This window comes from Haematobia irritans, chromosome 2, assembly GCF_050003625.1.
Source record: "Haematobia irritans isolate KBUSLIRL chromosome 2, ASM5000362v1, whole genome shotgun sequence".
NCBI lineage: Eukaryota > Metazoa > Arthropoda > Insecta > Diptera > Muscidae > Haematobia > Haematobia irritans.
In genome coordinates this window covers 7,346,840-7,418,928 of record NC_134398.1, presented here as the reverse complement: position 1 = coordinate 7,418,928, position 72,089 = coordinate 7,346,840, and positions in this window count along the sequence as shown.

Sequence of the window (72,089 nt, the reverse complement as noted above, 5' to 3'; positions counted from 1 at the left end):
GCTGTCACTTATCTCAGGTGTCTGCACTTGGGTTGCTAAGTTTGCCACTGACCTTATAGATAGTCAAAAAAGTTTCTTTTCCGCACCCCAGGTACTGCCGACAAACGTCTTAAGGCCTTTGTTGGATCGGTGCAAAAAAAGAACGAAATTATATTAGCGGCACAGCGTCTAATGTTGAAAACGATGAGCCTGAAGATGAGTCGGAAGAAAGCAAGAATATCCAACGATGAAGAAGCTAGAGACCCATTAAACTTAAGGGAAAAGGAGCCTGTCAATAAATCGGGCTGCCACTTTAGCCTAAGGGAAAAGGAATGAGAATCAGATCACCTTAAGATCGGAACTTTGAATTGCCTGGCTATTAAGTAAGCAGGGAGAATCCAGCAACTGCCTCCAAGACATCCTCAAAGCTGGGTTCTAACTTGGGTTGCTAAGTTTGCCACTGACCTTATAGATAGTCAAAAAAGTTTCTTTTCCGCACCCCAGGTACTGCCGACAAACGACTCAAGGACTTTGTTGGATCGGTGCGAAAAAAGAACGAAATTATATTAGCGGCACAGCGTCTAATGTTGAAAACGATGAGCCTGAAGATGAGTCGGAAGAAGGAAAGTAGATCCAACGATGGAGAAGCTATAGAGGGAAAAGGAGCCTGTCAATGAGGGAAAAGGAGCCTGTCAATAAATCGGGCTGAAACTTTTGCCTAAGGGAAAAGGAATGAGAATCAGATCACCTTAAGATCGGAACTTTGAATTGCCTGGGGAAGACGATCATAATGGAATGGAATGGAGAATAGCCTAAATGAGCCTGAAACAAATCGGACTGCCACTTGACCTGGGAAAGAGGCAAAGAACACTGCTTTTCGCTATTAAGTAAACAGGGAGAATCAAGCAGCTGCCTCCAAGACATCCTCAAAGGTGAATTCATTGGAGGACACAAAGATAGGCAAATATACAAAATGCGTCCATCCATCGAATCATTCAATAAAGGCTCAAACATCTACGCGGAGCGAAAAAGGTGTATGATGACCACTTTACTCGGTCAAAAAAGCTACTGGGCCAACAATTCAGATAAAAACTGACAAAGAATGCAGTCTACACAAAAGAAAGTCGTGGCAAGTGCACGACAAAATACATTGCAGGAGATCTTGGGTCGATTAAATAAAGGAAGCTGTGTTGAGGAAAAACGGGATTTCTTTCACCGAAAGTAGGGAAACCAGGTCTTACAAAAGAAATAAAGTGTTTCTTTTGTAAGACCTGGACCAGGCCTGTATATTCCTTGCGTTCTCTGAGCGCCCTTCTCCTTGTGTTCGAGATCGAAATGAAGTTTCCCTTCGAACATGCTCGGACGTAATATGATATGGGTCCGCTTCGTACCCATACAATTTGCCGAGTAATCCCTTACAGCTCTTCATTGTTTTGCTGGAATATGTATACGATTCCTTTCCCACTACGAAAGGGAAAACGCAAGAGAATCAGATCTCTGGAAGAGCAGAACTTTGAAATATCTGGGGAAGAGACGAAAACAGTTCTTGCTTTGACCTAATGGTTAGTGCGAATTGGACAACACTCCACCAAATTATCTGCTAATTTTGTGGCGACTTCCTCATTCTAAGGCTTATGTCGGGGGGGCAAATAATGGATGCGATCCATTCTGCCAGCGGAAGAGTGCCACTTAAACTAGTGAGGAAGGGGAATATTCCACAACCCGCAAAGCCTACAATCTACAATAAAGGATGTGGTAGCAATTGCGCGACAGAATGCATTACTGGAAGTTTTGGGTCGACAGCACAAAGAAAGGATTTTAGATAAGAAATGGGAGATATTTTACCAAAACGAATAAACTTTCTTTTTTAAGTCCTGGACTGGTTTGTGTGTACCTTACGTTCCATAAACTCTCTGATAGCATTTATCATTGTGGTATCATTTGTGTCTACATCCTCCCTCTTCCCATCATGCCCAGGCGCATATACGAGGTGGTCCCCTACATTATTCGGAGTAATTGTAGATCACAGTTTTGACTTTCATTACTACTGGGAGCCACCGTGGTACAATGGTTACATGCCCGCCTTGCATACACAAGGTCGTGGGTTCGATTCCTGCTACGACCGAACACCAAAAAGTTTTTCAGCGGTGGATTATCCCACCTCAGTAATGCTGGTGACTGGAATGTGGAACGCCGTTCGGACTCGGCTATAAAAAGGAGGTCCCTTGTCATTGAGCTCAACATGGAATCGGGCAGCACTCAGTGATAGGAGAGAAGTTCACCACTGTGGTATCACAATGGACTGAATAGTCTAAGTGAGCCTGATACATCGGGCTGCCACATAACCTAACCTAACCTAACCTACTACAGTACTTGATCGCTTCGTATTCTTTGCTCCCATCTCATTTTGGATATCGCAGAATAGATTTACGTGTATTGCATAACCATTTTACTCCCGATTCTGCTGGGGTCCGGCATTCGGAAAGGAAAGAAGAAACTGAGTTTGCCGTTCTTGTAATCTGATTCCGTTACCCTCATATCAACCTAGTTTTTTACAGTGTTCGGAAAATTTTATACTTAAGACGCTCGTTCATCCTTCGTTTCTTCTGATTTATGGCCAACTCTTCGAATAGCGGGAAGAGCTTAATTTTCCCTGGTCTTCTGTTTTCTCCTCAGTAATTTTGTAAATTTCTTTCTGGTAGCATTGTTCTCAGCTACAACAGCAAAGTCATCCGCACCTGAGGGAGTACCAAAGCTCTATAACTCATGTCTCTTCTCTGGGCATTTTTCCCCTGATGGTAAAAGTGACCCACCATTGTACAATGGTTAGCACGCAAAGGGTTGTGGGTTCAATCCATGCTTCGACCGAATACCAAAACATTTTTCAGCGGTGGAGTATCCCCTCTGACATTTCTGATTGTTACAAAGCTTTTCTAAGTGGTTTCATTGCAATATGAAACCCCTTTCGGCTATAAAAAGGAGCTCCATTGTCATTTAGCTAAACATGGAATCGGACAGCACTCAGTGATAAGGGAAAAGTTCACCACTGTGGTATCACAATGGACTGAATAGGACTGAAACTGAAACCATCTACACTCCCCATCCGCCTGGCAATGGTCTCGGTGAGAGACTTACAAACACAGGTACAGGTATACTAACACTCCAATACTGTCGTTTAAATTTCAAATGGATACGTACAAAAATTTCTCACGTTCCACGCATTAATCTGGGCATACCCCATCATGAAGATACCATGCAGAAAGCGGACCTTCCACAAGTACTCCCCATGCGCCTGGCTCAGCGAAAGACTTACACTACTTCAAATAAGGGTTCAAAACAGAGAGACTCTAGCTCTTCCAATATAAAAGGTGGGTCCAGGTAGTCGAACACCTTCATTCTTAGCTTACCACTTTTTGATTTCAGACGGAAAGGTATACAAAAAACTATGTCAATTAGCCTCTATTACCAAATTTCCGTATCCCAAATTCTCATCGCCATTACAGATGTGATTGCATTTAATATCAAGATTAATAATTTGGCTCTCCACATTGGAACATTTTTCTGAATGAATCTCGAAAGGAAGTAGAAAGAAAACCATCAGCTAGCAATGGAAATTATCACGAAAATAATTTCAGGTCAACATTGTCGATATGCTACATTTCGCCATATTATTTGCCCTCGTTTGAGTTGCAAACCATAACCATTTGGAGCTGCGAGTGTCAGTTGACAATTGCCAACTAGCCAAGAGACAAACGGACCCTGGTTCAAGGAGCAGGAAAAATGGTGAACACACAAATTCCATTTACGAAACCGGATGCAACTCCACGCATTGCTTCAACATTACCGAACCTTTTGGGAATGTTAAGGCCAGGGGATAGAATGGTCGGTTGGTGGACCATAGCCCGTGGCCAGACTAGGTCTGAAACTTCTGTGGCGATGGTGGTGTTGGTGGTTGTGCTGTTGCTTGGTGGTAATGGCACTGCAACGGAAGTATTTCGCAATTGTGATTAATTGCAAGAGAAAATAAAAGAAGGAAACTACCACGACATCCATGCGAAAAGGTGAATGGATAATGATGAGGACATAAGTATAACGAAATGAAATGGCCAGGACATTTTTCCAAGACTCTTCCTTAAACTCCTCGCCATGGATGGAGTTTCATAGTAAATGTCTGTTGGCATCCATTAAACAAATGTTTCAATTTCTTCAAATGGCCAAGATGGTCAGGAGGAAGTAAACAGAAACAGAACAAAAACGACATTCCAAAGTTTTAACAGAGACTACTTTGGAAATGTAAAATTTTAAATTGGCATTGGAGTGAGAGTGAGATTTTAATGTGGACTCTCATAGATAGCAATGACAAGGAATCATCCGTCCATAACATTGCATTGATGTAAATGTAACCAGGAGCACTTAGAAGGATTTCAGATATGATAATATTGCTTGCGAGTTTGCGTGTGTGTGTGCGTCTATGTGACTGAGGAGGCATGGCAAATAGTTTCCATTTCAGCATTTTTGTAATCAGTTAAATGCACGCTTTCCACTTGGATGATCAAAACTTTATCAAGATTGCTATTCCACTGATAATACCTTTGCCAGAGATTCTGCTGAATTTGCTTTTAGTTCTGCGAAGAAGCCAAGCAACCACCCCAAACCCATTCCAACATTCACCCATCGAATACCCTTTCGTTGCCCATTCTACATGGACGAATGCGTCAGAGTGCGTTCAAAGAAAATCAATTCGTACTAAGCCAAATTATCATTAAATTCATCAGTAAGGTTGATGAAGTTGGGTCACAAGGATATTCACTGAATGTTTATGGCCTCGAACATGGCAAGGATATACGAAAGTCCATAGCCTGTGTATGTGCGAAACAAAATCTCTGTGTGTATTTGTGTGCCTAAGCTATCTGGGCAAATTGAAATCAAAGGGGAGGTTTATTGGTTTTTGGTTTGGCATTCCTGTGGTCCATGGCCCACAGCTCTACTATCAGCTCCTGCTTGATTTAATGTGATATTAAGAAGCGCGAAGATTAGATGATTGCTTCAATATGTTCAGTATACTCATCACATAAACCGAATGAGCTAGCCTTGCTATACAGCTAGAATGCCAGAGGCAACCTCATCAACATTTCTAGCATATTAACTGCCACCACTTCATTCATTGACTTGCTCACATTGCCCTCCTCTCCCCCTCCCCTCTGCCAATGTGAATAGCCGTAGTCCGTAGTCTTGCATAGGCAAGGGTATCTTGTGCTTGTGTAACCAAATTAAATTATCTTCCAGCAGGATACATTTTACATCCCTTCCTTATAACCATAACCAAAGATACACACGAGTCACCCACTCTTTCTTTTCGAAATCAAATGAAAATTGGGTGAATACTAACCACGCTACAATGATTGCATCCTTCGACATGTCTATGTGGATGATGTGGAGTTGAGTCTAAGGAACAGTGGTTCGCAAAATTTGGATTCTTTGGAAGTCTGAATTATGGTGACATTTTTATAAGTTAAGTCAAATTAAATTGTATAAAAAAATGTTGCAGTTAATTGTTAATTTTCTGGTCAAAAAAGAAGAAGTAGAAATTTGATGTTTTATGTTAGTGAGATGAAAGTGTCACGTTCATATCTTCCCGTGCCTTTTTTAGACAGAAGATATTAAACTTCCATAGTGTTTAGATGTACTATCTGAATATCACTATGTCACGAACCCAAACTACTAAGAGGTCACATATGAAAATTTTGAACCACATCAGGGACGTATCCAGATGAGACCCCAAGGGTCTTTTCGCTTCATCAAATTTGTTTGAATCCCAAAAAAATTAGTGCCTGGCCGCTTCTTCAAATCTGTTTGAATCCAAAAAAATTTAGTGCTATCCCAAAGGATTTGCTTATCAGCTGTTTTGGCTAGAGAGAATTTCAGTCCATATACGAAAAAGATGACCGCAACCACTGAATGACCCTCGAGTAACGTACCCAAACTACGAAGAGGTCACTTATGAAAATTTTGAACGACATCTGGGACGTATCCAGATGAGACCCCAAGGGCCTTTTCGCTTCATCAAATTTGTTTGAATCCCAAAAAATTTAGTGCCTTGTCGCTTCTCAAATCTGTTTGAATGCAAAAAAATTTAGTGCTATCCCAAGGGATTTGCTTATCAGCTGTTTTGGCTAGAGAGAATTTCAGTCCATATACGAGAAAGATGACCGCAACCACTGAATGAACCGCGAGGAAAGGATGGGCAGCTATTGTTACACTAAGGAAACTTTACGGAAAAGGAAGATGGATGTCGAAAAGTATATGGTGCCATCTATAGATGGTTCACCGGTGTCATACGCTGTTTGACAGCTCCGAAGTAGAGAAATTGTGAAGAAACCCCAAGGCCAACATTGAAGTTGTAGTCCACAATGAAATCTTGAACTTTGTTCTTGCAAGTGGAAATTGGCCACCGAACGAATATATAAGCTATGATTTTAAAGATACGGTCTACGTCGAAGGATTGTGTAAGGATACTACAGCAAAGAGTAGTGGCAGCTCATTATTTTGACTGACTACACGCAGAGAAGGTATATGATCACCCCAACCATATTCCAAGATAAAAATGTTACTTTTTCACGGAAAACATGTAGCATGTTTGTCGAAACCATGTTCTTTTCTCGGATATTATGTATCTGATTTCGGAAGGCATGGTATGTTTGATGAGAAAATAATACTTTTGCGACAAAAATGCTACATGATCGCTGTGAAAAAGTAACATGGTGCTCTTGAAACATGTTTGAGGTGATCGTATTCTTTCTCTGGGAATATTCAGTCCATTGTAATACTACAAGTGTTGGACTTTTCTCTTAGGTTAGGTTAGGTAAGGTGGCAGCCCGATGTATCAGGCTCACTTATACTATTCAATCCATTGTGATACCACATTGGTGAACTTCTCTCTTATCACTGAGTACTGCCCGATTCCATGTTAAGCTCAATGACAAGGGACCTCCTTTTCATAGCCGAGTCCGAACGGCGTTCCACATTGCAGTGAAACCACTTAGAGAAGCTTTGAAACCCTCAGAAATGTCAGCAGCATTACTGAGGTGGGATAATCCACCGCTGGAAAACTTTTTTTTTTGGTATTCGGTCGTAGCAGGAATCGAACCCACGACCTTGTGTAGGCAAGGCTGGCATGCTAACCATTGCACCACGGTGGACTTTTCTCTTACCACTGATTGGATCAATGAGAAAGGAATTTTCTTTTTATAGCCGAGTCCGAAAGGCGTTTCCCTTTACGCTGAGACTACCTAAATAAATAGGCTTCACGGTATACCGTATACAAAAGTGGGGTCGATAGAACAAAGGTTTGGACAAGGGTCAATAGCAGGCGATTTACAAAACGAGATAACTCTTATTGTAATAGACCTTTGAGTAAAATATAAACATGGGGTCCTTCTAGTCCAGAGAAATTTTCAATGACAAATTCCGTTAATAACACCAAGCTTTTTGGCGGAGGATCGAATCCTCCTAATGTCGGAGGTTTACAGATCCTTCTCAGCGGATAAGTCATATTGAAACTTAAAAAGAACGAGTATTTCGTGAAAATCGCGACGATGAAGGATCAAGTCGTGAAGAATGGAGGATCAAGGTCGTCCATAATGTAAGAAGTAGGTGGATGATTTAGATACCCTCTCTGGAAGTGGTGGATGATATATCGTGTACTGAAGTGGCGTCGATAGAACAAAGGATTGGACAAGGATCAATTGCACGTGATTTACAAGGATCAATTTCAGGTGATTTACAAAACGAGGGACTCTTACTATGTAAGGCCTGTGAGTAAACTATAAACATGGCGTCCTTCGCGTCCAGAGAACTTTTCAATGACAAATGCCTTTAATAACACCAAGCACTTTGGCGTTACTCATGGAGGATCGAATCCTCATAATATCGGAAGTTTACAGATCCTTCTCAGCGGAGAAGTCAAATTGAAACTTAAAAGGAACTAGCACTTCGGGAAAATCGCGACGATGAAGGATCAAGTCGCGAAGAATGGAGGATAAAGTACGGACATATCATGATAATGTAAGAAGTAGTTGGATGATTTAGATACCCTCTCTGGAAGTGGTGGATGATATACCGTGTACTGAAATGACGTCGTTAGAACAAAGGATTGGACAAGTATCAATCGCAGGTTATTTACAAAACGAGGGAACTCTCATTATGTAAGGCCTGTGAGTAAAATATAAACATGGCGTCCTTCGGGTCCAGAGAACTTTACAATGACAAATTCCTTTAATAACACCAAGCATTTTGGCGTTACTCACGGAGGATCGAATCCTCTTAATGTCGGAGGTTTACAGATCCTTCTCAGCTGAGAAGTCATATTGAAACTTAAAAAGAACGCGCACTTCGTGAAAATCGCGACAATGAAGGATCGAGTCGTGAAGAATGGCGAAGAAAGGAGAATTAAGTAGGGCCTTATCATCATTTTGTAAAAATTAGATGGATGATTTAGATACTCTCTCTGGAAGTGGTGTACCATGCAGTAATCTGCCAAAACCATATTTGACAAATTTCCTAAAAGCCAACAGGCAGACATCGAGAATCTTATTAATACTGAAATCTTATACTTTTTAATTTGTGACAGTAAAAGTTGGTAGGACCTCGTTTTTACGTCCACAGATATTTCTTTTAATACTGTTCCACACCTATATTACAATCTAACCGAGATTTTAAGATTCTATTGAAGGAGAAATAACAGTAGCTGCAGCTTATAAATGAAGAGATTCGTTATCTAGTTGTAGCAGTTGGTGCGTGGGGGTACAAGTAATAAGTCTGGAGTTGATTTAAGCTACACTCAACCAAGGTAACTAGGAGTGGGTTTGGGGGGAATTGAGCTCCCAGTGATTCATTTATAGGAATTAGTAGTGTATCAAGAGGAGTTGAGCTCGCAGCAGTATATTGAAAGGAGTTAAGCACCCAGTGTATGGAAAAGAGGAGTTCAACTCCCAGCAGGCTATTGGGAGGAGTTAAGCTCCCAATGGTGTCTAAAGCGGAGTTAAGCTTCTGTAGCTGAGATTGGAAAGTACTAATCCCGCGATGCGGTAGTTGAACATTCGTCGTTCTAGAAAATATCCCTTCTGTAGCCCACATCCCAACCTGTTCGTGAAGGACGAAGCAGCCAACACCAGAGGAGCCATGCTAGTAGTGGATTAATTTTATTTGTACTGTGTTGTATTGAGTTATCGTTATTATTAAATAAAAATACTTACATTGGCTAAATACGCAAATGGATTGTTTCATTATATTCTCTCCCGGAAGGTCCTAAATAAAGAAATTTTTGTGACGACCCTGGACACCCGACTTACTAGCCCAGCATAGGTGAAAACACGTCGTTCGAAATTACTACAGAAAATTGGCCAGAATTTGAGATAATGATCTACGAATTTGTAGAGGGCTTCGTCTTTTCATAGGTCTCTTAGTTGATCTTCCAGCAAAAAGTGGTTTACTATAATCTCACAACGGATAAGAAAAAGATCAATATCCCAAAACTGATTAAGAGTACAATGGTGTATATTTAGAGCTAAGAACGTATACTGTGTTCGGTCGACAGACTGCTGATTGAATCTAAAGGAGCTTTTCCATTCTGTCTCCTATAAAGAGACAGAGTGGGTCATAACTTAACCGAAACTTCCATGACAGCCGGCAAAGCATTAGACCTCTTTTGCCCACAATCGTAACAGTGAAAGTGTCGTCGAACGGGCTCCGAAGGAGACGAAAACTTCCTCATCAGCCGAAAAGGTAAAAGCCACCGTTTCCTCAGATAGGTAAGGGTTGAACCTTGTGATTGGCAAGGCCCCACTTATCGAAAAAAGTGGAGTTGTTTTATGACAGAGTGCCGTCTCCTTCCTCGCCACAGTGAAATTGGTCAAATTGGAATACTGCCTCATTTTCCCTATTCTCTTGCTTTTTTCTCTTCTCCTTAGGTGGCTTTACACATTTGTTCCATACGCCGAACTTAAAAAAGATATCCAGACATTTTTTGCCCCCATAATCAAATTTTGAATACCATACTTCACGATATTTTCATCCACCTGATCTTTCCATTGATGTCTGAGTAGGTTAGGTATAGTGGCAGCCCTATATTTCAGGCTCACTTAGATTATTCAGTCCATTGTGATACCACAGTGGTGAAATTTTCCCTTATCACGGAGTGCCGCCCGATTCTATGTTAAGTTCAATGATATGGTACCTCCTTTTTATAGCCGAGTCCGAACGGCGTTCCACATTGCCGTGAAACCACTTGGAGAAGATTTGAAACCCTCAGAAATGTCACCAGCATTACTGAGGTGGGACAATCCACCGTTAAAAAAACTTGTTGGTATTTGGTCGGAGCTGTGTATGCAAGGCGGGCATGCTAACCATTGCTCCACGGTGACTCTGAGTATGAATGGTACAACTCGTGGCTCATGTGATGCGATATTCACCGTCGACGCAGATCAGTCCACATTTCTTGCAATGATTTTTTCTCTCGAACACTGCAAGAGCTGCTTCATCACCTTATGCATGTTCCCATGCTTAACGTCCATATAAGAGCACGAGTAGTATCAGTGGCTATAGAGTGCGATTTTGGTTCAGCGTGAAGTGGCGCTGTTTTGCTTAGATAAAATCCATGACTACCTCAAAGCTGTAATTTTCAAGTACCACAGTGGATCCAAGTTCTTCCATCAGCTTGGTCTTTTCACACTTGATTCCCAGATCCATTTTGACGGACTCCTTCTCAATTTGCTCAAAAATGGCCGTCAATGTCATCAGCGTAGACAAGTAACATGTGTTGCTTTATGTATATTCTTAAGATTTGGCAAACGAAATTGCAATCAATTGCGAAATTGCAGCCAAATGAGAAGTTCTTGAGTAGATGTATTTTTCAGAGGGTTAATACAGTTGGAGCATAGCTAAGGCTAGAGTATCGATTTAAAAGCCTAATCTAACTTGAGGTTGTTATCATTTCCAAACGGCTCGTCTGGCAAACAGACAGATTTTTTCTATTAATGGTAACAACGCCAGAAAGGATCCGATATGTTAAGTCCAGAGCCAAGGATTAGTTTCGTTTGTATGAAAGTGGTCAGTTGACGAAACTGGTTTTCTCAGACTAGAAGCCATTCCAAATTGAGCAATTCGTGAATAAAAAATGGGATAGGGCTTACTTGCCAGGAGTTCAGGTAAAATTTACAGCTTCGAACTCAAGCGCCGCTGATGGTAGTGGCGGCCGATGGTTGCTCACCGCTCGTCGACCGTGGGGTAAAGCTAAACGCCGAACATTCTCGGGAAAAGAATGTTCGACAACTTTTCCATTTTATTACTTTTGTAGAGGGTTACTGCTACTAATATATAACCCACTAATATAAATCTAATCCTAAATTGTTAAGTACCATTCGGTTTGGCAAAGTTCGCAAGACTTTTCGAAGAAGAAACAATTGCACATCTGTTAGGAATACCAAATCCTCAGATTTTGCCTACTCAATTTTTTTTCCTGCACCACTGTTCTCTTCCATTGTTTGATCCCATTATCATTGGATAGCCTGGCATATACAACCATAGTATTTTCAAATTCTCTATGTCTGTACGCGTGTCTCCTTCGTATACATGTCTGACTGGCAGTGAGATGAGTCCTTGTGTTTTTGGCTTCTATTCCAATCAGATTGTTTCCGTTGTTCCATGCTTCACATGACATAGTCGCGTTTCATCGACTACCCTGGCTTTGGCCCAACCCAAGTCACCATCAGCCATCCCATGCAAGCCAACCAATGCGACGGCAGTCAACCAAACCAGGCATATGGTGCTACTGCTGCTGCTGCTGCTGCTGATAATGTCGAATAAACGCTCGAATCATTGTCAAGATTGAATTCGTATTAATACGTTTGACCCTCGGGCAATGACTGAAATAGCGAACGTGTGCCTGATTAACATATGTCAACAGAATTATATTGAAAATTTCCACTTGCCTCGTTTGGGTTTATGGGTGATTTTGTTACCCTGGATTGTGTGTGTGTGTATGAGTGCGAGCGAGGTCCTTTGCTTAAACATTCTTTAGATAGCCTTATTTTAGTGAATAAAAAAAGTATATTTCAATATTCTTTCTATGCTTACGCCTGTGTCTTTCCACAGTTCATCCACATGTTGCTTTAATGAAGATTTTATTATCAGGAGCTTATGTTCATGCCATTCCAAGATACCCAGAATAGAAAGTGTGCCTTAAATTGAATTAGGCTTTAAAGCCAAATTGAATTTTTAGATATGTTTGGTTTTCGAAGAATTTTAGATCAGAATATTAGTTAACACTTTGGCATTTCATGGGAATGTAATGGAGAAATGGAAACTAAAGTAGACAATGTTCAGGGCAAATGAATTACAAAACAAGTATATACGGCCGTAAGTTCGGCCAGGCCGAATCTTATGTACCCTCCACCATGGATTGCGTAGAAACTTCTACGAAAGACTGTCATCCACAATCGAATTAATTGGGTTGTGGTATCATAAAACTTCTTAACATCGTTTTCTAAATTGTGAGTTAGTCCATACGTGGTATATACTAGACAAAAAAGGTATGTATAGGTAAGTCTACAAATAATTACGAATCGATATGGACTTTTGCACGGTACGTAGAGAGCCAGAATTGAAATATGGGGTCGCTTATATGGGGGCTATGTACAATTATGAACTTGATATAAACCAATGTAATTTGCTCCTCCAAGTGGCTCCTAAACCAAATCTTGGGATCGGTTTATATGGGGGCTATATATGATTATGGACTGATATGGACCACTTTTGGCATGGTTGTTAAATATCATGTACTAAATTCACGTACCAAATTTCAACCGAATCGGAAGAATTTTGCTCATCCAAGGGGCTCCGGAGGTCAAATCTGTGGATCGGTTTATATGGGGGCTATATATAATTATGGACCGATTTCGACCAATTTGTGCATGGGTCTTTGAAGCCATATATTAACACCATATACCAAATTTCAACCGAATCGGTTGAATTTTGCTCTTCCACGAGGCTCCGGAGGTCAAATCTGGGGATCGGTTTAAATGGGGGCTGTATATAATTATGGACCGATGTGGACCAATTTTTACATGGTTGTTAGAGACCATATACTAACACCATATACTAAATTTCAGCCGGATCGGATGAAATTTGCTTCTCTTAGAGGCTCCGCAAACCAAATCTGGGGATCGGTTTATATGGGGGCTATATATAATTATGGACCGATGTGGACCAATTTTTGCATGGTTGTTCGAGACCATATACTAACACCATGTACTAAATTTCAGCCGGATCGGATGAAATTTGTTTCTCTTAGAGGCTCCGAAAGCCTACTCGGGGGATCGGTTTATATGGGGGCTATATATAATTATGGACCGATGTGGACCAATTTTTGCATGGTTGTTAGAGACCATATACGAACACCACGTACTAAATTTCAGCCGGAGCGGATGAATTTTGTTTCTCTTAGAGGCTCTGAAAGCCAAATCGGGGGATCGGTTTATATGGGGGCTATATATAATTATGGACCGATGTGGACCAATTTTTGCATGGTTGTTAGAGTGGACCAATTTGTGCATGATTGTTAGAGTCACCGTGGTGCAATGGTTAGCATGCCCGCCTTGCATATACAAGGTCGTGGGTTCGATTCCTGCTTCGACCGAACACCAAAAAGTTTTTCAGCGGTGGAATATCCCACCTCAGTAATGCTGGTGACATTTCTGAGGGTTTCAAAACTTCGCTAAGTGGTTTCACTGCAATGTGGAACGCCGTTTGGACTCGGCTTGTTATTGAGCTTAACATGGAATCGGGCAGCACTCAGTGATAAGAGAGAAGTTCACCAATGTGGTATCACAATGGACTGAATAGTCTAAGTGAGCCTGATACATCGGGCTGCCACCTAACCTAACCTAACCTAACCTAACCTAACATAACCTAACCTACCCATATTCCTGTAAGGCTATGCTCGAATAAGGTGTATATATGTCCCTTATTTATTTATTGTGGATACATGTAAAAAATAAAATTGAAAGCCAATAATTAAAAGTTCAGCTTTCTGAACGTAGGTCGATTACAAAATCTTTCCATTTAGTTTTTGCGTGGGCTATGCGTTTTATTTGGTTCCAAGAATGTCAGCATATTCGCATTCACATCTTAACGACTTCATCCGAGTATTTCTTGGTCTTCCCGGTTTTCTGTGTCCTTGGGGGTTTTATTGCAGGGCTGATTCCATTTGACACAAGTCTGAAGTTTATTGGTATTTGCTTGGCTTAATCTCCATTTAAAAGAACCGTATAATAGGACTGATTTGACGCCATAGTCGAAAACGCGGAGTTCTTGGTTTTTCTGCTGATTATATTCTTGGGCCATATTTTATGCCGGAAGTGAATAGCACTTCTTGATATTTGATTGCGTTAATTCCCATGTAAAGGGTGGTTAAGTTGTAAGGGCCTATGTTGAATGTGAACCACACCTAAACGCCAAGTTTTTTTCCCGAATTTTATTTGATATTTCTCTATTTCAGACTTACTCAATTTGAAGCGTGGACGTCGTGAATGGGCAGAATGGTTCCAAGAAATGGCAACAGTGGATGATCAATTTTCGAAGAAAATCATCTTCAGTGATGAGGCACATTTTCACCTCAGTGGATTCGTCAATAAACAGAATTGCCGCATTTGGGCGAATGAGAATCCAAGAGTGAAAAACCAATGCACCCACAAAAAGTGACTCTTTGGTGCGGTTTATAGGCTGGCGGCATCATCGGGCCGTATTTTTTCTAAAATGAGGCCGGTCAGGCAGTTACTGTGAATGGTGTTCGCTATCGTGAGATGATAACGAACTTTTTATGGCCCGAATTGGAAGATATGGATATGGACGATATGTGGTTTCAGCAGGACGGTGCCACTTGCCACACAGCTAACGAAACAATGGCTCTTTTGCGCAACAAATTCAATGGCCGTGTTATCTCACGTAATGGTGATGTAAATTGGCCGCCAAGATCATGTGATTTGACACCGTTGGACTTTTTTCTTTGGGGTTATTTGAAAGAAAATGTGTACGTCGATAAGCCAGCAACAATTCAAAAGCTAAAGGATGAGATAATTCGGCACATTAACGGCATAGAACCTCCATTATGCCTCAGCGTCATCGAAAATTTGGACCATCGGATGAAAGTGTGCCACCGAGGTCGCGGCGCCCATTTGGCCGATATTATGTTGTAATAAAATAAAATTACAATAATTTCTTAAATAGTTTGTGTTTTATTCAAAATCAACATCGGCCCTTGAAATTTTAACCACCCTTTAGAAGGACCGTATAAGAGGACTGATTTGACGCTACAGTCGAAAACGTGGAGTTTGGGTTTCCTGCTGATCCTATTCTTGTGCCATACTTTGTGCCGGAAGTGAACAGCACTGCTTGCTTTGTCTATGCAGGGAATTATGTCATTATCCGTACCACCGTCTTTGGTTGGAACTCTGTTTCTTTGATAATGGTGCCATTTAGTTTAAGGGTTGAGTTTATGCTCATTATTTTTGTCTTCTTTGTGTTAATTTTACGGTCAATTTTAGCAGCATTTATTGATACCTTTTTTAGCTTGTCTTCAATATCGATGAATCGATGGTCCATCGGCCAGATATAATCAGGTTTAGCCGCTCTGTCATATTCCATTGTATCTCATTTGGAGCTTCCGAGTTTGTTTGTTACATCACTTTATCTGGCAGGAGCAAGAATAATATGGGCCAGAGCATTGCAGCCTTGTCTGACTCCGCTGGAGGACGTGAAAGGCAGGCTTTCGGCACTGTTGAACCGAAGAATTATAAGAGTTCTGGCATACGTGTTATTATTTCATTTGGGACATCCTTTTCCCCTTGGTTTTCCCAGATAATGTGCCGAAGCCTCGTTTGAAGTCCACAAACAGTAGATATAATTGGGAGTTGAAGTTTCTTGATTGTTCTACGAGTACCCGTGGGGTGTCTATGTGGTCTGAGCGGGGAAGTATACTTTCCCCGGCGGGGTTGATACGGCTACGTAACAGTGTAACAAAGTTTAATTTCCCCCAAAAAAAAAGATTTGATGCTGTTCCAATTTTCAGTGCATCCAAGAACGGTGCAGTCGATTTTTATCCAATCATTTTGAAATTCCTTCAGACGTACTAAATCTGAGGACCTTATATTTAGCATTAGGAAAAATATTCGTATGTACATTACTTTATGGACTTACCGATGGTCCCCAGAAATTTCTAAACGGCTCGTCTGACAAACAGACAGATTTATTCCAGTGACGGTAACAACGCCAGAAAGGATCCGATAAGTTGAGTCCAGAGCCAAGGAATAGTTTGCACGAAAGTTGCCAGTTAACGAATTTGATTTTCTCAGATTAGAAGCCATTCCACATTGAGCAATCTGTGAAGAAAACAAGTATATACAGTAATAAGTTCGGCCGGCCCGAAACTTAAATACCCACCACCTTGAATCAAATATAATAGTTTCCTTTGAAAATTTCAGGTGGGTTTGATGACAGATATTTTCCCAAGCAGATCAGTTCAACCAGTACACTTCCCACAGATAAATGCAAAGATTTTACCTATGAAGACTACTTCAGACTCTGAATTTATAAGAACCATTTTTTGTTTGAGTTTTAGAGGAATCTTAAACATCTCTTGTAAGTGTGCAAGAAAATGATGAAATAACGCTTTGATTGGAAATCTATAATCTGTGGATTTTCATTCCAATTTTTTAAATGACTACGAGAAGTAAAATCTGGAAATTTTGCATTCAGTTTCAAGCAATTTTCATGATCAGTGCGCCTTCTATACCCTCAATAAGTGAAATCTGCCTATATGGAGGCCTTACCAAATGGACCGATAAAACTAAATAATATACATCTTGTTATGGGTCTAAAATACCAGCATATTTTCAATTTGTGGCAAGTTGGATAAAAACCAAAATTTCTAGAAACCCTAGGAGTTAAATCGGGAGTTCGGTTTAATGGGGGCTATACCAAAACATGGAAAGATACACACAGTATTCAGCACATTTAACTGTAGTTCTAGAATCTCGACCCCAAATCGGAGGGCCGATTTATAAGGGGGGCTATATCAAAGACTGTACTGATACTCAATATATTCGGCACACCTCTTTATGGTCCTAGAATACCTCTAGATTTCCAATTTCAGGCAAATTGGATGAAAACTACTGATTCTAGAAGCCCAAGAAATAAAATCGGGAGATCGGTCTATATGGGGGCTATATCGAAACATGGTCCGATAATCACCATTTTCGGCACATCTCTTTATTTTCCTAGAATACCTCTAGATTTCCAATTGGGCAAAAACTACGGATTCTAGAAGCTCAAGAAGTAAAATCGGGAGATCGGTTTATATGGGGGCTATATCAAAACATGGACCGGTACTCACCATTTTCGGCTCATCTCTTTATTTTCCTAGAATACCACTAGATTTCCAATTTCAGGCAAATTGGATAAAAACTACGGATTCTAGAAGCCCAAGAAGTAGAATCGGGAGTAGGTCTATATGGGGGTTATATCAAAACATGGACCGGTACACACCATTTTCGGCACACGTCTTTAGGGCCGTAGAGTACCTCTAGATTTCAAATTTCAGGTAAATTGGATTAAAACTGCGGATTCGAGAAGCCCAAGAAATAAAATCGGGAGTTCGGTCTATATGGGGGCTATATCAAAACATGGTCCGATAACCACCATTTTCGGCTCATCTCTTTATTTTCCTAGAATACCACTAGATTTCCAATTTCAGGCAAATTGGATAAAAACTACGGATTCTAGAAGCCCAAGAAATAAAATCGGGAGATCGGTCTATATGGGGGCTATATCAAAACATGGTCCGATAACCACCATTTCCGGCACAACTCCTTAAGGTTCCAGAATTCCACTATATTTCCAATTTCTGGCAAATTGGGTAACATTTACGGATTCTAGACGACTAAGAAATAAAATCGGGAGATCGGTCTATATGGGGGCTATGTCAAAACATGGACCGGTACTCACCATTTCCGGCACACCTCCTTAAGGTTCCAGAGTACCTCTAGATTTCCGATTTGAGGCAAATTGGGTAAAAATTACGGATTCTAGAAGACCAAGAAAAAAAATCGGGAGATCGGTCTATATGGTGGCTATATCAAAACATGGACCGGTACTCACCATTTTTGGCACATGTCTTTAGGGTCCTAGAGTACCTCTAGATTTCAAATGTCAGGTAAATTGGATTAAAACTACGGATTCTAGAAGCCCAAGAAATAAAATCGGTAGATCGGTCTATATGGAGGCTATATCAAAACGTTGACCCATACACCCCATTTTCGGCACACCTCTTTATGGTCCTAGAATACCTCTAGATTTCCAATTTAAGGCAAATCGGATAGAAAATACAATTTCTAGACGCCCAAGAAGCAAAATCGGGAAATCGGTTCATATGGGGGCTGTACCAAAACATGGACCGATAGGCACCATTTTCGGTACACTTTTTGATGGTCCTAAAATATCTCTAGATTCCAAATTTCAGGCAAATTGGATAAAAACTACAGTTTTTATAAGCCCAAGACCCCAAGTCGGGAGGTCGGTTTATATGGGGACTATATCAAAACTTGGATCGATATAGCCCATCTTCGAACTTGACCTGCCTGCAAACGAAAGACGAATCTGTGCCAAATTTTAGGACGATAGCATCATTATTAAAGGCTGTAGCGTGATTACAACAGACAGACAGACAGACGGACATGCTTATATCGTCTTAGAATTTCTCCCTGATCAAGAATATATAGTCGGAAATCGATATTTCGATGTGTTGCAAACGGAATGACAAACTTATTATACCCCCGTCACCATTCTATGGTGGTGGGTATAAAAAGGGATAGGACTTACTAGCCAAGGAGTTGTGGTAAAATTTGCACCTTCGAACTCAAGCACCGCTGATGGTAGTGGCTGCCGCAAGGGCCGATGGTTGTTCACCGTTCGTCGACCGTGGGATCAAGCTAAATGCCGAACATTCTAGGGAAAATGTCCCAAAGACAGCATTAAGCTCTAAGCAAACAAACTTTACGGTCTGCAGACCATGAACATTCCAACAGAACTCAGCACAAGTACGCGTCAACCATGTATGGCTTTTAAAAGGAGGTTCCTAGCTTCATAGCATAGTGGCCCCCAAAATCTCAAGATTTCGCCTGAAACTCTTTCGAGAGTAAGGTTGGACAAAATCGTGTAAGTGAGCCTGAATCAAATCGGGCTGCCACTTTAACCTTTTCTAAATTTGGCACTAAAACATACCAAAGTGTCAACCATCGCAAGACGGCGCGTCGCCTTAAATGCATCGAAATTCCACAGAGCCAGTTTCATACAGCGTATGATGGCTTTGTCGGAAGCCATATTGAACAAACTAAGGAATGTAACCCTAAATTCCCCACGACTGATTGGAAACTTGACTGCTTGGATAAAATGTTTAGGTTAGGTTTAAAAGAGGATACTGGTTTGCCTGGCTCGTGTTCGCTGCCATACACCTTCACCTGTATTCGGTTTTAGATAGTCCTAACTCTTCCTTTTCATCATATCCTTTTCTCTTTTAAAAACCCCATATAGCTAAGGATTATCCCAATTTATTTGCACTTCCTAAATCCATATTGGACCGTGGGTTTCATCACAATTTCCTTCATGCTGGCGATCTGTATTTTTGTGAATCTTTGAATTTAGAATTCTCATTGGAGCAACAACCTCCAAAATAACTTTGCATTTTTCTTCAACGAAACGTCAATCTTTTATCTTCGTATTTAGGCTGTTTGGTCTCCTTTGCCATGCATCGCTTTGTAGAAAGGCAACTTCTCCACTCTATGACAATGATGAACGAAGTGAATTTTTAATGCAAATTCTAGTCATTTTTTTCAGATCTCTTCATTGTTTCTCCCCCTTAAACAACTTGGCATCCTTAAGTGAGTGCTCTTGTTTCAATAAAGATGTTCTGTTTAAAATTCAAATAAAAAACAAGAAAAAAATTAACAAAATATGTACTAAACTCATTAAGATGGTACTTCAGTGAGTTCCAGCAATAAAAAAAAAATGAGCAACCCAGTTAGTCATCAGTCACTCAGCCACCTTTACGAGTGGCTAAGCAAGCGGCAGGCTAATTGGAAAATTACATCAAATATGAGAAGGACCCCACTGCTACATGGCCTCGCATACTCGCATATGGCGAAGCCCAAAGCCAAGCGGCATGTACATGAAATTTGTAATCTCTACTCGTTGTACTCGTGCCACTTCAAGTTCCAGTTCCATAAGCATGCCACCGCCGCCGCCGCGATAGAATTGTAAATTGTATTACAATAACAGCCTGCCAGCCCCCTTGTCTAAGTAGACATGGGGGAACCACCACAGAAATCGCGGCTAGGTTAGGAGTTTATTAATGAATGAAGTGATGGTTGCTGATGGTCTTTTCCTGCTATGCTATATGAGGATGGGCAAAAATGAATAACTAACTGACGGACTGGCTGACCACTTGCTTTGGACACTCATCACTCGTTGGCCTCTTTTTTTTGTGTTTTTGAGATGCCTTTGCCAGGCAAATAGACGAAGGCTTTGATTGAACAGTAATTGCTGTTCTAGGCAAGGGATGCAGAAGCATTTGTTTCCGCAAAAAATAGAGGAAGAAGAGCACGGGTTAATTTGCATTGGCCGTTGAACAGCCATCAACGGCAAAGGCAACATCAACCACAAAGAGCCCCCCATCAAATGAAATTACGAAAAATGGCAACACTTAAGTGCTGACTGAATGAACAGCAACTCTTTTGGGTGCTCAATAGTGTAGTCGTTTTTTTTAGTTTATGTGAAGTACAAGTCTCTGGGGATACAGTGGGATGTAATATCTCAATATTATGGAGGGAAACATAAAGTGAGGAAAATAGTCGGGGATCTTAAAAGTCTCCATGATCCCATGGTTGATGTGTTATCTCGCACTCGTGAAGAACAATGTGTACTTTGCATTCTAAAGCAAATGTTCATATCCACGTAGTAGCAAACAAGACATACCTTAAATTGTATACTCTTCAATTTAACTTTTACGTGTCTAGTTCTCCAGCTTACAAGACAACCTTTGCTGCCGATTGTACAATGGTGTACATACAGGTGGGAATGTGAAGAGGCTTTAATGAAGGTTTGCACCTAGCTTCAATAGTAGACTTCGGAAACTTTATATCGTAAGTCGCCATCCACTGCTTCTATCTAAGGATGTGAATCATGTACCCTTTCGACGAGAATTCCAAAGTTATTGGCCGAACGTTTGACAGTCTGTTCTGTCTGTCTGGAGTTTTCGTGGAGTAAACATAAGGAGACAATCCAATTATATATTGTTCGGCGTCATGTTGGACTCACAGTAAAAGCTGTACTCGGTGACGAAACTTTTAGACAGTGAAGAATACTACACCGGGGATTATCGCTTGCTTTAATGTTCGGAAGAACACTTGCATCATGCGCGGCAATATGTTTGTCAATGTCAGTATGAGGAAACTCAACGACTCTCATCCTTACAAGATCGAGACGCATAAGACAGGTATCGTAAAACTCTATTGCATATCAAAGACTGGAGTTTTGATCTTCAGCTCGACGTTACTAAAACTTCGATCTGTTACTCAAACAGTGAATTCGCGTCCTTTTAAAAGCTCGGTCTGCAGTTGTACAACTTAAGTTTCAGACAGCTATTTTAGCTTGAAGTTTATTCACCGTGTACCGTGTTTCTGCCAATGGTGAATTTACAGGGACTTCGGCCAAAAGATCAATCCTTAAACCATCGATCTCATGTTCAATCTCTAAAGTTCTAGTCTGCATTTGAATCACTGAATTTTTGATTTGCTATTCTAAAACTGACGTTTCGGCCTTCGCTGATGTTTCCATCTGTAATGCAATTACTAAAGTTTCTTCCACTGAGGTTTCCAACCGCAAACTGAGCTTTTAGCCGTTGCTGAATCTTTGAGGCTTTAATTTATTCACAGAATTTTCGGTCTTTACTTGAAACGTCACATAGGTAGTGTGTTTTGTATTTCTACCGCTGATGTTGCAGTCTGCAATTTAGTCTCTGGCGTTTCGGTCCAATCGCTGATATTTTGACAGATAATTCAATCTATAAAGTTCCAGCCTGCAGCTCAAGTCCTGGAATCTCAAACAAGGGTTCAGTGAGTTTTTGGTCAGCTTTCCAATCGCAGAGCCGTTGGTACTTCAGTTTGACCCCAAAGCTCTCGGCTTTCATTTTTAAATCGAAAATTACTTTATCTCTAATTCTACCACTGGGATTTAAGTTTGCAATTCAATCTCTGATGTTTTGGTCGACAGTCCAATCACTGACTTTTCTGTCGATAATTCAATCGCTAGATTTTTAGCCTGCAACTCAGGCTCTGAGATTTTAAACTGCAAAAGTTTCAAAGAGTTTTTGGCCAGCAGTTCAATCGCTATGGCTTTAGTACTGCAGTTTAACAGGTTGGCTGATAATAGAGGTGTGCACGTGAGTAATAGTTTGCTCACGATCACGCACACTCACGACGGAGAAATCTTATTAACGCACACTCACGCACGATATTTTTTGGTAGGACTCACGCTCACGCACGCTCACGAAAAGAAAATTTGTACTCACGCACACTCACTCACGAAAATCTTTTAAATGTCGTGACTCACGAAAAATATCGTGACTCACGAAAAATGTTGTGACTCACGAAAAACTTCGTGACTCACGAATAATTTTATGAGTGATTCTCCTTTAGAACCTGACTGAAAACATGAGTATGGTTAAAATCGTTTGTGTTATAAAAATCTTATCACCTAGGATGTCACTAAAATTATAAGTGAATTCAAATCGTAAGCATTTTATGTTCGTCAGCGGGATTATTTTCGTGAGCGTGTTTTTCCGAAATTCGTACTCACGCACACTCACGAGGATATTATTTTCGTGACTCACGCTCACGCACGACATTTGCTTGGTTAATCACGCTCACGCACACTTACGCCGATGCCGCCAGCGTGACTCACGACTCACGCGTGAGTCACGAAAATTTTCGTGAGTCACGACAATTTCGTGTCACGTGCACACCTCTAGCTGATAAGTCCCCGGTCTAACAAAGAAAAACACATTTTTTTTGTCAAAATTCGTTTTTATTATTCAACACAGTTCCCTTCAAGAGCGATACAACGATTATAACGACCTTCCAATTTTTTGATACCATTTTGGTAGTACTCCTTCAAAATAGGCCTCAGTTTCGGCGATTACCTCTCCATTGCAACCAAATTTTTTCCCTGCGAGCATCCTTTTGAGGTCTGAGAACAAGAAAAACTCGCTGGGGCCAGATCTGGAGAATACGGTGGGTGGGAAAGCAATTCAAAGCCCAATTCATGAATTTTTGCCATCGTTCTCAATGACTTGTGGCACGGTGCGTTGTCTTGGTGGAACAACATTTTTTTCTTTTTCATATGAGGCCATTTTGCCGCGATTTCGACATACAAACGCTCCAATAACGCCATTCTAGAAATTATAGTCACTGTTGATGGTTTTTCTCTTCTCAAGATAATCGATAAAAGTTATTCCATGCGCATCCCAAAAAACAGAGGCCATTACTTTGCCAGCGGACTTTTGAGTCTTTCCACGCTTCGGAGACGGTTCAGCGGTCGCTGTCCACTCAGCCGACTGTCGATTGGACTCAGGAGTGTAGGAGCCATGTTTCATCCATTGTCACATATCGACGGAAAAACTCGGGTGTATTACGTGTTAACAGCTGCAAACACCGCTCAAAATCATCAACACGTTGTTGGTTTTGGTCAAATGTGAGCTAGCGCGGCACCCATTTTGCACAGAGCTTCCGCATATCCAAATATTGATGAATGATATGCCCAACACGTTCCTTTGATATCTTTAAGTCCTCTGCTATCTCGATCAACTTCATTTTACAGTCATTCAAAACCATTTTGTGGATTTTTTTGAGGTTTTCGTCGGTAACCACCTTTTTCGGGCGTCCACTGCGTTCACCGTCCTCCGTGCTCATTTCACCACGCTTGCATTTTGCATACCAATCAATTATTGTTGATTTCCCTGGGGCAGAGTCCGGAAACTCATTATCAAGCCAAGTTTTTGCTTCCACCGTATTTTTTCCCTTCAGAAAACAGTATTTTATCAAAACACGAAATTCCTTTTTTTCCATTTTTTTCACAATAACAAAAGTTGCTTCACAAAAGACGCTCTATCTCACAAACTAACTGTCTTACAGACGTCAAATTTTTACACGAATCATTTGAAGGTTGGTACTATATAAAAATAATATGCATTTAATACTAGCGACACCATCTATGTGTCAGACCGGGCACTTATCAGCCAACCTGTTATTCTCACTGAGGTTTCGGCCTTTATTACTAAATCCGAGGTTTCCGCCGGAAGTCGAATTACTTAGAATTCAGACTGAATTTTATACATTTAAGTTTCATCCTTAGATCAATAGCTCACGATACGCACTTAGATATATTGCTAGAGACTAGATTTCAAAAATTGCGGTTACGCAGTACCGAACTGACAGTTTCGGTACTGCAGTTTATTCCCTGAGATTTCGATATTTATTTTTAAATCCGAGGTTTCCGCTGGTAGGCGAATTACTTAGATTTCACATCGAATTTTTAACTTGGATTTCATCCTAAAATCAGTAGCCGGAGTTTCGCACTTCGTTATATTGCTAGAGTCTGGATTGCAAAAATTAAGGTTCCGCGCTGCAGAACCATCGCTAAGACTTCCGTCTCTTGCTCAAACTATGAGGTTTTTATCTGCAGTTGGCTTGGAATGTAATTACAAAGGCTTCGATCTGCTGATTCTTTGGTGAGGCTTCGGTTTGCAGTGGACACAATCAGGTGTATGCCTTGTACCGAACTAATCCCTATTTAAATATTGAAAACAATATTCGTGATTATATCCTGTGACGCTGAAAGTTGGAGGCCCTCGTTTCCAGCCACAACATATAATAATAATAATAATAAGGAATATATTTTAGTTATAAAAGTGCATTTGAAATATTATATTATAAGACCTAACACCGTCGAAGATCCCCGGAGTAGTGTTCACATTTCTCGTAGCCTACAACATCACAACCACCACACATCCGACGTTCATCGTGCCACTCAATCTCACCCCGTCGAAGATCCACACGTTGACCAAAGCACACATTCCCACACCATCGTGTCTTCCCGCCTCACACCGCCGAAAATACCCGGAGTAGTGTTCACCTCTTCCGTAGCCTAGAACATCACAACCACCTCTATGGGAAGCCGCTATTTTTGAGCAGGATTTACACAAGTTGAGGACCATTAGGTCTCACTCTCTCCACATCCAGAAGTCTCCATCCCGTCATAAGCGCACCGAAATCTGACACAACCGTCTTCACCTGTTAAAGCTTACCATTATAACTTCTAACGACAATAAAAACCTAAAGAATAAATTTCAGTTTATCCCGGTCTCTGAGTGTCTTACCCCAGCCAAGGTCAGGAAAACCCGTCGTTACAACCCATTTCTCAAATCACTATGTAGAGACTCGAGGGGACTACCATAAGCGAGTGGAACAGCCCTTCTAATGTCGCTGCTCATCCAAATCTGTAATTAAGCCATAAACCCTGACCATGTCCGTTTGTCTGTATGTATGACTGTCTGTCTATCTGTTGTAATTATACTATGACCTCCAAGAATCGAAGTTGCAATTTTCATCCGATTTTCTAGAAATTTCCACATGAAGCAAATCTACCACTATATCCACAAACTCGGCCGTATAGAACATTTATTAACCACTGTAGCCGAACTTCGATCTCAGGATCGAAGCCGTAGATAACCCCAAACGAAACGATTCCCTAAGAGTTTCCAATGATAACCAGCTTGCGCACCATAAAGGCGACAGTGAATTGACCAACTCACAATGATCTATATATCGACGAATTTCGAACTTCCTTCTAATCTACAAATAGAAGTCATATGCGAATTAAAAAATTTTCCTGTACCTATAAATCGATGTTAACATCAGATCGCCTTGGGAACTTTGGAGTCTTTAAAAAATACCTCATTTTGCTCCACTGTTCACTCTTATATCTTTGCTAGTTCATCTGTCCGCTATGCCAAGCAATGTAGCGTATTGGTTGATAAATGGTCAAGAGAGAGAAAGAGAAACTGAGGATACTGAAAAAGATTCGATGAAGTGCCATAGTAAGAAGCGCTACTACCAGAATACATCATTGGTTGGCATTACATTTTTAGCAATTTTAATTGAGTCCTTTGCTCATCACCACCACGACTACTACCATCTCCATTATTACCGCTACTACTAGAACCGCGGCATCCATTTTACCGCGCGCATATCCCCACAGCAATTGGTGTTGCTATTTCTGCTGTTGCTTTTCTCTCCTGTTTGCTGTTATTAATTTTCGAGACAATGATGGCGGACAAGTGGTTATGCTTGCGCTTGTTTGTACTACCAATGATAGTAAGTTACCTTGTTTGCTGGCCCCCGTCGAAGGTTAACAGTGACTCTAGCCTGGGAGCTACATGGAATCTCCCTCTCATCCTCCTTTAAATTTGAGGATTTATTGGTTGGTTGCTTTCGACGATTTTGGCTCTCTCAAGAGTGAACAGATTTCAATGTGTTTGCGAGGAAAAAGCTTCCTGGCTGGGTGGATGGTTGACTGGCAGCCTGTGTGAATGTTCTTAATCCGTTTATCTTACTTCGTACACTGATGGACTTGGATTTGTTCATGGTGTAAAGGCTGTTGCTTGTGTGTGTGTTTTTGATGATGGTGTATTAGTATCTATGGGAATGTTTATAAATGTGTGTGTGTGTGTGTGAAAGTGCAAAATTTCAATTTGCTTTTTCCTGCAACATCATCTACTCAGGCACCACAGACAAATCCGAAGCATACCCAACTCTCCTATCCTCGGTAATCCTCTGATGGAGACCATTAGTCCAAGCAGACTATGAGTCACTACAACTCGGCCATAATACTGATGCTGATGTCGTTTGGTCGGTGGGTTCGTTGCTTGCCTGCCATTATCCTTGCTCTAGTTGTTGTTGTTGTTTTATTTTTCAATTTACTATACTTCACTACAATTTCTTTGTACAGACATTGTCTTCATCGTTGTCCATGTCCAGGCATCCACTATGTCTTTATGTCCAACAAAATGGTGGGCCAACAACCCAAAAAATGGAAACCAGTCCAATGTAACATAGCGTACGCTCTGGCATGTTAAGCCACTCCATCTTCCCCTTTGGAAATATTAGCTCTGTTATTCATTTAAATGGCTATATGTTGAGGTCTATAGGCTCCCAATAGTATGCTCTTATAATGATTCTTGGGTTCATGGACCAATAAGTCTTCGATACTCACAAGATGTGTTTCTGATGTGAATCACGGAATAACGGAAATTAGGAATAGAATATTTTCCCCCTCTTGGCAACAGACATGGACGGAATTCATTATTCCAGGCTCACCTAGACTATGAATTTCCCACAGCCAGTTCACTTCTCCCTTTATAGCCGAGACCGACAACCAGATCACCCGGAGAAACTTAGAAACACTCAGAAATTTGAACAGCATTACACAGAAGAGACAACCGGTATGAAACCAGGTTGCTTCGTATGCACGGCGGACATGCTAACCATTTCCCAATGGTGTTTCCCAAAGTTTACTTTCATGAAGGTTCAGGCTAGGTATCACGTTGGCTTCCAACTGACAATAATGGAACTCGAAACAAACGTGCCTTAGGTTAGGTTAGGTGGCAGCCCGATGTATCAGGCTCACTTAGACTATTCAGTCCATTGTGATACCACATTGGTGAACTTCTCTCTTATCACTGAGTGCTGCCCGATTCCATGTTAAGCTCAATAACAAGGGACCTCCTTTTTATAGCCGAGTCCGAACGGTGTTCCACATTACAGTGAAGCCACTTAGAGAAGCTTTGAAACCCTCAGAAATGTCACCAGCATTACTGAGGTGGGATAATCCACCGCTGAAAAACTTTTTGGTGTTCGGTCGAAGCAGGAATCGAACCCACGACCCACAAGGCGGACATGCTAACCATTGCACCACGGTGGCTCCCAATAAACAACAAATGTGCCTTGTCGGAATTCTCATTGCCGTACTGATATCCATCCTGCTTTGGCTAGGAACCTATTATTATGGCCGTAAATTCAGGCTTACTTAGGCTATAGAACTCATTGTGATACCACAAGAAGTGAATTTCTCTCTTGTTATTGAGTGCTGCCCACTTCTTAGCTCAAAATAAGGTACCTCTGTTTTGTAGAAGAGTACGAACGGCTTGTTACTTTATTTGTGACACCACTTAAATAAATGTTACCCACATTGCTGAGATGAGATGAAGCATCGACGAAAAAGTCCTTGGTGTTCGGCTGAAACTGGGAATGAGTTCATCACTGCCTAGGTTCTCCACCCAGAAGCCATGATGAAAGGGAAAATATTCTTCAGGTTGCATTCTTGCTAGTCGTTCCTACTTTGAAAGAAGTAACAGCCCAGTATCTTGTTTCTTCTGAGAGTAATGCTGGACACTGGCACAGAAAATGGAATCAACCTTTCGTAGCCTCAGGGTCCAGACACCATCTACAAATTTCATATCATTTATGAACCACACATAACAGGTTGGCTGATAAGTCCCCGGTCTGACACATAGATGGCGTCGCTAGTATTAAATGCATATTATTTTTATATAGTACCAACCTTCTAATGATTCGTGTCAAAATTTGACGTCTGTAACTCAATTAGTTTGTGAAGCAACTTTTATTATTGTGAAAAAATGGAAAAAAAGGAATTTCGTGTTTTCATAAAATACTGTTTTCTGAAGGGAAAAACAGCAGTGGAAGCAAAAACTTGGCTTGATAATGAGTTTCCGCACTCTGCCCCAGGGAAATCAACAATAATTGATTGGTATGCAAAATCCAAGCGTGGTGAAATGAACACGGAGGACGGTGAACGCAGTGGACGCCCGAAAGGGGTGGTTACCGACGAAAACATCAAAAAATTACTTTGAATGTCCGTAAAATGAAGTTGATCGAGATCGCAGAGGCCTTAAAGATATCAAAGGAACGTGTTGGTCATATCATTCATCAATATTTGGATATGCGGAAGCTCTGTGCAAAATGGGTGCCGCGCGAGCTCACATTTGACCAAAAACAACAACGTGTTGATGATTCTGAGCGGTATTTGCAGCTTTTAACTCGTAATACACCTGAGTTTTTCCGTCGATATGTCACAATGGATGAAACATGGCTCAATCGCTACACTCCTGAGTCCAATCGACAGTCGGCTGAGTGAACAGCGACCGGTGGACCTTCTCCGAAGCGTGGAAAGACTCAAAAGTCCGCTGGCAAAGTAATGGCCTCTTTTTTTGGGATGCGCATGGAATAATTTTTATCGATTATCTTGAGAAGGAAAAAACCATCAACAGTGACTATTATATGGCGTTATTGGAGCGTTTGAAGGTCGAAATCGCGGCAAAACGGCCCCATATGAAGAAGAAAAAAGTCTTGTTCCACCAAGACAACGCACCGTGCCACAAGTCATTGAGAATGAGGGCAAAAATTCATGAATTGGGTTTCGAATTTCTTCCCCACCCACCGTATTCTCCAGATCTGGTCCCCAGTGACTTTGTCTTGTTCTCAGACCTCAAAAGGATGCTCGCAGGGAAAAAATTTGGCTGCTATGAAGAGGTGATCGCCGAAACTGAGGCCTATTTTGAGGCAAAACCAAAGGAGTACTACCAAACGGGTATAAAAAATTGGAAGGTCGTTATAATCGTTGTATCGCTCTTGAAGAGAACTCTGTTGAATAATAAAAACGAATTTTGACAAAAAAAATGTGTTTTTCTTTGTTAGACCGGGGACTTATCAGCCAACCTGTGATACCTTTAACACTATGTTACCTCGAGTGGGATAGGCTTCTTTAAGTAAAATTTCTACCTATTTTATGTGGAGTCCAATAACTATTATTTTAATTGAGCTTTATTATTTATGAAGCCACTTAGAGATTTTTTCTATCAGCGATGAAAAAGTTTTTGTCGTTTGGCTGAAACTGGGATTGAACCCACCACTTCCTTTCGCCATACATTTGTCAGATCTCTCGCCCTATTAATCGTCATTCTATTTGAATTCAAGGACTCTCTCTTTTGGGTTCTTGCGACTGTGTCACTATTTCATCTGAGCCTAAGAGCGATTCCCTTAACACAGACCTCAACGGCCTTATCTAAGGAAACTGCCGTCAACGCCTTGGTTCTTACCACCATTATGCTCCACTCTCATCTGGCGTTCAAAGGATTCTTATTCCTTGCGCTGTTGGTGATCTCAGTCTCTTATTTCAAGTTATTCTCCAATTCCTGTTTCCAAGAAAGTGCAAGCTAGGTATGTGGTATCACAGACCTTATGGGTTCGAGTGGTTTAGCCTTATCTAAGGAAACTTTCGCCAACGGCTTGGTTCACACCGCCATGTTGTTGATTTTTTCCTCTCCGCTCTGTCCTGGATTCTAATTCTACCGTGTTCAAAATATTCGATGATAGTCTTCTCGCGCTATTGGTAATCTCAGAATCTCAGTCTCTTTAAAGTACTCTCCGTACTTTTTTCATATTCCTGTTTCCAAGAAAGTCCAAGCTCAGTATGTGATGTGATCCTAACAAAACATGCTATGTTCTTTTAGCACATACCTTGTAGACTCGAGTGGTTTAGCCTTATCTAGGGAAATTTCGACAACACCTTGTTTACTATTTAGTTTCCATTCCTTGTCCTATCACCCAATGGATTAAAATTATATCGTATTAAAAATATCCCTTGGTAGTATTCTTGCGCTATTGGTGATCTTAGAATCTCAGTCTCTTCATAGTATTTCAAAAATTGTTTCCAGTAACTGTTTCCAAGTAAATTCAGGCTGAGCGTGTGGTGATATCATCGTCACCAGCTCTATATTACCTATTTTGTTCAGTCCTATTCCACAACAATTTGTGCCAACTGTACCAATAACTCGTCAGTAGTCTTATAATTCTACTGATCATAGTCTTACTCTACTTCCGTTCTTTCTCGGCCTGAACTAGTTCGAGTCTCTCGTCGACTCTTGTAACCTTACATTGAACAAGTCGACGAGTATTCCATATTGGAAGTTGGTTCAAACCACTGACAGTCCTATCACGGACATATCTATATCACGACGTAAACTTTGGCATAAGTTCCAGTTACTTCAAAGAGCGTAAGTTACGCCGTCACTTGCTATGATTCGTTAACATACTGAATTTCCTAAGAGTCATTCAGATATCCGTGAATGTGTGTACACTCTTCAGTTTAATATTCGTGCAGAACAATTTTATATGTTCCATTATAATTCCAAATTTCACCTCCAGGAACCAATTTTGGTCTAGTAGAAAGAATTAAATCTCGGGGGCTATATTCACCATCCGATGAAGTTCGAAATTTATCGAACCTCCTCCGTATATGCACCATTACCCTTAATTTCATTTGTCCAAATAAAATATGAGCACAATAGTTCTCAACTCTCGTCAAAATTTCATTCGCTATGAAATACCCCCAATAGTAGGTTCCAAGATTCTGAAGATGAAAGTTTCCTTTTACCTCAAGGACAGCCACTTTAGTTTTCTCAAACTTCCAGTTTTTACATGGATACAATCCATGGTCAAATATTGTTATGAGTGGGTGTGTTTTACATCCAATGGGGATGAAGTTCAATAAATTTGCCATTTTTTCTTTAGTGATTTGTTTTTTTGTTTTGTTTTGCTCTCATCTACTTCTCCTGCAATGAGGGTGTATACTTCGAGTGTGAATGTTGTGTATTTTCCATATTGACCATCAAGATCCTTCCTCACACCTACCTTACACGTTAGTATTTTTCATGTGCTTTGTGAGAGAATTGAAACTGTGCACAAATTGATGAAGCGAAATGTAAGTAGATTATTTTTGATTGATTTTTCGTTGCGATTTTTTTTTGTTCTGTATTTTGCTAAAAAATGTTCTCCCTCAGCATATAAAAAAAATAATTGTTTGTGGTTTTTTTATGGAATTTATTTTAAGGTGATTTAATTTAATTTTAGTATTAAGCTTTTAAATTTAGGTAGCAGAAGAAGAGAGCAATTTAAGCAGATAGCCTATCATTGGTAAAAAAAATAAAACTGATTTCCAATTACAATTGGCTTATGTGGAAGGATTACAAATAGGTATTCAGTTGTGTAGTCAAAGATAATTTTCAGAGAATTTCAATTCGAATATGAATAGATTAAGCCATATTGTAGGGATTTGTGAAGAAGATGGGAGTTATATCGAACTAATATAACTCCCTGATATTTTTCAGTTGTAAAAAATATTATAGAAATCTACCTTGAGCAAAATAAGAAACCTTATAAAAGGGGTGAAGGTTATGAAGAACCAACATCTATGTCATTCACCGTCCTTACTACAATACTGATATTGAGCTCCCTAAATTTACCTCCTAAAGCTAGCAGGGTATTGTATTAAGGTTATTGGCTTTGGCCTTATTTCCTACACCCAAAGCAATTTGTTAGTAGGGACAGCAGAAAAGTCTGCTACAACAGCAGAAAGTCTGCTGAAAAAGGGACAGCAGTCACTGTTTGCTGAAATAGCAAACATTTCCTGCTATTTTTATACCCTCCACCATAGGATGGGGGTATGTTAACTTTGTCATTCCGTTTGTAACACATCGAAATATTGCTCTAAGACCCCATAAAGTATATATATTCTGGGTCGTGGTGAAATTCTGAGTCGATCTAAGCATGTCCGTCCGTCTGTCCGGCTGTCCGTCCGTATGTGGAAATCACGCTAACTTCCGAACGAAACTAGCTATCGACTTGAAACTTGGCACAAGTAGTTGTTATTGATGTAGGTCGGATGGTATTGAAAATGGGCCATATCGGCCCACGTTTACGTATAGCCCCCATATAAACCGATCCCCAAATTTGGCTTGCGGAGCCTTCCGGAGCAGCAAAATTCATCCGATCCGGTTGAAATTTGGTACGTGGTCTAAGTATACGGTCTCTAACAACCATGCCAAAATTGGTCCATATCGGTCCATAATTATATATAGCCCCCATATAAACCGATCCCCAGATTTGACCTCCGGAGCCTCTTGGAGTGGCAAAATTCATCCGATCCGGTTGAAATTTGGTACCTGATGTTAGTATACGGTCTCTACCAACCATGCAAAAATTGGTCCATATCGGTCCATAAATATATATAGCTCCCATATAAACCGATCCCCAGATTTGACCTCCGGAGCCTCTTGGAGGAGCAAACTTCATCCTACCCGATTGAAATTTGGTACGTGGTGTTAGTATATGGTCTCTAACAACCATGCAAAAACTGGTCCATATCGGTCCATAATTATATATAGCTCCCATATAAACCGATCCCCAGATTTGACCTCCGGAGCCTCTTGGAGGGGTAAAATTCATCCGATCTGTTTGAAATTGGGTACCTGATGTTAGTATACGGTATCTAACAAGCATGCAAAAATTGGTCCATATCGGTCCATAATTATATATAGCTCCTATATAAACCGATCCCCAGATTTGAACTCTGGAGCCTCTTGGATGAGCAAAATTCATCCGATCCAATTGAAATTTAGTACGTGGCGTTAGTATATGGTCTCTAACAACCATGCAAAAATTGGTCCATATCGGTCCATAATTATATATAGCTCCCATATAAACCGATCCCCAGATTTGACCTCCGGAGCCTCTTGGAGGAGCAAAAGTCATCCGATGCGGTTGAAATTTGGTACATTTCGTTAGTATATGGCCTCTAACAGCCATTTAAAAATTGTCAAATTTTATTACTATAGAAAGTTTTGTCAAAATTTCATTTCTATAGAAAGTTTTGTAAAAAGTTTATTTCTATAGCAATGTTTGTCCTCATTTTATTTCCATAGAAAAATTTGTCAAAATTTTATTTCTATAGAAAATTTTGTAAAAAATTTATTTCTGTAGAAAATTTTGTCAACATTTTATTTCTATAGACAATTTTGTCAACATTTTATTTCTATAGAACATTTTGTCAACATTTTATTTCTATAGAAAATTTTGTCAACATTTTATTTTTATAGAAAATTTTGTCAAAATTTTATTACTATAGAACATTTTGTCAATATTTACTTCCATAGAAAATTTTGTCAACATTTTATTTCTATAGAAAATTTTGTCAAGTTTTTATTTCTATAGAAAATTTTGTCAAAATTTTATTTCTATAGAAAATTTTGTCAAACTGAATTATATACGTATTTAATCGGCCTTTTTTTGTTTAATATATACCCCTTATGGACTAACTTACAATTTAGAAGACAGTGTTAAAAAGTTTTACGATACCTTGCCATCGGCAAGTGTTATCGCAACCCAAGTAATTCGATTGTGGATGACAGCCTTTAGTAGAAGTTCCTACGCAATCCATGGTGGAGGGTACATAAGATTCGGCCTGGCCGAACTTACGGCCGTATATACTTGTTTAAGCTCGATTACACTAAAACATGTTTTATTTTGGCTAAAACAAATAAAAATTTTAACTTAGGAGCTATCCTAACATAATTAACACAATATTTTATGAATATCTATAGTATTTGACCAAAAATCTGAATATTTATCGGACTGCTGTTTTTAGCAGACTTTTTTCTATGGGTGTAGACAGTGACTATAAATGAAAATCTCTAAAAAGTGGCACAATAAGTGTAACTTGCAATAAAAGTTGTCACATTAAACGTGTCACACTTTCAACCTAACAATCATTTTATCACCATTTATTCCAAAAGCAATCCTTGAAAATAACTGTTTAGGGTAGATACCGGTTTATACATTCCAGAAAAATTTCTTAGGCTACTTTCAGGCATCATATTTGGTCGCTCCATAACACTTTGGTTTAAGAAAGTAAAGGTGTTCAAAATTATATTATAGAACGCATTAGATCGATTTTATAGTAAGGCACCGACAATTTTAATAGGATCGGCGCTCGAAATTTACGAAAACCACTAAAAACGGAATTAATTGAAAAGTGTCACAATAATGCAAAAGGTATGTCATTTAGTGGCACAAAGACTTTCAACTGGTCGATTTTTACTAAAATCCATTTTCGAGTTTCCAACATTTTCCAAATTTTGTAAAATCGATTCTAATTGAAAATTCGCATTTTTAAAATTTGAAAAAGGGGACCTATGACATGGCGACTTTTTACTGCATTTTCAACATAAATGAGTTAAATCACATCCCCTTTTAATTCAAACTCTAATTCTCAACAGTTCCGTTAAAGTTCCATTGGCGGAACGGCGGTTTTTAGCCAATACCAAAAATCGGTTAGTCGGCTTGACTCGATTTAAAAATAATCCAAAAATTCGAATTTGAAGATTACAAAACATCGGCTACAACTTTAGGAATTTTTTTGATAAAACCTCAATTAGACGAAAAGTCCATTTTCGACTTTCTAATCCCCATGACCAGATGTATAAAGCTCTGATAGTACAAATTGTTTGGTTAACATATTTCACGGTGAACTAAAATGTCCCCGTTATAATTATGGGTGGTCAGATTTTCCATTAGCGTCGATTGTCATAACTCAACAACCCTATACAATGAGTTCAGTCCGACATCGGAAAGACGGACTTTTGTCAATCAAACTATAGACAATTGAAAGGGATTCAGAGACTATACCAACATCCACTTTGATGACGTACACACAAAAAAATTTCACGAAAATTTTTCCAATTAAAATTTTAATTGAGTTTTAAAAAATATTCAATTAAAAATTTAATTGATTCAACAAATTTTTTTAATTGAAACAAAAATCAATCACAAAAATAATAGTATCAATTAGTTTTTTAATTGGATCAATTAACTTTTTAATTGACCTTCAATTAATTTTTTAATTGATACTATCATTTCTGTGATTGAAGACATTTCAATTAAAAATTAATTGGATCAATTAATTTCGTGATTGAATCAGAAAAAAATTTTTTTGTGTGTACCATTCCATTTTTATGCTGCGTAGAAAAAGTTTCGGAACGCCAACAACACAACAGCTGCTAGATTAATATGAGCTGGTCAAATAGCCCAAGTGAGGTATGAACAGCGGATCTCGCAGACAAACTTAGTTGCCGATCCTAGCGACAGGGAATTGAATCTAGAAATGAGTACGAAAGTCAATGCAAACCAGCAAAATACATGACTAGAGCACCTGAAGCAAAGTTACAAGATTTTTGCGAAGTGGCTCAAAAAGTGGCACATCCATTTATATCAACTTTCCAGAGTATTACGATGCCGATTGTTTTCAAGTTTTTTCTAAATTATTTTTATTTTATCTCCATTTTTATACGCTCCACCATAGGATGGGGGTATATTAACTTTGTCATTCCGTTAGTAACACATCGAAATATTGCTCTAAGACCCCCATAAAGTATAAATATATTCTGGGTCGTGGTGAATTTCTGAATCGATATGAGCATGTCCGTCCGTCCGTCTGTTGAAATCACGCTAACTTCCGAATGCAACAAGCTATCGACTTGAAACTTGGCACAAGTAGTTGTTTTTGATGTAAGTCGGATGGTATTTCAAATGGGAAATATCGGTCCACTTTTACGTATAGCCCCTATATAAACGGACCTCCAAATTTGGCTTGCGGAGCCTCTATGAGCAGCAAATTTCATCCGATCCGGCTGAAATTTGGTACATGATGTTAGTATACGGTCTCTAACAACCATGCAAAAATTGGTCCACATCAGTCCATAATTATATATAGCCCCCATATAAACCGATCCCCCGATTTGGCTTGCGGAGCCTCTAAGAGAAGCAAATTTTATCCGATCCGGCTGAAATTTGGTACATTGTGTTAGTAGACGGTCTCTCACAACCATGCACACATTGGTTCACATCAGTCCATAATTATATATAGCCCCCATATAAACCGATCCCCCGATTTGGCTTGCGGAGCCTCTAAGAGAAGCACATTTCATCCGATCCGGCTGAAATTTGCTACATGGTGTCAGCATATGATCTCTAACAACCATGCAAAAATTGGTCCACATCGGTCCATAATTATATATAGCCCCCATATAAACCGATCCCCAAATTTGGCTTGCGGAGCCTCTAAGAGAAGCAAATTTCATCCGATCCGGCTGAAATTTGGTATATGGTATTAGTATACGGTCTATAACAACCATGCACAAATTGGTCCACATCGATCCATAATTATATGTGGCCCCCATATAAACCGATCCCCAGATTTGGCTTGCGGAGCCTCTAAGAGAAGCAAATTTCATCCGATTCGTCTGAAATTTGGTACATGGTGTCAGCATATGATCTTTAACATCCGTGGATAAATCGGTCCACATCGGTCCATTATTATATATAGCCCCCATATAAACCGATCCCGCAATTTGGCTTGCGGAGCCTCTAAGAGAAGCAAATCCCATCCACTCCGGCTGAAATTTTGTACATGGTGTAAGTATATGGTCTCTAATGACCATGCACAAATTGGTCCACATCGGTCCATAATTATATATAGCCCCCATATAAACCGATCACCAGATTTGACCTCCGAAGCCTCTTGGAAGACCAAAATTCATCTGATTCAGTTGAAATTTGGTATGTGGTGATAATATTTGGCCTCAAGCACCCATGGAAAAATTGGTTGAAATCGGTTCATAATTATATATAGCGCCATATAAACCGATCCCCATATTTGAACTCCGGTGCCTTTTGGAGAAGCAAAATTCATCCGATCTGGTTGAAATTTGGTTCGTGGTGGTAGTATATGATATTTAACAACCATGCCAAAAGTGGTCCATATCAGTCCATACTCATATATAGCCCCCCATATAAACCGATCCCGAGATTTGGTTTTGGAGCCTCTTGGAGGAAGAAATTTCATCCGAGTCAGTTGAAATTTGGTACATTGTGCTAGTGTATGGCCGTTAACAACCATGCCTAACTAGGTCCATATCGGTCTATAGTTATATATAGCCCTCAGATAAATCGATCCCCAATCACACAAAAATTAGTCCATATCAAGTTCATAATTGTATATAGCCCCCATATAAGCGACCCCATATTTCAATTCTGGGTCTCTACGTACCGCGCAAAAGTCCATATCGATTCGTAATTATTTGTAGACTTACCTATACATACCTTTGTTGTCTAGTATATACCACGTATGGACTAACTCACAATTTAGAAAACGATGTTCAGAAGTTTTAAGATACCACAACCCAAGTAATTCGATTGTGGATGACAGTCTTTCGGTCTGGCCAGTTCGGCCGCATATACTCGTTACATTATTAAAATGAAAGTTATATCTTCATATCTTTAAATGAATGTTTATGGACGTATCCCAAATTTACCGACTATTGAAAAGTTTCTTACATACTTTCAGGCGGTGAAAGTATTCGCTTAAAAATTTATGGTTTGAAAAGGAAAACTTGATAATTTATTATGTCCGCAAACGCTTGTAATTTTATTTGGATTTAGTAACAAAATCTTGCGAACGATATTACACTATGAAAGGAATAAATCAAAAAGGTGGCATAATACGATAAAAGGATTGCACATATGTAAAATGTAGGACTTTTAGTGCTACAGCAAGAAATTGACACAAAATGTTCATCGCTTAAAAAAAATTGTCACTTAAGTGATATCAAGGAAACTTTGATGTTTTTTTATCAAAAATATATCGACTTGTGTATCTCTAGGATATTGGTCTTCTCGTAGTCCAACCACCGCCCATAATACAGGCGGCCGAAAGGACCCTACTCTGCAGACCAGTATTGACGCAACTAAAATCCGAGGCGCCCATTCTTCTCTTCAATACCTGGAAAATTTATTAAATTAAATTATTATTTTCCTCTACCATAAAAGTAACTGAATGAAATCTTGTCGTTCGTTTCTCTCACCCCAGTAGCTTTTGTTCGAACATCGCATTTTAATGAAGAAATGAAGCAAATCATTTCGATGACCATCGAAGCGTATCAATCGAAGGATTAAAATTAATAAACCAAAGCGTGTTGTAATTTAATGAGATATGTCTGTCAAACGGCCATCTCGACCATTCCATCAACGAAGTATCCAAGATAAAAGAATGAACGATGTAAAAATGATTCGCAAACGTTTCAGTGACAGTTTAGCTGATACCGTCACATTTGATGGAAACACGAGGACATTAGAAGCCCTAGATATAAATGAAGAAACTCAAACCCAAATACAAGGTTTAAGGGGAAACTAAATCCTCATTATGATACATCATCACTCTATGGATGAATGAATGAATGGAAGGATGGGAGGAGAGTGGAGTTTAGATAGCTGGCCAATACAAATGACAAAACATTAAAACGTAACTAATAGATACATGATGTCTCAGCCGTAGATAAAATCTTCCAGAAGAAACCAAAATTTTGGCTATGACTTCAACACTAACCATTAGCCAGATGAGTATAATGAAGAAACGCCGCTCACCATCCTATGTAGAGAAGGCCTAGTGACAACGCATGAGGAGTCATTCAATCAGTGGCAATGATGATTGTAAATGACATAAATGGCTACTAACATGGATACATGGAATTGCATACGCACTTACCAGCGATGTGGCAAAAGGGAGATGTTCCATTTTCGCTTTACCTCCTCGTGCTACTGTGGTGACATTGAATGTCATGCGGTGGCAACATGCAACGCAGGCATACGTCGTTACCCATTTTGGCTTCATTCAGCCACACCTACACGATTTACTTGCTATTACGTCGAAGAACATATCGAAAATTATGGCCTAGAGAAAAACACTTGTAAGGCCTCTTGGAAGACCGCAGTTCTGGGTATTTTTTTTTTTTTGATTTTTGATTAAGTGCAATACGAGTGTGGAGGCGTTGGTGTTCGTCTTGGTGCCATGGCGTATGTCCACTGCACGTGTCATCTAGTTTTTGAAATTTGAATGGAGCTCCTGCTGTGTGACACGCGCTTCAACAAATATCATTTTGGCACAGTGGGTTTGGATGGATGGAAGGAGGAATTTGACAAGCCTGTGATTTTTATTATAGGTTAAGTCAGGGGTTTTTAGTTTAAATATCGAATAGGTCGAAGGTTATATACCCTCCATTAGGAATTAAAGTCGTAGGTCGTATTATAGGTATGGAGTAACTCTATCGCATACTGAAGGTTGTAATCTCATCATGCCTCCAACAAGTCCACTATTATACCACAGTGACCGAACTTCTCCTTTATAAATGAGTGCCACCCGATTCTATATAAAGCTCAATGATAAGTAGGCTCACCAGCTGAAACAAAAGGGTCGCAAGAATTTTTTACAATCGTTTTGACGAAATTTCAATCAGATGGGTGTTCTTGTGTGAAAGTGAGAGAGTCCCCGAATTCTTGGAAAATGGAAAAGAGCAAGTTGCTCAGTGAAGTACAATGTTTTGGATACTGTGTCCTGTGACTATTCTACCTTGACAAAAAAAATGTCTATAGAAATAAAATTTTGACAAAAATGTCTTTGTATTTTGACTAAAATTTTCTTTAGAAATAAAATTTCTAATTTCAATTTTCGATAAGAATTAAATTCTGACAAAACTTTCTATAGAAATTAAATTTCGAAAAAAAATTTTCTATAGAAATAAAATTTCGACAAAATTTTCTACGGAAATAAAACTTTGAAAAAATTTTCTATAGAAATAAAATTTTGACAAAATTTTCTACAGAAATAAAACTTTGACAAAATTTGCTATAGAAATAAAATTTTGACAAAGTTTTCTATAGAAATAAAACTTTGACAAAATTTTCTATAGAAACAAAATTATGACAAAGCTTTCTAGAGAAATTAAAATTTTGGCACAATTTTTTATAGAAATATAATTTTGAGAAAATCTTCTACAGAAAAATTATTTGATAAGATTTTCTATGGATATACAATTTTGACACAATTTTTTATGGAAAAAAAATTTGGACACAATTTTCTATGGAAACAAAATTTTGACAAAAATATCCATGCAGATTAAATTTTGACAAAATTTTCTATATACATACAATTTTGACAAAATTTTGTACAGAAATAAAAATTTGACAAAATTTTCTATAGGAATAAAATTTTGTATAGAAATAAAATTATGACAAAATTTTCTATAGAAACAAAATTATGACAAAGCTTTCTATAGAAATTAAAATTTTGGCATAATTTTTTGTAGAAATAAAATTTTGAGAACATTTCTATAGAAAAAAAATTTGATAAGATTTTCTATGGATATAAAATGTTGACACAATTTTCTATGGAAAAAAATTTTGACACAATTTTCTATGGAAACAACATTTTGACAAAAATTTCTATAGAAATAAAATTTTGACAAAAATGTCTTCGGAACTAAAATTTTGACAAAATTTTCTATAGAAACTAAATTTTGAGAAAACTTTCCATAGAAATATAATTTTGACAACATTTTTCTATAGAAATAAAATTTAGACAAAATTTTCTATAAAAATAAAGTTTTGACACAATTTTCTATAGAAATAAAATCTTGACAAAATGTTCTATAGAAATAGAATGTTGACAAAATTTTCTATAGAAATACAATTTTGATAAAATTTTGACACAATTTTCTATGGAAATAAAATGTTGATAAAATGTTCTATGGATATAAAATTTAGCCACAATTTTCTATGGAAATAAAATTTTGGCAAAACTTTATATAGAAATAACGTTTTTGGAACAATTTATTATAGGAATAAAATGTTAATAACATTAACTATAGAAATAAAACTTTGACAACATTTTCTATAGAAATAAAGTTATGACAAAGCTTTCTAAAGAAATAAAATTTTGACGATATTTTTTATAGAAATAAAATTTTGAGAAAATTCTCTATAGAAAAAAAAATTGATAAAATTTTCTATGGATATAAAATTTTGACACAATTTTCTATAGAAATAAAATTTTGACAAAAATTTCCATAGAAATAAAATTTTGACAAAAATTTCTATAGGAATAAAATTTAGACAAAATTCTGTATAGAAATACACTTTTGATAAAATTTTCTTTGGATATAAAATTTAGTCACAATTTCCTATAGAAATAAAATTTTTGTTGTTTTTTTTTGATTTCAGCTTAAAACCATACATTGACTAAACTACAAGTGTAGCTTAACCAACAGAGGAAAAGAATGTTTGTCAAATTTATTTGGGCAAAGCCCTACAGACTGCAAGATGGTTGGATGGACGCACGTTTCACGTTTGATAACATTGTAAATAGAAACAAAATTTTTACAAAATTTTCTATAGAAATAAATTTTGACAAAATTTTCTATAGAAATAACATTTTGACAAAATTTTCTATAGAAATAAAATTTTGACAAAATTTTCTATTGAAATAAAATGTTGACAAAATTTTCTATAGTAATAAAATTTTGATTGAATTTTCTATGGATATAAAATTTTGACACAATTTTCTATGGAAATACAATTTTGGCGAAATTTTTTATAGAAACACAATTTAGGCAAAATTTTATATAGGAACAAAATGTTAACAAAACTAACAATATAAATAAAATTTTGACAAAATGTTCTATAGAAATAAAATTTTGACAAAAATTGTTATAGAAATAAAATGTTGGGAAATTTTCTATACGAATAAAATTTTGACCAAATTTCTAACGAAATAAAATTTTGAAAAAAATTTCTATATAAATAAAAGTTTTATAAAGTTTTCTGTGGATATAACATTTTGACAAAATTTTTATAGAAATAAACTTTTGACAAAAATTCCCATGCAAATAAAAGTTTGACAAAGTTATCTATAGAAATAAATTTTTGTAAATAGAACTAACATTTTTACAAAATTTTCTATGGAAATAAAATTTTGACAAAATTTTCTTTAGACATAAAACTTTCTATAGAAATAAAACTTTGACAAAATGTTCTATAGAAATGAAATTTTGGCAAACTTTTCTATAGAAATAAATTTTTGACAAAATTTTCTATAGATATAAAACTTTGACAAAATTTTCTATAGAAATAAAATTTTGATAGACTTTTCTATAGAAATAAAATTTTGACAAAATTTTCTATAGAAATTAAATTTTGACAAAATTTTCTATTGAAATAAAATTTTGAAACAATTTTCTATAGAAATAAAATTTTGACAAAAAAATTTCTATAGAAATAAAATGTTGACAAAATTTTCTATAGAAATTAAATTTTGACAAAATTTTCTATTGAAATAAAATTTTGAAACAATTTTCTATAGAAATTAAATTTTGACAAAATTTTCTATACAATCGTTTTGTTGAAATTTCAATCAGATGGATATTCTTGCGTTAAAGTGATTAAGTCCCCGAAATCTTGGAAAATGGAAAAGAGCAAGTTGCTCAGTGAAGTACAATGCTTTGGATGCTGCGTCTTGTGACTCTTCTTCCTTGACAAAATTTTCTATAGAAATAAAATTTTGACAAAAATGTCTTTGGAAATAATGTTTTGACAAAATTTTCTATTGAACTAAAATTTTGACAAAATTATCTATAGAAATAAAATTTTGGCAACATTGTATACATAAGTAAAATTTTGACAAAATTTTCGATAGAAATAAAATTTTGACAAAATTTTCCATACAAATAAAATTTTGGGAAAATTATCTATTGAAATAAAATTTTGGCAACATTGTATATAGAAGTAAAATTTTATATACAAATGAAATATTGACAAAATTTTCGATAGAAATTAAATTTTGACAAAATTTTCTATTGAAATAAAATTTTGACAAAATTTTCTATAGAAATAAAATTTTGACAAAATTTTATTATTCCGAAAAGCTAAAATGTAAATTTTCCCTTTAGCCGTTTGGAAAATGGGACTAGACAATAAAATATTCAAGTTAAAATGCCATCTCACATTTTTGAACTTCAATAAATTACTTGGCCCACTGTGCATTCGTTCCTTAACTGATGGTTTTTGTAGATTTTCTGTTACCGACACAACTGTCAAACATTCATCGTAGGATTGCTTGAAAACACCAACTGCTGACAGTGGTCAATTAAATACTGGAAACTCTAAGAGAAAATTAACTCTTTCATATTCTGCGTTAAAGGTAAGGCTGTTCTGATTCCCTTGGCTTGGGTGAGGAGAAGGTCATTTATTTCATTCGTCGTCCCAGCACAAGGTAAAAGCTTCTACAGAAACAGTCCAGGGATTTCAGTTAATTTACATCCCGCATTTTTTTCTTAACCATTTCAGTATTCCTCCTTGCCCATGATGGAATGGAACATTAGCTATTGCTTCTGTTGCTCCTCGGTTTCCGGTTATTTACCATAATAAATCGATTAAGATGAGGTGGGCGGACAGAAGAAACTTCAGATGGATGTTGGCTGATGATGATGATGTTGATGAGGTGCTAACTTGTCTGTGGTTTTTGGCTGCGTTCTAAAGAAGGGAGATGGATGGTAGAGTAGTAGAAGTTTGAGGTCATTTTTAATAATCATGTTGCCCTCTGTAAGCTGGCTATGTTGGGTATGTAGATACATTGCCTTCCTCCATTGGGATAGGGTGAGATTCGTATGTCCTGGCCATAGCCTGACAATAATGAATTTCATTATAAATTTATGGGATATCAGGGAATGGGTGGTTGGTTTGGGAGGACCATCCATACGGTGTGTGGAATGCCAGTGACGTTGATTATTCTAATATTGTGTAATAATCACCAGCGTGCGTAGGACGAAATGAGGATTCAAGCTCGTCATTTTTTTTTTTGTCACCCATCAATCCATACAAACGCCTGGCTGTCCGTTCTCTCTTCCGCTCGTCCGTCAGCATACTTCGTCATATGCATAGCGCCTGCCCCCTCCCTATTTGGGATGACAGTAGCTTGGAATGATTGATAGCTTTTTGTATTACATAGGGTTACTACATCTCCTGCTGCTGAACGTGGATGATGTTGTGCTCATGTCAATGTTACCAACTGAATGCTGATACCGATGCTGTCATCAGACAGTAGTGGCTGTGGCTTTGGCCTGGACCAACCAATGTTCCAACCATAATAAATCTCCTTATGTATATATATATATTTATTTATACATACATAACAATATTTTCATCATTATTGTTTATCATCACATTTGTGTGACAAGCGATTGTACAGCTCAAGCAAATACTTGCGTTTACATATAGAACGCATAAATATGTAGAAAAATCACCATCATCGCCAGCATCATCATCATCAGCTATACTAAACCGAGAAATGGGATATAGAGAGAGTGTGAGGATAAAAAGTGGGGAAATATTATGGAAAACATCAGTTTGCGTCATATCAAAGTGTTCGCACCATAATTCCATTGCATTCTGACATGAGTTTCAGGAAAATCCTAAAAGCGGATAAAATACGAGGATCGTTACTGGCAGGCAGGAGGAAGCTGCTCTGCACCCAGAGAAGGAATTTGATCATGCTTCAAGAGCAAGATCATGTTTCAAGAGCAAATTGTTATTTTTGGATGGTGACCATGTAACATGTTTGTCGCAAAAATGTTGTTTTCTTCCCAAACATAACATGCTTTCCGAAAACAGATACATAATTTCCGATAAAATAACATGGCTGCAGCGAACATGTTACATGGCCAACAACCAAAAATAACAATTTGTTCTTGAAACATGTTTGAGGTGATCATATTCCTTCTCTGGGTGTGGCTGTCTGAGGTATTATTGTTCAACCACTGAGGCAATTGGTCTACATTTTTATCATATATGTAGTTTCTACCGGCATCCTAATCTCTGAGATTCTGAGAATTTCAGTTCCGTCACTGGGGTCTCGATCAACTGTTAAATCGGGAAGGCGGAATTTTGGATCCTTATATTGATAACTGCATGTTCAGCAAGCATTTATAGAAGCATCTTAATAACCGAGCTTTCGACCCGGTTTAAAATCAAGCGGACCTTGGGTTTCCAGAGACTTTGGGCGGTAGTATTTACTTTTGCATGTGTTATCAATTCATGACCCATACTCGAATGGATCCGAGCAGAAATAGTGAGTTTTGCTCTTATTCTGAATGATTTAGTGGGTCCCTACGGAACCCCCGAAACTACCCAGTTTACCTCAGTGGAACCGAAGGTCACTAGTAAGGTAGTAGCTTTGCAAATACCTTCGAGTCATCACAACGTCGGGTATGGAAGTAACTGGATGTAGCAAAGTAGCTTCTCTTCCGTCGCAGTGAATACCGAGATCCAGGTATTTGTACTTCATTCCAGAGCTTCTTTATGCAGCAGGAAGAAGTCTCTATGATTGTCCAGCTAAATCTCAGAGATTGAACTTCGTGACGAAGTTGTAGTTGATTGAATTGCTGACTACAATCTCAGTGATAAAATCGAACAAAAATCTTAATGGTTTATTTGGTGGCCGAAATATCGGCGATTGGTCAATGGAATTAAATAGTAGGATAAAATTTCAGTTGGAAGTCTGATTGATGCGAAAAGACCTAGTGGTTGAACAGCAGACGAAAATTCCAGTGAATAAATTGCACACTGAAGTCTCGGTGATTGACAGACTGAAGTTTCGGGGATTAATCTTCAAATAAAACTGTCAGTGACTTAAATATAAACCAAATTTTGATTAATTGAACTCAGTGATTGAACTGTCGACAAGTCTCAGTGGCCGAAGACCGAAGTGTCAGTAATTGAATTAGACTTTGGGAACTGACATTGACTAAATAGCAGACGCAAGATTCCGGAATTGGACTTCAAACTGAACTCTCAGAGCTTTTACAGGCCGAAGTCTATGACTAAAATCTCAGTTGTTGAAAAGGAAAGGTCTGAGAGATTGCCACGTAAACCGGACTAATTTTAAGAGAGAAGTTTCAGTGACCGAAAGGCAGCTAGAGTCAGTGATTGAAACTGGGGACTTACATTTTAGTGATTTAACTGCAGATAGAAGTCTCAGTCATTTAAAGAAGTGGCCGAATTGATTGAACTACATAGTGAAATCCCTGTGACCGAATTTCAATTGGAAGTCTGATAAAAGCGTCCCAGGTCTTAGCGTTCGAAGAGCAAAAGAAAGTTCCAGTGATAGATCATAATCTCAGTACTTCAACTTGAGACTGGAGTTTGGAATACAATACTGCTATGATTTGGAGTTTGACCGAAATTGAGATAGACTCCATGATCCTTCATATACGTACCGACTATGCACCTCGATGACTTTGTTCTATAGTGATTATTGGATTCATGCTATGGTCAGGACTGGGATACTTATTATACATTTGAACTACATTTTAAGGTCTAAGTGGTAATAATGTGGACCGAAGTATCATTGATTGAACTGCAGAATGAAGTTTTTGTTATTGGAATTTAAACCATAGTTGTCATTGTTTGCACTAATATATTCAACGAAGAATTGCTAATCGAATATTAAAACGAAATCTAGGGAAGTCAAATTGTAGACTCAAGGATCGGTGATCAAAACATATACCTCGCCTCACTAATTGAACTTCCAGAAAGAGTGTAAGCAATTAAAGTTCTTACCAAAGGTTTACTGAGTTAAATACAGACCCAAATGTCGACTATTAAACAGCAAACCAAAGTCTGTGTGGCCACTCTTTCAATGGTTGAACCATTGACCGAAGAAATTAGTTTCAGTGATGGAATTGCAAATGTGGCCGAAGGAATCGGACAGCACTCAGTGATAAGAGAGAAGTTCACCAATGTGGTATCACAATGGACTTAATAGTCTAAGTGAGCCTGATACATCGGGCTGCCACCTACCCTAACCTAACCTAATCTTCAGTGGTTGAACCACTGACCGAAGACCCGGCGATAAAACTGTATGTAGTTTTATCACCGGGTCACCCGGTTTCAGTGATGGAATTGCAAATGGAGGAAGATGAAACCAATCCCCGTAAAAACGATTTTCTCTTCCTCTGCGAGATTGTTCCATTCCGTCCGGGTTAGGTCTTCCTAGGTCCTCCACCCAGAGGCTTCAATGAAAATGAGAATACCCCTCAGACTACAGTTTCGCAAATCATGTTTCTTCTAAAACACAATGCTGGAAACTGGTACAGCAAATGGTAGGAATCTTCCGTAGCCTCAGGATCCAGACACCATCCAAAATTTCATCATTTGGTAAACCAATCCTTACCAAGTGTATTGAGTCCTGTAATGATTCCTAATAATGGTCTTACTCTCTCTATGTATATAGCCGTTAGCATTCCAGAGTGTCTGCTATTAACAGGTTGGCTGATAAGTCCCCGGTCTAACAAAGAAAAACACATTTTTTTGTCAAAATTCGTTTTTATTATTCAACATAGTTCCCTTCAAGAGCGATGCAACGATTATAATGACCTTCCAATTTTTTGATACCATTTTGGTAGTACTCCTTCGGTTTTGCCTCAAAATAGGCCTCAGTTTCGGCGACCATCTCTTCATTGCAGACAAATTTTTTCCCTGCGAGCATCCTTTTGAGGTCTGAGAACAAGAAAAAGTCGCTGGAGGCCAGATCTGGAGAATACGGTGGGTGGGGAAGCAATTCGAAGCCCAATTCATGAATTTTTGCAATCGTTCTCAATGACTTGTGCCACGGTGCGTTGTCTTGGTGGAACAACACTTTTTTCTTCTTCATATGGGGCCGTTTTGCCGCGATTTTGACCTTCAAACGCTCCAATAACGCCATATAATAGTCACTGTTGATGGTTTTCCCTTCTCAAGATAATCGATAAAAATTATTCCATGCGCATCCCAAAAAACAGAGGCCATTACTTTGCCAGCGGACTTTTGAGTCTTTCCACGCTTCGGAGACGGTTCACCGGTCGCTGTCCACTCAGCCGACTGTCGATTGGACTCAGGAGTGTAGTGATGGAGCCATGTTTCATCCATTGTCACATATCGACGGAAAAACTCGGGTGTATTACGAGTTAACAGCTGCAAACACCGCTCAGAATCATCAACACGTTGTTGTTTTTGGTCAAATGTGAGCTCGCGTGGCACCCATTTTGCACAGAGCTTCCGCATATCCAAATATTGATGAATGATATGACCAACACGTTCCTTTGATATTTTTAAGGCCTCTGCTATCTCGATCAACTTCATTTTACGGTCATTCAAAATCATTTTGTGGATTTTTTTGATGTTTTCGTCGGTAACCACCTCTTTCGGGCGTCCACTGCGTTCACCGTCCTCCGTGCTTATTTCACCACGCTTGAATTTTGCATACCAATCAATTATTGTTGATTTCCCTGGGGCAGAGTCCGGAAACTCATTATCAAGCCAAGTGTTTGTATCCACCGTATTTTTTCCCTTCAGAAAACAGTATTTTATCAAAACACGAAATTCCTTTTTTTCCATTTTTTTTTCACAATAATAAAAGTTGCTTCACAAAAGACGCCCTATCTCACAAACTAATTGACTTACAGACGTCAAATTTTGACACGAATCATTTGAAGGTTGGTACTATAAAAAATATTATGCATTTAATACTAGCGACGCCATCAAACCGGAGACTTATCAGCCAATCTGTTATTTTCTCCCATATCAGTTTTGTTTACTTGCGCCTCGCAGAAGAAACCCACCTTTCACTAGTTCATCATATTTGCCCTTGATTCTGTAAATATACAATGAAAGCGGAGAAAAAAAACGTCCGTATAGAGATTACGACAGCGACTGATTACCTTAGATCCTATACAACGGCCCCATCGACAGAAGTTCTACAGCTTTTGCAATATCAATTAACTCCACCTCAATGATTCTGCTCCAATTCTCAGCTCTTTGCCCTCGTTTATTTTATATCCATCCGTGTAGATATTCAGATCAGCAAAATGTATCTCCTTCTCGTCCCAGTTCTTTATGTTTTGGGATGATTGGGTTTTGGTTACAATCTTAAACATTTTGAGTCGCCATATACTTAGTTCTTATATGTTGCCCAACGGAAGCTACTAGTCCAGTACTTCTGTATTCTCTGTTTTCTTGCGAATTTAGGTCTTTCAGTCGTATGAATATTACATCGGCTGTTTTCCTGATATTTGCAAATCAAGTAGGCATACCCCATTTAATACGTTCAGGAAGGCAGTGGCTGTTGTTGTAAAAGCAGACTCAGATTGATCACGTCCAATCACTTGAACAGCTGCTGGAAGTTCGTTTGATCAAAACGCAGACTCAAGTCTCATTGATTAATCCGAAGGTCGAGGTATCAGTGGTTCAGCAGCAGATCGAGGTCGCAGTGGTTGAGCAGATTGATCAGGTCCAATCACTTGAACAGCTGCAGGAAGTTCGTTTGATCAAAACGCAGACTCAAGTCTCATTGATTGATCCGAAGGTCGAGGTATCAGTGGTTCATCAGCAGATCTTAGTGGTAGGTTAGGTTAGGTTATGTGGCAGCCCGACGTATCAGGCTCACTTAGACTATTCAGTCCATTGTGATACCACAGTGGTGAACTTCTCTCTTATCACTGAGTGCTGCCCGATTCCATGTTAAGCTCAATGACAAGGGACCTCCTTTTTATAGCCGAGTCCGAACGGCGTTACACATTGCAGTGAAACCACTTAGAGAAGCTTTGTAACCCTCAGAAAATGTCACCAGCATTACTGAGGTGGGATAATCCACCGCTGAAAAACTTTTTGGTGTTCGGTCGTAGCAGGAATCGAACCCACGACCTTGTGTATGCAAGGCGGGCATGCTAACCATTGCACCACGGTGGCTTAGTGGTAAAAGCAGACTCAGATTGATCAGGTCCAATCACTTGAACAGCTGCAGGAAGTTCGTTTGATCAAAACGCAGATTCAAGTCTCATTGATTGATCCGAAGGTCGAGGTATCTGTGGGTCATCAGCAGATCGAGGTCGCAGTGGTTAAGCAGATTGATCAGGTCCAATCACTTGAACATCTGCAGGAAGTTCGTTTGATCAAAACGCAGACTCAAGCCTCATTAATTGATCCGAAGGTCGAGGTATCAGTGGTTCATCAGAAGATCGAGGACGCAGTGGTTGAGCAGATTGATCAGGTCCAATCACTTGAACAGCTGCAGGAAGTTCGTTTGATCAAAACGCAGACTCAAATCTCATTGATTGATCCGAAGGTTGATGTATCACTGGTTTATCAGCAGATCGAGGTCGCAGTGGTTGAGCAGATTGATCAGGTCCAATCACTTGAACGGCTGCAGGAAGTTCGTTTGATCAAAACGCAGACTCAAGTTTCATTGATTGATCCGAAGGTCGAGGTATCAGTGGTTCATCAGCAGATCGAGGTCGCAGTGGTTGAGCAGCTTCAGAAGGAAGCAATAGATCTACAGACGAGAATCTCAGTGATTCATTGAAAGCATTATTGAATAAACTTCTGACCAAACTCCCAGTGATTTAACGGTTGGCTATAGTTGTCTTGATTAACATTAAGACCAAAAACTCTCTTCGAACGATGAATGATCTTCGTGTTTGAAAACAAGACCAAATTCTCAGCGAATGGTGTCCCAGTGATTGAAATTCAGAATGAAGTACCCCTACGGGAAATGGATCAAACGCAGAACTGGTACAGGACTAGTCCCTGGTGTGCATGGACCAGTCCTCGTTCTGGTCAAGACGTATGGAAGGGACCGGACACTTTAACATGGGTTTGTCATTGACGGGGTAAATTAACACTTTGGGGCACGCCTTGGACTCGTTCATAAGGACACGTCCTGAGGCATTTTAGTAGTAGCACTCCATAGACAGGTCCTCATGAACTAGTCTCTTAGAAATCTGTTTAAGTTTAGTTATCCAAATCGCACCAGAAATGAAAAACTTTTGAAAAATGTTGAACAATAATTTATTCTGCTAATTCTACTTCACTAAATGTGTAGATTCAATAAATCATTAAATTATCACTTTTTGAGAACTGCGGCAAACTGGATCACCGGTATCAGTCCTGTGATAGGTCCGTCAGTGGCAATTTGCACAAATTTCCCGTAGGGACCCTATATATTTGAAGAACTAACAGGTTGGCTGATAACTCCCCGGTCTGACACATAGATGGCGTCGCTAGTATTAAATGCATATTATTTTTATATAGTACCAACCTTCAAATATTTCGTGTCAAAATTTGACGTCTGTAAGTCAATTAGTTTGTGAGATAGAGCGTCTTTTGTGAAGAATCTTTTGTTATTGTGAAAAAAAATGAAAAAAAAGGAATTTCGTGTTTTGATAAAATACTGTTTTCTGAAGGGAAAAAATACGGTGGATAATGAGTTTCCGGACTCTGCTCCAGAGAAATCAACAATAATTGATTGGTATGCAAAATTCAAGCGTGGTGAAATAAGCACGGAGGACGGTGAACGCAGTGGACGCCCGAAAGAGGTGGTTACCGACGAAAACATAAAAAAAAATGATTTTGAATGACCGTAAAATGAAGTTGATCCAGGTAGCAGAGGCCTTAAATATATCAAAGGAACATGTTGGTCATATCATTCATCAATATTTGGATATGCGTAAGCTCTGTGCAAAATGGGTTCCGCGCGAGCTCACATTTGACCAAAAACCACAACGTGTTGATGATTCTGAGCGGTGTTTGCAACTGTTAACTCGTAATACACCCGAGTTTTTCTGTCGATATGTGACAATGGATGAAACATGGCTCCATCACTACACTCCCAAGTCCAATCGACAGTCGGGTGAGTGGACAGCGAACGGTGAACAGTCTCCGAAGCGTGGAAAGACTCAAAAGTCCGCTGGCAAAGTAATGGCCTCTGTTTTTTGGGATGCGCATGGAATAATTTTTATCGATTATCTTGAGAAAGGAAAAACCATCAACAGTGACTATTATATGGCGTGATTGGAGCGTTTGAAGGTCGAAATCGCGGCAAAACAGCCTCATATGAAAAAGAAAAAAGTGTTGTTCCACCAAGACAACGCACCGTGGCACAAGTCATTGAGAACGATGGCAAAAATTCATGAATTGGGCTTCGAATTGCTTCCCCACCCACCGTATTCTCCAGATCTGGCCCCCAGCGACTTTTTCTTGTTCTCAGACCTCAAAAGGATGCTCGCAGGGAAAAAATGTGGTTGCAATGAAGAGGTGATCGCCGAAACTGAGGCCTATTTTGAGGCAAAACCGAAGGTGTACTACCAAAATGGTATCAAAAAATTGGAAAGTCGTTATAATCGTTGTATTGCTCTGAAGGGAACTATGTTGAATAACAAAAACGAATTTTGACAAAAAAAATGTGTTTTTCTTTGTTAGACCGGGGACTTATAAGCCAACCTGTTACATCTTTTCTAATGGATTCTAAGATCCATTTAAATGTGGAAATATACAACTTTACATCCAAATTTGTCTAATATAATTCGAAAAACTTCCACTGCCATCCCTCCTTGATTCATATATCATTCATATTCCATGGGATTTTGCCCTTCCTATACTTAATGCATGAATAATTTTCAGTATAATTTTATTTCAATCATAGAGGCTTTGGCTTTGACTGTGGTGGCTTTGGCTTTGGAAATTCTAAAGCTGGGAAACCTTTCAATCATCTTTCCGCCCCTTTCCCCCACTATATGTCTAACACATCATTGCATCCACCCCCTTGGCAAGGAAAAGTTTTAAATGATTTTGAAGAAAGTAAACTTTAAAAAAAACCAAATTGAAATTAAATTAAGCGAAATAATATTCTTAAATAAACAACCAAAGCTACCTAGAGAGTGAGGGAATATTCCTTCGTAGGCCTCTGAGAAACATGGGAAGGGATAGCAGAGCATAATGTAATGGCCGCTGGCATTTGAAAATTTAATTGGCCGGACGTTGGGCAAACATACTTGAAAATTAACGAATTTTATTTAGGCAAAGGGCGGGGATGTGTGTGATATTTCAGGAGGGAGAGAGTTGATTTTGCTGGTATACTGGATTGTTTATTTTCATTTATAAATATGTAAACAAACAAGGATATATATGTGAATGAATGTGAAGGGATATGCAGCTCTGTGTATATTTATATAACACTCATACACACAAACAAATCTCTATGATTGTGTTGACTCAAGCAAATGTTGCATGCAGGATAAAACATACACACACACACACCCTCACGCATCCAACGGAACGTGATTGTATTTTACAAATGCATCCACCTTATTTTCCAACACACATACCACCAAACACACTTAAATATGCAATGTCCTTATTAAAAATTAATAACCGCGTACAAAACTTTACATTATGGTAAATCAGGATGTTTGGAGTTTTGGAGTAGAGGAAAAAGGACTTCCCATAGGCGTATCTATAAATTTTAGACGCCACCTCGATTTATACAAACAAAGCTCCTTCTCAACCTTCTCTATAGAAAATTCATATATGTCTGCGGGTATGTTAGCATAGTAACCTTACATACATTCTTCAAGCCACACTTTTGTAGGATACTCGAATATGCATGTGTCCTTAAATTTGATACGAATATGAATGCAGGCCCCGGGCTACTAAAAGGCTACGTGATGGCGACACATTGCCTTGGTAGAGCAAACATTGATGCTTTCTTCCATGATGCTTAAGTTTGCCCACACAAGTCTTTTGTAGAGTAATGATTTTTTTTTTACTTGTAGCTTTTTTGTGAAACGATATAACTAAAATATTGAAATTTTAATTTAAATTAAATAGAGGTTTGTGCATTCGTTCCTAGCTGATGGGTAGTTAAAGATGGTATACGAGTCTAGAGTTTGTAGCGCAGGCTCATTCCATATCTTGTGAATCTTTGCTGGATTGATTCAAGAAAAGTTATGACTAGCAATCGAAGCAACTCTGTTGTTCTCCTTGAAACTGTAGTTGATAAGATGGCTTACAGATCCTCTGGCCTTTTATTTAGTGGGTTTGGGCAACCCTAGTTTTGCAATCTGCCATTTGAATACTCTATCATATTTAATGTTATAAATACGTTTGGAAAATTGGTAGAATTATACTATAGAAATGAAAATTCGCAACATTTTTCTATAGAAATAAAATTTTGACAAAATTTTCTATAGAAATAAAATCCTGACAAAATTGTCTATAGAAATAAAATTTTGACAAAATTGTCTATAAAAATTAAATTTTGACAAAATTTCTTAGAAATAAAATTTTTAGACAATTTTCTATAAAAAAAGACAATTTTCTATAGAAAACATATTTTGAAAATTTTTTTATAAATTTTTTACAAATTTTCTATAAAAACAAAAATTTGCAAATATTTTCTACAGAAATAAAATTTTGACAAAATTTTCTAAAGAAATAAAATTTTGCAACAAATTTTTTGGCCAAATTTTCTATAGAAAGATTTTTACATAGAAATATATAGATTTTTATATAGAAATAAAATTTTGACAAAATTGTCTATAGAAATAAAATTTTGGCAAAATTTTCTGTAGAAATACAATTTTGACAAAATTTTCTTAACAATAAAATTTTTAGAAAATTTTCTATGAGAAACAAAATTAAGAAAATTTTCTATAGAAAACATATTTTAACAAATTTTTTTTATAAATTTTCTATAGAAATAAAATTTTGACAAAATTTTTTTTATAGAAATACAAATTTGCAGAAATTTTCTATAGAAATAATTTTTTTTGGCCAAATTTTCTATAGAAATAAAATAAAATTTTTATAAATTTTTTTTATAGAAATAAAATTTTTACAAATTTTTTTCTATAGAAATAAAATGTTTAGAAAATTTTCTATTGAAATTAACTTTTAACAAAATGTTTTACAGAAATAAAATTTTGCAAAAATTTTCTATAAAAAAAAAATATTTTGAAAAAAATTTTTATAAAATTTAAATTTTGCAAACATTTTCTATAGAAAAAAATGTTGACAAAATTTTCTATAGAACAAAATTTTGGCAAAATTTTCTATAGAAATACAATTCTAAATTTTCTTAAAAAAAAATTTTGAAAATTTCCTATAAAAAACATTTTTAGAAAATTTTCTATAGAAATAAAATTTTGACAAAATTTTTTTATAGAAAAACAATTTTGCACAAATTTTCTATAGAAAAAAAATTTGCAAAAATTTTTTTTTTGGCTAAATTTTCTATAGAAATATGATTTTCACATAGAAATATATAGATTTTTACATAGAAATAAAATTTTGATAAAATTTTCTACAGAAATAAGATTTTGACGAAATTTTCCACAGAAATAAAATTTTGAAAAAATTTTCTATAGAAATAATATTTTGCACAAATTTTCTATAGAAATAAAATTTTGCAACACATTTTCTAGAGAAATAACATCTTGAAAATTATTTCTATAGAAAGTACATTTTGACAAAATTTTCTATAGAAATTAAATTTTTACAAGATTTTTTCTATAGAAATAAAATTTTTAAAAAATTTTCTATTGAAATTAACTTTTAACAAAATTTTTTTGCAACAAAAAAAAATATTTTGCAAAAATTTTTTACAAAAATTAAATATTGCAAAAATTTTCTATAGAAAAAAATTTTGCAAAAGTTTTCTATAAAACTAAAAATTTTGCAAACATTTTCTAAAGAAATAAAATTTTGACAAAATTTCCGAAGAAATAAAATTTTAATAAAAATTTTGACAAAATTTTCATAGAAATAAAATTGTGCAAAAGTTTTCTATAGCAATAAAATTTCGCAAAATTTTCTATAGAAATAAAATTTTTTGTAGAAATAACATGTTGACAAATTTTTTGTATAAATAAAAATTTCACAAAATTTTCTATAGAAATAAAAATTTCACAAAATTTTCTATAGAAATGAAATTTTGACAAAAATTTTTACAGAAATAAAATGTTGACAAAAATTTATATTGAATTAAGATTTTGACACAATTTTCTATAGAAATAAAATTTTTACACAATTTTCTATAAAAATAAAATGTTGAGAAAATTTTCTATAGGAATAAAATTTTGTAAAATTGTTCTATAAAAATAAAACTTCGCAAAAATTTGCGATGGAAACAAAATTTTGCAAAAATTCTCTATAAAAATAAAATTTTGCAAAAATTTTCTATAGAAACAAAATTTTGCAAAAAATTTCTATAGATATAAAATGTTGACACAATTTCCTATAGAAATAAAATTTTGAGAAAATTTTTAAAGAAATAAAATATTGAAAAAATTTTCTACAAAAATAAAATTTTGCAAATCAATTGATAAAACTTGATAAGATAAAGGACGAGTATTGAAATGTTATAAAAAGTACTCAAAAAACGGAGTTCTAGATTGAAATTTATACAATGTATAACCCTAAATTCCCCAAGTTTTCAATAAAATTAGCAACTATTCCTTTATTCTTAGTATCGATATAAACGTAAGAGTGAACATCACTGCACATGTTTAAAAATTCCCAGCAAAAAAAGCGTCGCCAAAAAAGTAATGAAAATGTTCTTTTTGGATCCGGAAGTGGTGCAAAATTGACGCAGAAGCGATGAATTTAACGTGGGCTTGTCATAGGACGGAAGTCCTCCATTTCAACAGCCGTTGCACTGAATTTGCATCACTTCTTTAGGTGTGATCCGAATTCAATATTTTGGATGTAAATTAAAAAACTCTGTGATATTTTGTCAAATAAATACGATTTATATTTTTTTATAATTTTTAATGGATTCTAACGCTTGTCGGAAACGTTTGACCTCAAATATTTTCAAAAATTCACAATTTTTTCAGCATTTTAGAATTTTTTTCGACAAAATTACCCATTAAAAGTATGAAAAAACAAGTTATAAAAAATTGAATTAAAAAAACTTCCTGGGTAGTTAAAATAAAGAGCATCATTGGGAGTGCATCTTCTGGAAGTGCTTTTAAAGTTGTGCCTTTGGAAGAACTTCCAGATTTTTTTGCTGGGTTATTAGCAAGTGTAACTAAACCTGCATGAACTACTGTTGGCTACCCGCTTTGTTTATCCCTCCCCAAAACTGCCATCAGTTGGCCCAACCTCCTTCGATTTCTTCGTGGAATGTGTAACCTTCTGTTACATCCGTTGGTTGACAGCAACCTAATTGGTTTTTTGGAGATTTAATTTTCTTTCACAAAATGGAGACCAAGATTTGTGGGGGGGGGGGGTGGTGAGGGAACTGGAGACGAAGTGAATGAAGAAGAAAATGAAATTGGAAAAATACATTCTTTTGTGCTTGTGTCCAATATGGAATACCACCTTCATGTATATTTATGTCCTTTCTCAAAAACACTGACACAATCACACATACACACCATTAAAGTAAATACCTACACGGACCAGACCATCATCATTTATTTTTTGATATGCTTTAGAAGCCTGTACAAGGATGCTGTAGTAATGAGCATATACAACTATACTACAATAGTTATTTAAATTTATGAAAAATTGATATTTTTATATTTTTCGAAATATTTTCTTTATTATTAATCTAGGAAGAAAGAAGATTAGATTTTGATGCATAAAACTCATTTTTTTAATTTATAGATGAGATGAAACATAAAATCGACACAATATCAATTTGGAAGTATATATAAAAAAAGTCCTAGTCAGATGTAAAAATAAATGGCGAATTTTTGTTTGCATCCCAAGCAAAACTTTAATTTAAAATTGAAAAAGTGTTCAAATTAAAAGTAGAAAAAAGATCCCAATAGGCAACTCCCAACAGAGAGACATATATTAGCCACTCTGGAGTAAGCAAATATTCAATATTCTTACGATATAATTCTTTACCTTAATTTTTGGATGGTATTAGCCATAAACTAGCTTTTAAAATTATTGAAATTCCAAACACCCACGCACACTCCATTACAATACTAAGTACTATGGATGTACTACTCACAACATCCTATAACTCGGGAAGTGTTTGTGTTCAAACTCCTTTACATGAATATGAGTGTATTTGCTTATTTCGATGAAGTGCTTCTGTGCATTTGTGTATGGGTGTGGGTGTGTGTTCGTACAAAGTAGCAAACACACACTTGATTGGTTTTCATGCTCTCTCTCCCCTTACATGGAAATGTAAATATTTACAGCATCCTTTTGTAATGTACCCAGTACCAAATATGTATACAAATTTCCTTATGAGGTGAAATGGCATCAGAGGATTAAGTTGTGAATGTATGGTGGAGCAATTGGATATGTGGAAACATTTTCTTATTGCATCAGAGTATTAGAGAAATATTGCTACAAAACTGAAAACAAAAAAAAGGATTTTTTTGGTATTGTATAACAAAAAAAAAATGGCCAAACAAATCGTTACTTACGTCAAGTCAAGTGCAAAGATCGGGACTATAGAATAAAAAAAGTTAAATTAAATATAATTTTTCCTGTCTCCCTCCCTTCCTTTGTACATTGAGGGTCATCTAAAATTGTTCTGTTAGGTTGTCCAAGTGGTACAGTATTAAGTATTATAAAGCGTTTTCCAATAAAAAGGAATTATTTTGATATGCAAAAAAATATATATATTTTTTAATAAATGATTGGAATAATAGCAAAAAGAAAGGCCGTTAATAAGGAACAAGTATATAAAAAATTTTGACAAAATTTTCAATAGAAATAAAATTTTAAGACAATTTTCTATAGAAATTAAATCTTGACAAAATTTTCTATAGTAATAAAATTTTGACAAAATTCTCTATAGAAATAAAATTTTCACAAAATTTTTCTATAGAAAAAAATAAAATTTTGACAACATTTTCTATAGAAATAAAATTTTGACAAAATTTTCTATAGAAATTAAATCTTGACAAAATTTTCAATAGTAATAAAATTTTGAGAAATTTTTCTATAGAAATAAAATGTTGACAAAATTTTCTATAGAAATAAAATTTTGACAAAATTTTCTATAGAAATAAAATTTTATTATATTTCATTTAGCCTGATACCGCCATTCAATGGCTCTATTAACCATGTTCCCTAATCTATATCTGTCCATAATGCTCGAAAAATAATTGTATAATTAAATAAAATTTTGACAAAATTTTCTATAGAAATAAAATCTTGACAAAATTTTCTATAGTAATAAAATTTTGACAAAATTTTTATAGAAATAACATTTTACAAAATCTATATATATAAAATTCAATCTATGGTTGTTTATTTGTTTGTTTGTTTGTTTGTATGTTCCGAGTTGGCTCCGAAACGGCTGAACCGATTTACTTGAAACTTTCAGAGATCGTAGGGGGCGTTCATGTGGTGAACGCTCTTTATTGCACTCTCCAAGTGCTTCCATCGCTGAATTAGGCAGGTTCTTTTCGCAGGTTTTGCGCCATTTCATTTACTTATGTGTGTTTGGCTGTTGTTGCTATGGCCAAAGAAAGCGAGTCATGTTCACAAAAAGAACAACAAACACACATAAAAAGTAGAAAGACATTTTCAAAAAATGAAATTTGTGGTGCGAGAACAAAAACAATTTGTTTTTTCGACCGACGTTTGACGGGCTTTTCAACTAGTATTCTATGATTTGTGCAAGTTTTATAGGTAAGCGTTTTTCAAAATAAAACCTCCAGCTTTTCTTCAACATCTTCGATAAGATTTTTCTATGCAGCTAAAAATATATATTTATTTATATAAAAATATTCATTCATTTCGGGGGGGGGGGTTTGATCCCCCTCAACCCCCCCCCTCTGAATACGGCCTTGTCTGAGTGAAAAATCTATATATATAAAATTCAATCTATTTATGTTTATTTGTTTGCTTGTTTGATTGTTTGTTTGTATGTTCCGAGTTGGCTCCGAAACGGCTGAACCGATTTACTTGAAACTTTCAGAGATCGTAGGGGGCGTTCATGTGGTGAAAATAGGGTACCTCATTTTTTGACACCAGGTCGCGGAGAGTGACCTCCCCTTTGTCGGACTTTTTGAAAATTGTACCAAAGTTGACCGATTTGCTTGAAATTTTCATTGAAGGTTGGGGTTGGCATCTTGACAAAGATACGATACTTTATATTTCGATATTTGGTGGCGGAGGGGGGCCTCCCCTTTGTTCGACTTTTTTTAAAGTACAGTGAAAAAACTTAAATTCTCTAAATTATCTGAGATTTACAGAGAACATGCGGAGAAGTTATGGAATTAATATGGGGTACCTGATGATTTCATATGTGGACCGGGAGGGGAACCTCCTTGCCCTACCTTTTGAAACTTGGAACAAAATTATGCGATTTGCTTGAAATTTTCATTGAATGTTGGAGTTGGCGTCTAGACAAAAATCAGCTACATTATTTTTCGATATTTGGTCGGGGAGGGGGGCCACCCCTTTACCCTTTTTTTTAAAGTACAGTGAAAACAAAACTAAACTCCCCCGACTGAAATTTTACGGAAAAAATGGGTGAGAAATTTATATCAGGTTTGTGATTTTTAATAAAAATAAAAGGGCATAGGACATCCGCTTCTCTTGAGTACATACAGAGAAACAATTAAACTTTACCGAGTTACTTGAAATTTACAGAGGACTGGGGAGAGGTTACGATATTAATAATTGATACCTGATTTTGTGATATTTGGACGGAAGAGGGGTCGCCTTTAGGCTTATAATTTGCTTGACATTTTCTGGGACGTTTACAAAAGATACGCTACATCACTTTTCGATATTTGGTCGGGGAGGAGGTCCTCCTCTAAAACTAAAAAAAAATTGTTAAGTGTTCTTTAAATTTACAAAGGCAGCTGGGGAAGGTTATGAACGAAGAGGCAACCTTTCTTGCCCCACACTTGAAGGAAAGTTTCAAGAATTTTCAGGGAAGTTTAGGGGTGCTACAGTGTTTGTCGATATTGTATCGGGGAAAGTGACGTCCCTTTAAAACAATAGAGCAAAATTTAAACATCTCCGATCTACTTGAAGTTTACTGGGAACTTGGGAGGAGGTGATTAAATTTATCCATGATTTTTAAATTAGTATATGATTTTTCGATATCTGGTTGGTTCGGTATCTGGTTTGTCGATTTACTTCGATAGAATTTATAGGGACCATTGAGTAGTTGTGAAATTAAGATAGGGTACGTGATAGTCCGATATCAGGTCGGAGTGGAGCGAAGGTGGGGAGAGGGTTCCCATTTGTCCGTGTTTTTTTTTTTTTTTTTGTTAATTGAAAGCAGAGGGTTGTCCGTAAATGGGAAATCGGTACACAATTTTGTGATTTTTGCACAGGCTTCTGCCAGACTTCTTTTGTAGTAAAGAACTTAATTTTTCAACATTTTAGCAAATATTAATGTGGTAAAATTTTTTACTACTTTTGCTTTTTCCGATTTATTGGATGGGAAACAGTAATTATTTGTATGTTATTATAATATAGTGCTTAATGTTCAGATATGTTGAGGAGAAGGATACCTTCCCTTGACAAACCACATTTAAAATTCACAAGAAATATAGAAGATTGTCCAACTACTTGAATACAGAACATTATTTAAAAACTTTGGAGTAAAGTGTACACCCTCTCCCCGACATTTTTTAAGACGAATCGTTTTACATATGCATATCCGCCGTATTTGTACCTATAAACGAAAAAGCAAGTAGTCCGATTTATTTGAAAGAATTCAAATCTTTTCGAATTTGTTTTCAGCACGAGGGATATGGTTGACTAAGTTAACGCAAAATGTTCCTACAACTAGGCTTCGGAAGGCGCAGCGAAGCGGGCCGGGTTACGATAGTTTTCTATAAAAATAAAATTTGGCAAAATTTTCAATAGAAATAAAACTTTGACAAAATTTTCTATAGAAATAAAATTTTGATAAAATTTTTTATAGTAATAAAATGTTGACAAAATTTTCTATCGAAATCAAATTTTGAAAAATTTTCTATAGAAATATAATTTTGGTAGATGATTTTTGGGGATCGGCTATTTTTAACTACAGACCGATATGGACCAATTTTGCCATGGTTGTTAGCGGTCATATATACTAGCTCTATATTTTGCTCCTCCAAGAGCTCCGGAGGTCAATTCTGGAGATCGGGGACTATATATAATTATGGGCCGATGTAGAGTAATTTGTGCATGGTTATTAGAGACCATATATTAACACCATGTACCAAATTTCAGTCGGATTGGGGATCGGTTTATATGGCCAAATCGGGGGATGGGTTTATATGGGTGCTATATATAATTATTAACCGATGTGGACCAGTTTTTGCATAGTTGTTAGAGACCACATGCTAACACCATGTACCACATTTCAGCCGGATCGGATTAAATTAGAGGTTCCGCAAGCCACATCTGAGGATCGGTTTATATGGGGGCTATATATAAGTATGGACCGCTATGAATTAATTTTTCCATGGTTGTTAGAGATCATATACTTACACCATGTACCAAATTTCAGCCGGATCGGGGATCGGTTTATATGGCCAAATCTGGGGTTCTTTTTATATGGGGGCTATATATAATTATAAACCGATGTGCACCAATTTTTGCAAAGTTGTTAGGGACCATATACTAACACCATGAACCAAATTTTAACCGGATCGGATGAATTTTGTTCCTCCAAGAGGCTACACAAGCCAAATCTGGGCGTCGGTATATATGGAGGCTATATATAATTATGAACCGATGTGCACCAATTTTTTCATGGTTATTAGGGACCATATACTAACACCACGTACCAAATTTCAACCGAATCGGATGAAATTTGCTTCTGTTAGAGGCTCTGCAAAACCAATCTGGGGATCAGTTTATATGGGGGCTATACGTAAAAATAAAAATATGGCCCATTTGAAACACCATGCGACCTACATCAATAACAACTACTTGTGTCAAGTTTCAAGTCGATAGCTGGTTTCATTCGGAAGTTAGCGTGATTTCAACAGACGGACGGGGGTCTTAAAGTTGAATTACACACCATGCGTCAATCCGTGCGTTGATGGAAGGGTTGATTTTTTTCTGTTTGCGGCAGACTATTCGAGCTTTTGATTTCAAAGAGAAATTTCAACTCTTCAATCATCGGACGCATTGTTCGCATTGAACGCATATTATGTAATTCTACCTTTAGAGCAATATTTCGATGTGTTACAAACAGAATGACAAAGTTAATATATGGTGAAGGGTATACAAACAATATCAGTCAAATGGTTACTTCTTCTTCGAAAATAGCATCTCTTCAAACTGACATATCTTGTTGGACCAAGGCCATTTGCCTTCATTTTCATAAATTTTTTCGTGATATTTTTATTTAACTGTGTCATGAATATCATCATTGCACTACTGGAGCCACCGTAGGGCTGTGGAAAATTTCGAAAAAATAATAATATTTAAAAAATAATTTTTTACTATTTAAAAATAATTTCTAATAAAAAATTTGTTCCAATAAATGTTAGAATTTATCAAAATCTGTAAAATAACATAATTTTTATCATGTCGAGCCACCGTGGTGCAATGGTTAGCATGCCCGCCTTGCACACACAAGGTCGTGGGTTCGATTCCTGCTTCGACCGAACACCAAAAGTTTTTCAGCGGTGGATTATGCCACCTCATGACATTTTTGAGGGTTTCAAAGCTTCTCTAAGTGGTTTCACTGCAATGTGTTCGGACTCAGCTATAAAAAGGAGGTCCCTTATCATTGAGCTTAACATGGAATCGGGCAGCACTCAGTGATAACAGAGAGAAGTTCACCAATGTGGTATCACAATGGACTGAATAGTCTAAGTGAGCCTGATACATCGGGCTGCCACCTAACCTAACCTAACCTATCATATCGAAGATTGTATTATTTTAAATTACAAATGCGGATTTTTTTCAAAAAGTTTGAGGATTTTTCCGTTAAAAAATATAGTCCATCGCTAACCATTATTTTTCCCCATCTTTGCTTCAATCCTCAAATTAATCCAATTTTTGGCTTCCTAATAAAACCAAAAAAGCGTCATGAGAACCGAAAACATAATAAGTTCTTGATCAGAATAAATGGTAATCAGAAGGATTTAAGGATCTTTAAAAGAAATTTGTCTTAACTCAAACACCTCCGTCTTTAACAGAAACCCAAATATCAAAATAATGTCCTAAATTTATTGCAACAATGGTGGAGGGTATAAAAACAATATCAGTCAAATGGTTACTTCTTCTTCGAAAATAGTATCTCTTCAAACTAACATATCTTGTTGGACCAAAGCCATTTGTCTTCATTTTCATAAATATTTTTGTGATATTTTTTTTTATTTAACTATGTCATGAATATCATCATTGCATCACGGGAGCCACCGTAGTGGCTGTGGAAATTTTCGAAAAAATAATAATATTTAAAAAATAATAAAATATTTAAAAATAATTTCTAATAAAAAAAATTGTTCCAATAAATGTTAGATTTTATCAAAATCTATAAAACAACATAATTTTTATCATATCGAAATTTGTAATATTTTAAATTAATTTTTTTCAAAAAGTTTGAGAATTTTTCCGATAAAAAATGTAGTCTATCGCTAAACACTATTTTTCCCATCTTTGCTTCAATCCGCAACCTAATCCAATTTTTTTGCTTCCTCATAAAACCGAAAAAGCGTCATAAGCGCCGAAAACGTCTTAAGCTCTCGATCAGAATAAGTGGTAATTAGAAGGTTTTAAGTATCTTTAAAAGAAATTTGCCTTAACTCAAACACCTCCGTCTTTAACAGAGAGACCCAAATTTCAAAATAATGTCCTAAATTTATGGGAAAAAAATTTTTTGAAGCTAAGATTATATTGTAGGCTTGATATAAGGAGTCTTATGATTAACTCCTTCGCAATCTATATCATCCCTATGTGCTCTCATCACACTCACAAAAAAACTTATTAATGATATCATTAAATCATTCTTAGATCTTCCAATTTTTGTCTCCAATTCCTCTAGATAGAACCCATTTCAAAATTAGTCATAAAGTCATAATAAGTTTCTATGTCTTAAATGCTGTTAAAAGCCATCTATAGCCACTTAAGCTCCATGATTTCCTGTGTGCTTAGTTGAATTTCCGTATCCTGAACTAAACTTTATGGCAAACAGAAGTTAGCAATGAAATATTAACTAATAAATTTCCGGTTGTAATTAATTTTTTTCTAATGACTATTTATGTCTGTGAAAAGTCTTAAGACCAGACTCTCGCAAAACCAAAAATGAAAAAACCCTCAAATGCTGTTATGCTCCACAGGATACGCATATATATTAAGATTGTCCTCCTACCCGCAAATCCCACACACACACTCTGTCTCTCTCGCTCTTCCAATTTACTAGTCTCCTTGCAAGAAAATTACAAGAGGAAGTTATCTTTTGTGGCTTATACTACTGTTAAGAAACGAAAGCCCTTGTTATGTAAAATCCAAGCCAACAGTTTATAGAGCCGCCTTATGAAAACCAGTGGTGGCTGTAGGCCAGGGAAAAAATTATCCTAAAAATCTAAAGTAAACATAATTTCCAAGCGTTCAAAAACAAACAGAGGCAAAATGTTTTTAAGGACATCTTTCATGAGATTTGTTTACCCCCCATTTGCAAACATGAAACACCACCATCATTTGCACCAAACTCATCATCATAAATGGCACTACCAGCATTAACAACCAACACCATTCACCCCCAAAACAAGGCAGATTCTATGGTGAGTATCCAATACGGAATCATAAGACAAGGCAATCCAAGTTGAGACTTAAACTTTAGGTACACAAACACACACACAAAGATAACTGCATACATGGCCACTTATACACAAATGCGTAAAAACTTATCCTTACCTCATCCGCTTTGATGTATGAGGTCCTTCCTTCCTTATGAGTTTGGCGAGAAAATCCTGGCAATTTGCAAAGGCAATTCTTTAAATGATGTAGAAAACTATGGGTGGCTTAAGGAATTCGCGTAATTCCTTAAGACACCACCTAACCAGGGAGAAGGCAGAAAACTACCACTTGGGTTAGGTGAATGTGTGTGTGTGTGTGCTAGCATATAAATTTGTTGCTCTGTGTATGTGTAAAAAAGGACATGCCATAAATCTTAAGACCAGCATCGTCTTTAGATCTGCAATAGCGTATTGGAGCACATAGTAAAGCTAAGTTCGTGGATGGCAACTTTTTGGTTTGACTTTGTTTTAGTTTTAGAGTGGAGCAAAGAAAAAAGGATACTCACACACTCACACACACACACCGAAGACTATGAAATTGTGTTAAACCAAAGAAATTTATGATGCCACCACGACTGGCGACTTGCAAGGTAAATTCAGGAAGTGTTGTCTTGCAAAACAATGCCAGCAAAATTACAAACGAATGGCAATGCCAATAACAAAGCAAGCCAACATCCTGGTCACAGAGGGCAGGAGGGGAAAAGACAAACCAAAAAAAAAGGATCCAAAAGGTGGTCCTGTTTATGATTTATGGCCGTTTGAAAGTAAAAACTTCCCTTTGCCCTGAAACATGAAAAGTGTTGCCATGGTTACCCAGGCGATAGCAGTAGAACCAAGTCCTGTGTTATGTTTGGGTCCTTTGGCATAAGAAGAGCGAATATATCTCCTTGCTTGGCCTTAGAATATAAACGATCTCAAAAAAAAAACTTTAAAAGTTTACGTGTTCCAAAGAGGGTATCTGAGATTCATAGCAAGTAGAGCACAGACAGCCAACCAAAAGGTCTACAAATATCCACAACCAATCTTATTACGATGATAAGGACTTCAGGATTCAGAAAAGTGTATATGTGTGTGTGTGTGTAATACCTATCTGTTGTAACTACAAAAAGGACTCTCATTTGTTCTTAACTTCCTTCATGCACATACACCTTTCTTTTTCTTTGGCCTGTCTTTTCAAGGAAACACGAACATTTTTGGTTAAACTAAAGTTTTTCTGGTTTAATTTGTCAAGAAAATTAAAATCTGTGGATTTTTATGTTACCCTCATAATTCACCGGAAAATTAATAATGTTTCTAAAAGCCATTTTAAGCCTTTTTATATGGCATTTATGAAAACAATTATTATAAAAGTCCCAAATTATTCTTGGGAGTTAAGCTGGAAGTTGGGGTTTTCGAAAGGATTCAACTCAAGGATTTAGAATCTGCTCATCTATTGGCAAGATCTTCTGTTATAAACATCTCGGAGAAAATCAGATAAAATTTATATATATCTTCGGTACACAGTAAAAAATATCACCAAAATATTTCCAATTAAAAAGTTGTTTGGTATTTCAAATCACACAGAAAACTTTTTCACCAAAATATTAGCAATTGAAATTTGAATTGAATTTTCCAAAATAATCAATTAAAAATTGTATTGGTTCAAAAAAATTTTAATTAAAACCAAAATCAAACACAAAAATTAATAGTATCAATAAATTTTTTAATTGGATCAAATCATTTTTAAATTGATTTCGGTGATAGACACAATCATTTCTGTAATTGAAGGATTTAGAATCTGTCCATCTATTGGCAAGATATACTGCTATAAACATCTCGGAGAAAATCGGATCAAATTTATATATATATATATATATATATATATATATATATATATATATATATATATATATATATATATATATATATATATATATATATATATATATATATATATATATATATATATATATATATATATATATATATATATATATATATATATATATATATATATATATATATATATATATTTAAAAATTAAATTAAATCAAATAAAAAGTTGTTTGGAATTTCAAATCACACAGAAAATTTTTTCACCAAAATATTTGCAATTGAAACTTGAATTGAATTTTCCAAAATAATCAATTAAACATTTTATTTATTAAAAATTAATTGAATCAATTATGAAAGTTTTCCGCCAATTTCTTTTTGGAGCACTTGTTTGCAAATTTCGCATAGCCATACCTCAAAAAAAGCTCCGAATTTTTTCTTGCAGTCTTCAGCAAAGATGTAGCTCTTGACTCGGCCAAAAAAATAGCTGAATAAATTAAGTCGGAAAATTTTCATCTTCATGCTAATAACTGCAAAAATTTCGAAAAATTACCATTTTTAGTACCGATTTTTGTCCATTTTTCGACTACAGCTCTTGAACTATTGCAAATTTTACCAAACAATTAAGAGAAGATATTTAGCCTATAAAATTATGAACAACTAGTACATACCAACTTCATATGACCACTTTTAACGACCAAATTAGATGAGAAAGGAGAAGACTAACTTGCTTTGTATAGTAGCTGGGGACAGTAGGAATTTCGCTGTCAATACACCCTAAATCGCTTCTGTAACATATGCCCCAAACACATTTTGCTTCAAGCATATATATTTACAGGATTGGTCCAAACAAAATGTTTCACCTCAGGTATATACTGGTAGAAAAAAATTATAATGAAATTTTCTTTGTGTATGTATATTTCTAAGTCGCCAATTGGTTACTTCCATTATTTTACTTACAGCATACTCTCTAGGTCTCTCTTTCTAAACACATTTATGTTTATAGGCTATTTCTAAATTAATATATGTTTGCATCCAAGCATATTATATTTACAAACATTTTATGTCCCAAACATAATATGTTCTAACATATTAAAATATATGTCCCAAACATGTTATGCTAGTTTATGAACATTATATGCTTGCACTTAAAAATATTGTGTTAAAAAATTTGAGTTCCAAACATATAATTTTTACACCCAAACATATGAAAAACAGTCTTTTTCGTCCGTGTACATTTCGCTTATAGAATGGCTAGTTAATCAGTCAGTGCTATATTAGAAAAATATTTTATTTAAATATTTTCTGCATGACACAATTTAATCACCACATATATCAAACTATTAACCTCTTTGGGTCAATCTATGCTATATAGTAGATAGGGACAGAAGGAATCTCGTAATTGTTTACTTTAATTTAAAGTAAGTAAATAGTACTTATCCAAGTTGATTACAATGCCACTGGTTAAGTTATTTCCATTATCAATAAATTCTTACCAATTCCTTATTAAGATGAATAAAAACATAGTAGCTACAAACAGTAGACTTTTCAATACATTTCACTTTCAGAATGTCTGCTAATAAATCAGGGTTTGATTCGAAAAAAAATTTTTTTTGAATATTTTCTGCAGGACACAAATCAATTGTAACATATTTTTAATTTTCATAAAAATTAAGAGATGGTTATATATCAAAATATTGAGCTATATCCTACGTTATGTAGTAGGGAGCCACCGTGGTGCAATGGTTAGCATGCCCGCCTTGCATACACAAGGACGTGGGTTCGATTCCTGCTTTGACCGAACACCAAAAAGTTTTTCTGCGGTGGATTATCCCACCTCAGTAATGCTGGTGACATTTCTGAGGGTTTCAAAGCTTCTCTAAGTGGTTTCACTTTGGAACGCCGTTCGGACTAGGCTATAAAAAGGAGGTCCCTTGTCATTGAGCTTGACATGGAATCGGGCAGCACTCAGTGGTAAGAGAGAAGTTCACCTATGTGATATCACAATGGACTGAATAGTCTAAGTGAGCCTGATACATCGGGCTGCCACTTAACCTAATCTACGTTAAGTAGTAGATAGGGATAGTAGGAATCTCGTAATATATCTACCTTAACTGAAAGTAAGTAGATTCAAGCTGATTATAGTACCACTAGTTAAACTTTTCTCATATCAATTAATTTCTAGGAATTCTAAGTTTAGATAAATAAAAAAGCCATATGGAAAACCACTTTCCCCTTTTACTGACTACACGCTTTATTTTCTTTTCAATGTCATAATCTAAATGAAATTCTTCTGTCCAAGTAACCTCAAGTCTAATAGTAAAATTATATTGCAAACACTCCTTATCCATTTAGATTAAACCAAATGGAATATATGTTTTTAATCCAATTAAACCTTTCAGTTTAATTGGATTTACTGTTTGTAAATCAGGGTTAGATTCGAAAAAAAAAATTTTTTGAATATTTTCTGCATGACACAAATCAATTATAACATATTTTTAATTTACATAAAAATTAAGAGATGGCGATATATCAAAATATTGAGCTATATCCTACGATAAGTAGTAGGGAGCCACCGTGGTGCAATGGTTAGCATGCTCGCCTTGCATACACAAGGTCGTGGGCTATAAAAAGGAGGTCCCTTGTCATTGATCTTGAAATGGAATCGGACAGCACTCAGTGATAAGAGAGAAGTTCACCAATGTGGTATCACAATGGACTGAATAGTCTAAATGAGCCTAATACATCGGGCAGCCACCTAACCTAACCTACGTTAAGTAGTAGATAAGGACAGTAGGAATCTCGTAATATGTCCACCTTGACTGAAAGTAAGTAGATTCAAGCTGATTATAATACCACTAGTTAAACTTTTCTCTTATCAATTAATTCCTAGGAATTCTAAGTTTAGATAAATAAAAAAAGCGATATGGAAAAAGCCATATATTTACCGACTACACTTGCGTCCCGCTTTATTTTCTTTTCAATGTCATAATCTAAATGAAATTCTTCTGTCCAAGTAACCTCATGTCTAATAGTAAAATTATATTGCAAATACTCCTTATCCATATAGCTTAAACCAAATGGAATGTATGTTTTTAATCCAATTAAACCTTTCAGAAGTGGACATTCAAGGCGCCTAAATTCTTTCCATATTTGAGAGGTGACCACTTATGAGAGGTTAATTTTAATGTGATATACTATAAATGTCTTGCGAAGTATGTATGTTCCATTGGACTTACCGAGTTATGGCACCCTGGAAGGAAGGACAGGATGTTTCCACTTTGTATGTTTTTTTTTATATTATTGCAACTTTTTCTTGACTATGTCAATATTTATAGGAGTCATACTTTTTTTCTTGAATTTTTTTTTTTTTTGCTCATTTCAATCTACTAATGAACACAAAATTATAGCTTTGAGATATACTAATATTTTCACTAGGTCTAATGCGATTTTCGAAAAAACGTTTGATATAGTAAAGAGCTCCTTAAAGGATACTACGAAATTTAAAAAAAATAAATAAACATTTTAATAAGCATCCTATATCCTTCACCAATATAATCATCTAAATCTCAATCCTATTTTTTTTTGAAATTGAAATGAAAGCAAAAATGTTAATCCTAATTGGTCATGATTTAGTAACCCTAAACTATTATTATTCTATACAAGGTTCCACTTGAATAGAAGAGTTAATTATTTGAGTCCTTGCTATGACCATTAAATTATGGCAATTTCCCCATTTGGAAGGCCCATAGACAGACGCAGAAAAGACCATTAACTACCACAAAAT